The 65,000-nt window shown below is 40.4% G+C and overlaps 1 protein-coding gene across 2 annotated transcripts; it reads left to right on the top strand.

Annotated features, from left to right (window-relative positions):
- Positions 1-14,219: 14,219 nt before the first annotated feature.
- Positions 14,220-62,523, top strand: LOC109200613 (vascular cell adhesion protein 1). Of its 2 annotated transcripts, XM_019356192.2 has the most exons (11): positions 14,220-14,266; positions 14,345-14,426; positions 32,071-32,427; positions 32,525-32,749; positions 34,053-34,307; positions 57,545-57,799; positions 60,076-60,336; positions 61,341-61,422; positions 61,520-61,580; positions 61,727-61,914; positions 62,046-62,523. In XM_019356192.2, exons 2-11 carry the CDS (start codon positions 14,357-14,359, stop codon positions 62,110-62,112), a joined length of 1,821 nt encoding a protein of 606 aa, XP_019211737.1. In that variant the 5' UTR covers positions 14,220-14,266; positions 14,345-14,356; the 3' UTR covers positions 62,113-62,523. The 2 variants fall into 2 exon arrangements, with proteins under 2 accessions (XP_019211737.1, XP_025759997.1); XM_025904212.1 differs by lacking the exons at positions 14,220-14,266; positions 14,345-14,426; positions 32,071-32,427; positions 32,525-32,749; positions 34,053-34,307 and adding exons at positions 55,536-55,920; positions 56,018-56,242 and having other exon boundaries at positions 62,046-62,522.
- Positions 62,524-65,000: the final 2,477 nt, after the last annotated feature.

Genomic DNA, 65,000 nt, shown 5'->3' with positions numbered 1-65,000 from the left:
AGTAACTGAGGATAAAAGAAACATGAAGGAGATTTACCTTAAAATATTTTGCAGTAGAACAAAAACCAAAGAAAACCATGACTCAGCAGGTGAACATTACCTGATGCTGCTGATGTGAAGCAGAGCAAAGTTACAGGTTTTATTAGAGACACAGCTGAGCATTTTGCAATGTGCCATCATTTTAAAAAGATTAAATTTCTTTGGTGTTGAACAGCACAAATGAGGCTTTCTTGTCAAGGGTCATTTTGAAAAAAAAAACAACGGCCTGTACACAACAGTAGACTGGTACATAATTAGCAAGCGAATAATGCAGAAAACAGAGATTTGAGATGGGAAACTGTTCTCTGAGTCCACTGAGAGAGAGAGAGAGCTGTGCAGGAAGTGTGAGTTTATTGTGGTGGAAGCAAAACAGCAAAGGTAAGAAGGAATTAATGATGATATTTATCAAATGTGAAGAGGTCAGAGTGATGAAACCTATCAAGAGCCTCTAGAATCATATTTCCACATTATTTCCAGTGTGAGTTTCAAACAGAAGTGGCAGTCTTTTTAATTTTTGATCCTCTGCATTTTATAACTTACCGGGCGACCGGGTCATTCTTTTTGAGTGGTTGTGGTATGACCGCCGGCCTAATGACTGAAATGAAAATTCATGTGAGAGATTATCTAAAGTTTGTAGAGAGAAAAATCTTTATATTGGTGTTGTGGTTTATTGTTGACTTACACGACGTCCCATTCGTCGGGCCTGGAGTCTGCTTCCCCCACAAAGAAAGAAAAAATAGACACAACTTCTTCAACAGTTATTAACAGAAGAAAATGTGAAGGCTAATTTCAATAAACTACTGAATTCAAATCTGTTTTATTATTATCATATAGCTATAATATAGCACCAAATCACAACAACAGTCCCCTTGTTTAAATAAGTATATATAGCTGTACATTTGCATATGGTTTTATGTGTTACTGGGGTAATAAAAGCAAACATGTAACAAATTGTAAGGAAGAGGTTATGATGGATAGGGCCTAAACTGGAAGAAAAAGTGTTATTAAATATTGAAAAGGGGGCGGGATTAAATATGATTATGTTTCTTCCTACTCCTTTTTGAACTTTGAAGTTGTTTATAATTATTATTTTGTTTTCCTTGTATTTTGTATTTTTGTCTTTTCTTTGTTGTTGTTTTACTATTTTAGCATGTTCAAAGTAAATATACAATACCAGCTGTATAATAAAGACAGTGAACAGTTAATAGTTAGTATTCCCATGTACTCATATTATATTATGATTATATTAATATAGAACAAGGTTCTGTAAACGTGTAACTAAACTATCTGGTAGAAACTGTGAGTACATTTCAGAGCATCTGAAACATCTTCACTTAAATAAAGATGTTGAATCAGTACTTCACAGCACTTTAAATATCAAGCATTTTTAAATACTTCTTAAGTACAAGTATCTGTACTTGTTCATAAGTACAAAGTGTCAGTATTTTGCCACCTCTGTTGACAGACAGTGTTAATCTCTCTGTTTTGTGTCACATGTCAGATCAATGTGGGGATATTTCAGTTTTTCTGACACAGAACATAAAAGTGTTTATCTGCTCGGCTCCACTGATCTGAAAATGGGTTCGTTAAACACTTTTGTTCTTTCAAACAGTTTCAAAAATGCCTCCAAAGAGAAATGTACAGAACCTTTTGGTTTCCATTTCCTCGTCTCTTCTAAAAGACAAATGACAGACAAGTGAAGTCAAATGAAATGGGTTTCATTCTTTCCTCTGACTTTTCTCTCTTAAAGACAAACAGCTGATGTGACAGTACTCACATCATTATTGAATGTTTTCAGTCCATAAATGCAATGATCAGATTGTCAGTGTTACACCTGTTCCCACTTGTAACAGGTGTAACACTTGTACCACAGCTGTTCATTTTGCTGATGTTTTGATTCAAACTTGATCTTTATTTAAAGTGAAAACAGAGTTTCTGATGAATTGTGCTGTAACAACTGTTGTTGTGCAAGACGCTGCAGAAACCCTGAAAAGCACCACAATAAACCAACTCTGCCAACCACAAGTGTAATATGTGTAGTATGTAACACACACAGAGCAACCCTCTGATGTCTTTTCTGAAGCTGCTGTGTGTATTAACCAGTTTGCATTTCCAATATTCATGTGGAACTTGTTAATCTGCAAATGTGCATTTGTTTAATTTGTCTACAATAAAAAGTTGAACCTGTCTCGTCACGCTTCTTCTGCCAACATCAAGAGACGGGGAGAGCTCTCTTCTCTACACTATGCTATCAATGTTATTATGTACGCTGTGTTTAGTCAGATCATACGGGCACCTACACACACATTTAAACTATAATGAATATGCAAAGCAGATAACCAGGAATTAGCTTTCACAGTTCATGTGTGCTTTTCTCAGCACTCATGGTTCAGACCACACTCCTCTTTTAACTCTGACCTCATTTTGAGCTCAGCTCTAATTCTGTAAAGTGTTGTGAGTCCATCTTACACACTTGTATCACATCAAAAACATTTGTTCACAGATAGAAAAAGGCTTCCTGCCACAGAGAGCATCTCCTGGATGACTAAGACGTAAAGAATATCAGACACGCTGTCACTGCTGGTAAAACTGCAGGTTTGCTGTCTTGAAGTTTTATCCACTTGCATCTGGTTAACCATGTATGCAAATAAGGAGGAAGATGAGAGGGTGTCATTTTTTATTTTTTGTCATTTTTTCGATGAGTCGACTTCTGCTTTACAGAAAGGACTGTCAGTTATCTACTTGCATTTTAACGGCTCTCACAGCGCAATGAGAGGAGCAGCTATGAGTGTAATAACAGCAGTCAGTGGATTTGTTCTCCTCACTGTGACAGGTTGGTCTGCTGTGAGTAATTCTACTTTGAGTAACCAAATGTGACAGAAAATATAATTCAGACACTGATTTGTTTTCAGGTGAATGTATTTTTCTTCCATCTGTAAAATGATGCTGTGTGAAACATCGTCTGTCCTTACAGCTCTGCAGCTCCAGCCTTCTGTCTCCATTCTTCAATGTTTTTCTTTGCACTGTTAACACTCAGCAGTTCAGAGTTTTGCAGTCTAATCATTTTATCTGCGTTTTATTGCAGTGCCATAAATCTGGACACTAATGATGTTTGGGTGAAAGACCCAATAATTTAGTCTAATTATTATAAATCATCTGTCGTCTTAGATTCACAGAATGTATTTGTTGTGTTTAAGTGGATTTTGTCAGGATGAACATGGCTGACGTTTATCAGTGTGAACTGTTTGCTCCTCTTTTTGTTTTCATGCTGACAAAACCCAGACTATCAGTCTCACTTCACCTCTTTTCTTTTTTCTTTGTCTACATAAAGAACAAATTGTAAAGTCATGGCTGTCATTGACTAAGTGATAGTGACACTACAGCCACTTCAAGCTGCTCTGTAAAATGAACGAGTCATTTAACGTTTGACTTTGAAGCTGCTGAGGCCTGAGCTCTTGTCTGGGATGCATTTTCAGCTACTTTTAATCACTCGAACCTGAAAAGTTTAGAAACAAAACTTTATCTGTGAAATGGAAGTTTTCACCTCGTTACACAGAAAAGCCAACATGTAACGTCCCCGTATGAGAACATGTCTCTGTGTCTGTGTTTGTGTCCTTCTTTGTGGTTCTGCTGAAGTGTCTCTATGTGTCAGTGTGTCTCTTGTTATATAAGTGTGTTTGAGTGTAATTTATCCTAGAAGTTACTTGTGTTAGAAATTGTTAATTCCATAGACTACATTTTTTATTTTTTTATTCTTTAGCTTTTAAATCAGAATGAGGTCCAACTACTTTTATCTGTTATTTTACTTCCTTTTAAAATCCTGTCCTGTTCTCCTGTGTTTTCCATTTTAACTGTGCTTCATTTTGTTCATCAGCGGTTGTTTTAAGTGTGTGCTAGAACTCAATTTGGCTAAACTACCAATCACTACTCGTCAGTAGAGATTAGTGCCTTCCTGTTTTGGCGTGTTTCTGAAATAATAATTGATGATCTAAAATGTACCCATAAGATGATCCCTGTGTTCCCTTTAATAACAAAACTCGAATACCGACTGTGTAAGAATCTATATTCCTCTCACTGCTTCATTTCTATCATTCCCCCTTTTTTCTTCTCTTCCACCTCGACCATGCTGTGATCGACACTTCCTCTATGAGACTCACACACACTAAGAGATTGTGTTTGTTTAGCCTGTAAAATGGGTGTCTGTGATGTGTGAACTGATAATACACACATTGCATCTCTAACAGAATTGCTTGTGGTGTATTCACATATTCATCTAATGGCCCACAGTTAATGTCCCATAAAAGAGCCGTAAATGCAATAAAAAGACTAATTTTGCACCACGGTTGCCTCGAGTTTTATTTCTGTCTTCTTGTGGTTCTTTATCTCTACTTTCGCTGCCACTCTGCGTGTGTAACCGGTATGTAAGAAAAATAAAAAAAGACGGCCAATTTCAGAAGACTAACCAATAATGACACAACCACAAAATGTTGAAACCTCTCCTTGTATTAAAATGTTGTACACAGTATTACAACCAACAACAGTAGCCAATATAGAGTGTGCACACAGATGCCAAAAGAAATGCAATAAAAAAGTATGAATTCAGACCCGGGTCTTTTCAGTGTCAGTGTTATCCAGTTCAAGCCTGTTGGGTGATCTGGGCACTTTACTGGTGTGAAACCAGTCCAACAATCAATGTATGTTTTGCACAGTTTGTCCTGCCACAATCGGACTGCAAGATTCAGTTCCATATGAGCTGTGCCTCACCATCCATCGCAATGGAAGATCATCATTCTTCTGTGGATTTCCAGAAGGTCTGTGGAAGTTCTCTGTGGACTCTGTTTTCTGATATCAAATAAAAAAACAGGTTTCCAGATCTAGCAGCTAACCAAACAGACCTCAGGCTTTAGCCGCTATCCAGCTTCAACAGCAACAACATTCCTCTTACGTTGGAGGTACACCTGTAGTGGTTGTAGAGCCTTACCAGCGTAACCAGACAGGAAACAGCTAAAGGCGGGACAACAAATTCCATTGGTTAAAAATGAAATCGTCCATCAAGGTCAGACAATAACAATTATTAAAAAAATTTGAAAAAATACCAAAAATAAAGAAATTACTGTTACTGTGGGCTACACAGTTTTCTCCTTTCACGCGTCCTCTCCTGTCTCCACCATCACTGATGGCCATTGGCCAGCTGCCTTCACCCTGGACACATGAAACCCCTTCTGATTGGCTGTTCCTTCGCCACTGTCCGTGTCACCAGAAGCACTCGGGCTGGCCAGGTGTTTCCTTATTCCCTCTCTGTCTGTGTTAACCTGGGTGTCAAGGGTAGCCTTGCCACTGAAACGTTATTTTAGATCTTCATCTTGCTCAGGATGGCATCTACCACCTGCTAAAATACACTGACACAAAGAAAACAACTGTCTGACAAAACTTCACGGCTCTTTGTACTTGAGTTAACTCCCAAAACGGTGTCTCATGCATCATAATGCAACCTCTGAAAATGGTCTGTATATACACTTGGCCCAGGCATGAAAAACTTTATTAATACTGTTTGGTTAAAGAAAATTTCACATATTTAAAAGATGCCCTCTCTGTGAATGGTGAAATAAAAAGTGTCACATAGGCTTTTTGGTCACCCTAAGAATATGCATCAAACTAAATAAAAACACAAAGTAACTATAAATGGTGCTTACAGTCACCACGTGGATAAAGGTACCAGAAAACTGTACTATGCAAATTATGCCGCAGACCTGTCCCCACCACAGACGCAAACACAGCAAACCTCTTCAGCACCTACGCAAGAATCACGTGAAAGAGTATGGAGAGAGTTTACGAATGAAAAGCAAAAAAGAGCCATCAGGTGCGCAAAATAAACCTTAGACTCAAACATTAGAACAGGCTTTTCCCCGCAGCACGCCATGTAATACATACTCACAGAGAAACCGCCAGCCATTACAACTTGTGTCTAAACAGGTGTAGCTTCATACATCGCTCAAAACACTCGACTCCAGCTGAAAACACTTCACACAAGTCGAGTGTCCCAAGATTCACAACATTTACAGAAAATGTACTATTTTGCGATAGATATCGTTATCGGGATGAAACATGTTTATATGGGGACATGAGATTTTGGTCATATGGCACAGCACCAACATGGAAAGAATGTGGTAGGACACTTTGGAGTAGTGAAGTCTATTTGGACTTTTTGGATTAGCTGTATCATGCTGCAGGCTATTTTTTATTTTTATTGTTTATGAGAGAATTTCATTAAAATCCACTTAAAAGCACCAATAGCACAAACATGGTGGAAAGGGCAAGTTCAGTCATCCTGATGATTTTTGTGTCCTACTCGTTGCTGCCTGGTAACTAAAAGTGGCATTGCTTAAAATGTAACATGATGCAAAAATGTGGCTATTCATAACATAACATAAGTGTCTTCATTAGTATGTTTGATAGCGCTCTGGCCTCATCTGGCCCTCATGCAGTCCATAACGAGCAATGCTTTTTTTCTGTGAAAAAATCCCCCTGGTCGCTTGGCGTAGCACTCTCTGAGCCAATCCTTCATTAGGCTCTCCATCATCCAGCCTTTCTTATTGACTCTCACCACCATTTCTTTTGGGAATGTTTCCTTTGGCATTGTCAGCCGCTTACACCATCGATGGAAGCTTTAGTCCGGACGCTGTGCAGTTCAGGACACAAGTGAAATGCGTTCTGTCATGGCCACTTGTTTTCAGTGAGATGGACGAGTCACCTTTTTTATCAACAGTCCGATTGAGAGGCAGGTCAAACATCAAAGGTACTTCATCCATATTTATGATATCATCTGGCCCAATGGAATTCTCCGCTATCTTTCTTTGAGTAAATGTGCGGAAGTTAGCACGTTTTTCATCGTAATCGGGAGGGAGCTGCTGACATGACACAAAGTTGTGCGTGCCCTGATGGACAGGCCTTTGCGGCTCATAAATCTAAAACACCAGGATGGCCCACCTCTAAAATCTTAGATTTTCATTTTGGCGGCATTTGCTTTAACCTTCAGTCTGACCTGCACGGTGGAAACACCGCGGCCGCCGTCTCTCTGAGTGTTAACACAGTCTTCAAGAAAGTTTTCAAGCTCAGGCCATCTGCTATGATTACCTCTGAAAGCTTTGTCGTCTTTTTGCATTGACTCAGTTCTTCACGCTGGCGTCTCCACCGTCTCACCATCGATTCATTTATGCCAAGATTCTGTGCAGCAGCTTGATTTCCTTCTCGAGCCGCCAGATTGATGCCTTTAACTTATAAGCTGCATTATATGGTTTTCTTCGAGTCTTTTCCATGTTGATGAGGGTGAGTACAAACTACTGATTTACAATCATTTAATTGTGAAAGTGCTCTTCATTTATCTCCCACAATTTCATTGGACCTCTGAGAACTACTTATCAATTTTATTGGTCTGCTGTTACCAGGCAAAATGTTTTTGGCGACATGAAAAAAAAAAAAAAACATGCATTAGCCGCACGTTACTATAAGCTTCAGTGTTCACAGTGTGGGGAAAATGCAGCGGCTTGTAGCCGGAAAAATACGTTATTGTGGGTGATTTGAACATCCATGTAGACGCTAACAATGACAGCCTCATCACAGCATTTAATCATGTATTAGACTCAGTGGGCTTCTCTCAAAATGTAAACCAACCCCCCCCCCACTTTAATCACACTCTAGATCTAGTTTTAACATATGACACATGGTCCACTGATGACACCATAGCCCTGACACATACTGCCCTCTCACACCTGGAGAACAGAGACACATATGTGAGAGTGCTGTTTGTAGATTACAGCTCAGCGTTCAACACCATCGTTGGACAGGAAACTGCAGGATCTTGGATTGAGTTGACTGCTTAAAGAAGTCCTGCCATTAATTAATGCTTCAATCTTAAATATGATCAACCTATCTCTAATAATCAGCTGTGTACCACAGGCCTTCCAGCTGGCTGTAGTTAAACTGTTACTTAAAAAGCATCTCTAGACCCAGCTGTCTTAGCTAATTATAGGCCAATCTCTAACCTTCCTTTCATTTTTAAGTGTGCGGTCGCTGGATTGGGACACAGCCATGGAGTGCGTTAGAGAGTTTGAGCGTGCAGTGTTTAAAGCGTGGAAGTGCTGACCTTACTTTGAGTTTGATTCCGTAAAAAGTGAGAAGAACATTAGCGTCCGCTGTTCACTCACTGCGTGGGAAGAAAACTTCTTTTTACAGCAAAAAAGACCCTAATCTTCCGAGCAAGCACCGAGTACGCTGCCACGGGAATGTGAAATTCACAGAGAAGCTCCCGGATCCTTCCACTGACATGGCTGCTGCGGCACACCTGCACCAGGGCAAACCTCCGCCTGCCCCACTCCTGCTAAACAGGTGAAAATAGAGCAACAGGACCGCTGAGTCTTTGATTTTACTTATTTTCTGCTGTGTTTTACTTGCATCTATTTGAAAGAGTAAATGTAAACACAAAAAACTATTTTATTTTATATGCTGGAATCTGCAGAAAATAGATTTAATGTTAAACAAATTTCTCCCAGTCAGAGAATGTTGCATATAATTTAATGTTTGCTTGATGCATAAAGTTCAAAGATTAAAACTAGTTTTGAAAAGAGACTTTTTCATTTGATTACATTTTATATGATGGATTATGCAGAAAAAGTCGAATTTCAAGTAACTTGACCAACACAGCTGATGGCCAAATAAAGCTTTCTGAAGCTTGTACTGAAAAAGGTTTCATGACTTGAAACTTTTCACCACAGTTGTCTTTGGTGACATCTGGTGGCCTGAAATATGAAGAGCAGGTTGAATCACAACTTAAAATAAACTGCTTCTGTCATGGTTGGCTGTGTGACAGGCAGGCAAGCAGGATTGGTGGACCCAAAATGCAGGACTCAGACTCGAGGGATGAACTCAGAATACTCAGCTTTATTTGCTGGCACGGGAAAACAAGCATACAAAGCAACGCAAACTAAACTAAACTGGGAAACAACATAAACACAGGGAGCTCCACACAGCATGAGGGGGAACTGACGTTAACGACGCGACAACAAGAACTAACTGACAGGGACTAAAATGCACTGGTGGGCACATGAGGAAAGGAGGAACAGGTGGGCCCACAGCTGGGACTCATTAGGCTAGACCTTCAAAGTAAAACAGGAACTCCACAGGCAGAATTCAGAGACAATACTAACACAGTACAGGGACAGGAGGAACATGAGGGCAGAACTAAACTTAAGAGCTAGAAATCACAACCCAGAAGGACAAGAAATCTAGAAAAGCAAAACAGAACCCAATAAACAATAATATAGAATCAAAACACTGGGCCACAGGCCCAGGACCGTGAAAGTTTCATTATGATCGCTCACTCTACAGAGCCCTGTTGCCAGTTTCTGTTTAATATCCTGTGACGGTGCTGTGTGATATCGTTCTACCACTGTGGTGCTTTGAACATGTCTGTTTGATTAATAAGTAGTTTTGATGAATAAACATTCCTTGTTTAAACATGTGTCATGGTGTGGTCTCTCTTTGCTTGTGACTTCTTGACGTTTGTAAACATTTGGTGAACTTTATGAGTTTATTTCTGCCTTCTGTGTCCTGCATCTGGGTCCACACTCTACCTGCCACACAGCGGACCACGACGGCTGTAACTAGAGAACGGTCGAGGAATCTGGCTGTTTATTTGAAGCAGCTACTGCAGTTCATGGAAACTGGTACAGTTAGCAAAGTGTGATCCATGGTCTGATTTAGATGAGTGAAATCATTGAACAAAGTGAGGAAGCTGATCCACTTTGACATGTCTGTTGTGAAAAGACTTTATTGGATTCCTGCATCCAGGTAGGTCTGGATAGCTGCTTGTCCCTTAAAAATTATTCTTCTGCATTTTCTATACACTCAGATCTTGGTCTAGTATTAAAAGTGTTACATTTAACAACAATAAAAATCTAAAAGAAGAGGAAAATACTTTACACAACAGTAACATTTTTCTAGTAAACATAACCGTATAAGAAATTTTATTTTATAAACTTATAAATTTAGCTACAATTGAGCCGAATCTTTTTTTAAATCTACATAAATATCACATCATCATCATCATCAACCCGTCTCTTCATCTGGTTTTGTTGACTGTGGAGTACAGTGCACATGGAGACTCTCCTGTTTCCTGACTTCTATCTCTGAAAACAGAGAAGAACATTTCATGATTTGGAGGATATAGCATCAACTGAAATCATTTCCATTAATGGTGAAAAAGAGCAGTAAAAGCAGTGAGTTTGTTTCTTAGACATGAGAGGACAGTCTCTCTCACCTCTTGGCTGCACTGCCTCTGTTAAATCTAACAGCAGTGTACTCAGTAACTTCCTGTTCCTGCATGTGTCTGTGAGGCTGAGCTGCTCTGATGTTGGAGTAGAGAGGATCTGTCTGGTTATTGGAGAAGTGGATGCTGGTATACTGAAGATCATCCTGCTCCTCTGGCTGTCTCTGATCAGGTAAACACTGTATAGGAAAAAAGATCTCAGCTACAAATGTGATCAAATGTATTTGAGTTAAAGAACAACAGCAAAGAAGGATTTGTGAGTCCAACAGGAAGTTTAAAACCACAATGTTGGTTATTTGTACAACACTGATGTGACTGTTTTCACCTGTTCTCTGTTGTTGGCTCTGTCTTCAGATTTAACAGGTTCCTTGGACATCCTCTTTTTTCTGGTTGGGACAATTAATGATGAACAAAATAATGACATTCATAAACTGTTAAAATCAAACTTTATCTTGTAAACAATAATGTAACAGATCTGCTCACTGAATCCACAGGAAGACAGAGAAGAATATGACAGGCAGGAGAACAGCAGCAGTTACTCCAGCAGCTTCTAATGTTCCTGCTCCTGTGGAAACAAAGATCCAAATAAAACACTGACAGTTGAGTTAGCATTACAACAACTGAGCACAGAGTCGATTCAGGCACGACATCAAGTTAAGCCACAACATTGTAGAATAAATGTTACTGTGCCTGAATTTTAGATAATTGTACTCTTTGTAAAACTGCCCAGGAGCTTGTTCATGCATGAATAGTCAGTAAAATAAGCTACTGTAAGACTTGAGTTCACTGAAACTCAAGTAATGCTTTCCTTATTTTATGACCTCAGTTACCTGATTGTAACATGAAGTAGAGTTACTGCAGGTTAGAACAGTTAAAGCGGTGCTCTGATCACTGATGTACTGGCATATAGTCAGAGTTAGACAACTTAGATTAGTCCTTCAGCACAATGAGTTAACTGGTGCCATCCCAGAAATCCAGTGTGTCGGCTCAAACTTGAGTATAAAAATATGAATTCAGTCATTTTAGCAGCACACTGAACGATGTGTACAAGAGTAAAAACATCCAGAATGATTAGCCCAAAGTTTCAAGCTTCAGCAAACACTGGAAAGTGTCCATGTGTATACAGCCTGTTTAAAACAATGCTGTAAGATCACATGAGGCTCAGTGTTTAAGATGTAATTCTTAGTCCATCTTTGGGACTTTGTAGTTTCTACATGACAAACACACAGAACAACTTTTATTTGTCTTCATATCTTCCCTTGACCACATGACCACATGACCTGACATCAAGATCAATGAAAAGTGATTATGAAAAGAAAATGACAAAAGTGTCATTTTTCAAACTTTTTCAACTTTTTCTGTATGTTAGAGCTTAATGAATTAAATCATCAGTGTAAACAACGTAAAATTCCAATAATCTCAACAATCAAACAGGAGAAATGTGTTTTTAATGCTCCTGATTCAGCGTGTCTGATAGTTCTCTGCCCTCTAGTGGTGAAACTATAGTGTTACAGTTCCAGGTTCAATCTGAGCGCTCTCTCATCTGTACAGAGTCCGTTCATCCTAAATAAAGAAAAAAGTAAATATGGAGAGTAAATATTGAACTATTTGAATATTTGTGATTCACACCAGTACAGTATCAGTGGTGTTAAAGTGGTTTTTTGTGTGACCTGCAGTGAAAGGGGCACTAGTTCACTGATTCCACCTGTTTTGAGGTTTATTTTGTTCAAATTAAAACTAAATTAGCTGAATTGTATTTTGCTTTGTATGTAAGTGAAAGAGCAGAGCTACATCAATGTGGCAGACTGTTAAAACAAGAAATAGTTAGAAACAGTCCACCTGTCAGCTGATCATACAGCTCATCTTTCTCTGTGTGCTAATCTGGGCTTTTTATGGCACCTACGTAAGAAACTGTTTGAAGGCCCAATTTTGAAGAACTACAATGGGATATGCTTTTAAGATGATCCATGGTGATAGATCAACAATGTAAAACGTCAGACTTTAAGAAGAAAACAGGCCCAGCTTGTGAACCCAAAATTCAGTTAAATAAACTCCTTCTCTGGGTGGAATCCTATGTTGGAATCCAGGAATGGAAATCCAGCTCACCTGCTGCTCAGCTGCATCATCATCATCATCATCATCATCTGTCCTCAGACTCACTTTCCTTTAGAATCAATCATCAGAATACTCCCCTGCAGCTTCCACTGGCATGCCCACCCTCCCAGTGGCCCTCCTCAAAGATGCCTCCTCACCATGTCCAAGTAAAAGCTCACTCTCTCTCCGATGGACTCTCCTGTGGAAATTATCTGCAAAAATACACTATATGGCCAAAAGTATTCACTCTTCTGCCTTCACATACGCACATCAATTTGAGTGAAATCCCATTCTTAATCCTCAAGGTTTGTTGTGATGTCAGCCCACTGTTTGCAGAACAGCTTTAACTCCTCCGGGGAAACTTTTCACAAGGTTTAGGAGTGTTTATGGGAGTTTGTGAAGTCAGACTCTGATCTTGGATGAGAAGTCTAATTCCATTTTCTACTTCCACAGCAAACCCACTCATCCATGTCTTTTTGAACCTTGCTTTGTGCACCGGTGTGCAGTTATATTGGAACAGGAAGAGGCCATCCCCAAACTGTTCCCATTGTCTGAATTTTCCTGATATGATGATTTTACATTTCCTACCACTTCATGGCTGAGTTGCTGTTGTTTCCAATCACTTGCAGTTTGTTATAATTCCACAAACAGCTGACTGTGGAATATTTAGTAGTGGGGAAATTTCATGACTGGACTTGTTGCACAGGTGGAATTATATCACGGCACATTGCTGGAACATTCTTTCACAGACACATGTTTGAAATCCTGCAGCTGGAAACACATTCATAAACACATGAAGACATTAAATGGATATCAAATATATCAAAGCTGAACTCATTTCCTGTCCATCTGCATAGAGCAAGAAACTGCTCTGGTTCTCACACCAAGAAATACAAAATTAGTGACACTTACGTTTTCTGTTTGTTTTCATTTGGCTCATCTGCATATTAGTGCTGTGAACAGGAAGGAAGCTGGTATTTTATAATAGTTGGATTTCTTTCTTGTACTTGGAGAGCACAGCAGAAAGGTATCTCAGTGAAACAGCTCCAATGATCATTTTGAATCAAAACTCTGGTTCAGTCCTGAATGTAGGCAACACCGGTAAAATCCTTCACTCCCTGAGGATGTCAGAGGACTTTTAGTCATGTTCAGGTCACTGAAAAGAGAAGATGGATCTCTGAGAGTCACTGACCAAAGAGAACCATGGAAAACTGATATCCACCACAGCAGTGTGGATTTTAAAAAAGGGAACCTTACAGGAAGGTTAGAGTCTTTAAATACTTGTCCACGATGGCCATTTGTTGAAGCTGCTTCTTATGTCAAACAAAATAAAGCTTATACCTTTAATTAGTTCCTGTTTCTTATGATTTTTAGAGTATTATTTTAAATCAGAGAATTTTTTTGGCTTTTTTAAAAAAACTCCATTAAAAAAATCATCTGGTTCCAACCATAAAATGTTTCAGTTTCCCCCAGTGGTGAGACTTTAGTGTTGCTGCTTCAGTACTGAGGACTCCACTATCTGCATCCATCATCCCACCAATGCTCTTTGCACTGATCCATTTCAGCGCCACAGAAGAATCAGTTCATACAACTTAAAGAAAAAAGAGCACATGCTGAGAATAACATTATCTTTATTTTTCATTGAACAAGTAAAGATAATCAAAGTGGATTAATAGTAGTTTTTAACTTCTGTGTTTACTTGCATTTGTCCTACTGTGAACAGGAAGGAAGCTGGTGGTATTTAAGCACTTCCTTTATCTGCCTGCAGACCACAGCAAAAGAAATCTTTAGACAACGCCCTTCACATTTGTAAGTAGAGCTGTTCTTTGATGGGTCTGATTCCTGGATACATTATTTACCTGCTGACGTGTTTTATTGTCTCTGAAGTCACACAGACAGATGAGAGGAGCAGCTATGAGATTAAATACAGCAGTGAGAGGATTTGTTGTCGTCGTTCTCTCTGGGTCAGGTACTGTGTGTCGACATTTACATTCACTGTTGTAAAAGACAAATGTAGGAAAGTTGAATTAAGTCTTTAAAATCAGGCTTAAAATCAGAGTTGAGAGCAAAACAAAACCAAAATGATACAATTGTAGGTTTTTATGAAAAATCAATAATTTCCTGGACACTGTGGGTCCAAATTCTGTGTTATGGATTTTTCTCTTTTTATTTATTAATTTATTTATTGTGACCAAACGTTTCTATAGACTCAACATTACTTTTAAGAAGGTTGAAATGGAAACAACATGTATTTGTGGCAACTACATATAATATATGACATCTGTGAACATGGAAACAACTTTATCCCAAAAGGCTGATTCTGATCTGGACGCAGCGTTTTCACTGGGAGAAACATTTCGTCGCTCATCCAAGTGACTTCTTCAGTCTCAGCTGACTGCAGGTTTCCCCAACCTTATAAACAGTCAGTGTAGTGATTAACGCGTTATTAAGTAACGTTCGACTTACCTCGGAAATCGGAACACGAACCTGGGAATGATGTCTCACTCCAGTAAACGGCGTTCTGGTTAGCCTCGTCAGAGAAGTCGGGATTCCAATATGCCGACGCCCTCGAAAACGGTTGTTTTGCTAGCCCTCTACAAAAACAAACTACTACTGAACACATATGCTGCTCATCTGCAGTCTGGTGTTACCTACATCTTCCTACTCGGAAAGCAGAATGTCCGAGTTCCGAGTACCAGCGAAAGCACCACGACTGCAGTTTCCCTGTTGGACGTAAAAAGCGCACGTGATGCTGTGACGTAGGCTAGAATCTTAGACCACTGAAGCACTTAATCTACCATCATATTTTATTTATCTCTCTATATTATTTTAGTTAAATATTGACTATTTATGAGGCTGAAAATACTTATTATTTATTTTATTTCTCTTTGTGAGGCTGAAAATGCGTTTAAGTTTGCAAGTCATTAATTCAATTTTATTCAATTCAATTTTATTTATATAGCGCCAAATCACAACAAAAGTCGCCTCAAGGCGCTTCATAGGTACAGAGAAAAACCCAACAATCATATGACCCCCTATGAGCAAGCACTTTGGCGACAGTGGGAAGGAAAAACTCCCTTTTAACAGGAAGAAACCTCCGGCAGAACCAGGCTCAGGGAGGGGCGGGGCCATCTGCTGCGACCGGTTGGGGTGAGAGAAGGAAAACAGGATAAAGACATGCTGTGGAAGAGAGACAGAGATTAATAACAGATATGATTCGATGCAGAGAGGTCTATTAACACATAGTGAGTGAGAAAGGTGACTGGAAAGGAAAAACTCAATGCATCATGGGAATCCCCGGCAGCCTACGTCTATTGCAGCATAACTAAGGGAGGATTCAGGGTCACCTGGTCCAGCCCTAACTATATGCTTTAGCAAAAAGGAAAGTTTTAAGCCTAATCTTGAAAGTAGAGATAGTGTCTGTCTCCTGAATCCAAACTGGAAGCTGGTTCCACAGAAGAGGGGCCTGAAAACTGAAGGCTCTCCCTCCCATACTACTTTTAAATACTCTAGGAACAACAAGTAGGCCTGCAGTGCGAGAGCGAAGTGCTCTAATAGGGTGATATGGTACTACAAGGTCATTAAGATAAGATGGGGCCTGATTATTTAAGACCTTGTATGTGAGGAGCAGGATTTTGAATTCAATTCTGGATTTAACAGGAAGCCAATGAAGGGAAGCCAAAACAGGAGAAATATGCTCTCTCTTTCTAGTCCCTGTCAGTACTCTTGCTGCAGCATTTTGGATCAGCTGAAGGCTTTTCAGCGAGTTTTTAGGACATCCTGATAATAATGAATTACAGTAGTCCAGCCTGGAAGTAATGAATGCATGAACTAGTTTTTCAGCGTCACTCTGAGACAGGATATTTCTAACTTTAGAGATGTTGCGCAAATGGAAGAAAGCAGTCTTACATATTTGTTTAATATGTGCGTTGAAGGACATGTCCTGGTCAAAAATGACTCCAAGGTTCCTCACAGCATTACTGGAGGCCAAGGTAATGCCATCCAGAGTAAGAATCTGCTTAGATACCATATTTCTAAGATTTTCAGGACCGAGTACAATAACCTCAGTTTTATCTGAATTAAGAAGCAGAAAGTTAGCGGCCATCCAGGTCTTTATGTCTTTAAGACATTGCTGCAGTTTAACTAATTGGTGTGTGTTACCTGGCTTCATGGATAGATAGAGCTGCGTGTCATCTGCATAGCAGTGAAAATTTATGCTATGTTTTCTAATGATGCTGCCTAGGGGAAGCATGTATAATGTAAACAGAATTGGTCCTAGCACCGAACCCTGTGGAACACCATAATTGACCTTAATGTGTGAAGAGGACTCTCCATTTACATGCACAAATTGGAGTCTATTAGATAGATATGATACAAACCACTGCAGCGCAGTACCTGTAATACCTACATCGTGCTCTAATCGCTCTAATAGGATATTATGGTCAACAGTATCGAACGCTGCACTGAGGTCTAGCAGGACAAGCACAGAGATGAGTCCACTGTCAGAGGCCATAAGAAGATCATTTGTAACCTTCACTAAAGCTGTTTCTGTGCTGTGATGAGCTCTGAAACCTGACTGAAACTCTTCAAATAAGCCATTCCTCTGCAGATGATCTGTTAGCTGTTTGACAACTACTCCCCGGCATCTCTGTCCTGGTCGTTGTGTCCTTAGGCAAGACACTTTACCCTGCCGCCTACTGGTGTTGGCCAGAGGGGCCGATGGCGCGATATGGCAGCCTCGCTTCTGTCAGTCTGCCCCAGGGCAGCTGTGGCTACAGCTGTAGCTTGCCTCCACCAGTGTGTGAATGTGAGCGTGAATGAATAATGTCATTGTAAAGCGCTTTGGGTGCCTTGAAAAGCGCTATATAAATCCAATGCATTATTATTATTATTATTATTACTCTTTCAAGGATGTTTGATATGAAAGAAGGTTAGAGATTGGCCTTTAATTAGCTAAGACCGCTGGGTCTAGAGATGCTTTTTGAGTAAAGGTTTAACTACTGCCATCTTGAAGGCCTGTGGTACACAGGTGATTATTAGAGATAGGTTGATCATATTTAAGATCGAAGAATTAATTAATGGCAGGACTTCTTTGAGCAGTTTTGTAGGAATGGGTTCTAAAAGACATCTTGATGGATTGGAGGAAGTAATTATTGAAGTTAACTCAGAAAGATCAATTGGAGAAAAAGAGTCTAACTTAATATCAATGGTACTAAGAGTAGCTGTAGATGATATTACATCTGTGGGATGATTATTGGTAATTTTTTCTCTAATGATAAGAATTTTATTTGTGAAGAAGTTCATGAAGTCATTACTAGTTAACATTAAAGGGATTGTTGGCTCAGTAGAGCTCTGACTTTTTGTCAGCCTGGCTACAGTGCTGAAGAGAAACCTGGGGTTGTTCTTATTTTCTTCAATCAGTGATGAATAGTAAGATGTTCTGGCTTTGCGGAGGGCTTTCTTATAAAGCAACTAACTATTTCTCCAGGCTAAATGATGATCCTCTAAATTTGTGACATGCCATTTCCTCTTCAGCTTACGAGTTATCTGCTTTAGGCTACGTGTTTGAGAATTATACCACGGAGTTTGGTACTTCTGATTTGAGACCTTAGTTTTCACAGGAGCTACAGTATCCAGAGTCGTACGTAGTGAGGAGGTAAAATTATTAACAAGATAATCGACCTCTGTTGGAGTAGCGTTCAGATAGCTGCTCTGCTCTATGTTGGTACAGGGCATTGAAGATGATAACAGTGGGTGGATTATATTCTTAAACTTAGTTACAGCTGTAGGATTAAAAAAAATTATTTTACGGTTACTGTTCATAACCATCATCTTTATCATTGCATTAATTATCATTTCATATAAGCATTTATTGCAGCTGTTGGCATTATGTTATAATTTGTATTACAGGTGTTATCATAATCACATATTAACATTTTTATTAGAGGTGCAGTTACAACCACTTTAAATCGTTGAGTTAAATCTATAATCTTAAAAGCTTATATGCTGAGTATATTGTTACAGTAAAATAGTAGCTGAGCAAAGGCCTGAGTGTATTCAGCAACACATGTTGCACTAGAGTTTACTTGACAACAGGTGACAGAAGGAGGACAAGTCCATGGGGACCTCAAAGGCCTGAGATCATCACCATATTTGGAAGAGGATGCCAGAAAGGGGAACTTCTGTGTCTGCATTTATCTCTTAAGATTGATCATTGTCTGTAAAAGAGGCAAATAATGTTCTTAAGGTGCAAATTATGTGCTTGTAAACGCAAGAGGGGGCGTTATAATACCCTGATATTATAAAAGCAATCCGAAGTGTATTTTTGGGCGGAGATTTACAACTGATGTTTTGCAGTTTACACCTCCCCACGCTGCGTGTATTCATTAAATCATCGTCTAATTCCACCCGGCCGGATCAGTGTGTTATTTTGGATTTCCTCTTGTATCCCTCCTTAATTTTTGAACCTTAACACAGCACTTTCAGAAAGACATCTACTGTGATAAAGTCTACTCCCCACTGCTGTGTAATCAATTATTGTAAATGTAAATATTATCAGGAAATGATCAGACAGCAGAGGGTTTTCAGGAAACACTGTTAAATGTTCAGTTTCTATTCCATATGTTAAAACAAGATCTAGAGTGTGATTAAAGTGGTGGGTGGGTTCTTTTACATTTTGAGAGAAGCCAATTGAGTCTAATAACAGATTAAATGCCATGTTGAGGCTGTCATTTTTAGCATCTACATGGATGTTAAAATCACCCACAATAATTATTTTATCTGAGCTGAGCACTAAATCAGATAAAAAGTCTGAGAAATCAGAGAGAAACTCTGTGTAAGGCCCAGGTGGACGATAGATGATAACAAGTAAGACTGGTTTCTGAGTTTTACAGCTGGGGTGGACGAGGCTAAGCATCAGGCTTTCAAATGAGTTAAAAGTCTGTCTTAGTCTTTCATTAATTAAAAAATTGCTGCCACACCGCCCCCTCGGCCTGTGCTTCGAGGTTTCTGGTAGTTAGAATGACTCGGGGGTGTTGATTCATTTAAACTAACATAATCATTCTGCTGCAACCAGGTTTCTGTAAGGCAGAGTAAATCGATTTGTTGATCAATTATTAAGTCATGTACTAACAGAGACTTGGAGGAGAGAGACCTAATATTTAATAATCCACATTTCACTGTTTTACTCTTTGGTTCAGATGTGGATACTGTATTGTTCTTTCTTTGTGATTTTTTATGTTTAAGTTGTTTGTTGCTGGTTTTTAGTTTGTTTTTTGTCTGTTTGGGAGCTGACACAGTCTCAATGGAGATGGGTTTTTGGGGGGGTAGCAGGAGGAGAGAAGCTGCAGAGAGGCGTGTAAGACTGCAACTCTGCTTCCTGGTCCCAACTCTGGATATTCATATTTTGGGGGGTTTAATAAATTTGTCCATATTTCTAGAAATGAGAGCTGCTCCATCCAAAGTGGGATGGATGCCGTCTCTCCTAACAAGACCAGGTTTCCTCCAGAAGGTTTGCCAATTATCTATGAAGCCCACATCGTTTCTGGGACACCACTCAGACAGCCAGCAATTTAAGGAGAACATGCGGCTAAACATGTCACTCCTGGTCTGATTGGGGAGTTACTAGGGAAAGTAACTTTGGTTTTACTCAGAATTCTCTTATTAATGTGTTGCTTCCCTAACTGGATACCAGCAAGGATGCCAGTCTTCTATCTTGCTTACATGTTAGCACTATCCTGCCAAAAGTGCACTGTGCCACCTAATGGCCTGAACCTAAAATGGCAGTGTAGTAGTGCGAGTGCAAGTTAAAGATGAAATGAATGAAACTAAATTTGAAATTAACAATATTTGTTTTATGTGTCACTTTTTTCTCTGTCTGTTTTAATCTATTTCTATTGTTTCAAACCTCTATAAATACAAACACATCATTTTGAGGTTGATGCATCAGTATTATAAATCTAATCATTGTACGTAGTATCACTAGGAAGAAGCAGTGGATCACAAAACAGTGTGTTGAAACTTTAGACAGGTATATTTATTTTTGCCATTGAAATGGGTAGAAAGTTTACTTTTAGCAGTGCCAACATTAAACTGTGCCTCGGACCATTGATTGACAACAAATCGATTTACTCTGCCTTACAGAAACCTGGTTGCAGCAGGATGATTATGTTAGTTTAAATGAATCAACACCCCTGAGTCATTCTAACTACCAGAAACCTCGAAGCACAGGCCGAGGGGGCGGTGTGGCAGCAATTTTTCACACCAGCCTATTAATTAATGAAAGACCAAGACAGACTTTTAACTCATTTGAAAGCCTGATGCTTAGCCTCGTCCACCCCAGCTGTAAAACTAAGAAACCAGTCTTACTTGTTATCATATATCGTCCACCTGGGCCTTACACAGAGTTTCTCTCTGATTTCTCAGACTTTTTATCTGATTTAGTCCTCAGCTCAGATAAAATAATTATTGTGGGTGATTTTAACATCCATGTAGATGCTAAAAATGACAGCCTCAACATGGCATTTAATCTGTTATTAGACTCAATTGGCTTCTCTCAAAATGTAAAAGAACCCACCCACCACTTTAATCACACTCTAGATCTTGTTTTAACATATGGCATAGAAACTGAACATTTAACAGTGTTTCCTGAAAACCCTCTGCTGTCTGATCATTTCCTGATAACATTTACATTTACAATAATTGATTACACAGCAGCGGAGAGTAGACTTTATCACAGTAGATGTCTTTCTGAAAGTGCTGTAACTAAGTTTAAGAATATAATCCACCCACTGTTATAATCTTCAATGCCCTGTACCAACATAGAGCAGAGCAGCTATCTGAACGCTACTCCAACAGAGGTCGATTATCTTGTTAATAATTTTACCTCCTCACTACGTACGACTCTGGATACTGTAGCTCCGGTGAAAACTAAGGCCTCAAATCAGAAGTACCAAACTCCGTGGTATAATTCTCAAACACGTAGCCTAAAGCAGATAACTCGTAAGCTGAAGAGGAAATGGCGTGTCACAAATTTAGAGGATCATCATTTAGCCTGGAGAAATAGTTAGTTGCTTTATAAGAAAGCCCTCCGCAAAGCCAGAACATCTTACTATTCATCACTGATTGAAGAAAATAAGAACAACCCCAAGTTTCTCTTCAGCACTGTAGCCAGGCTGACAAAAAGTCAGAGCTCTACTGAGCCAACAATCCCTTTAACGTTAACTAGTAATGACTTCATGAACTTCTTCACAAATAAAATTCTTATCATCAGAGAAAAAATGACCAATAATCATCCCACAGATGTAATATCATCTACAGCTACTCTTAGTACCATTGATATTAAGTTAGACTCTTTTTCTCCAATTGATCTTTCTGAGTTAACTTCAATAATTAATTCCTCCAAACCATCAAGGTGTCTTTTAGACCCCATTCCTACAAAACTGCTCAAAGAAGTCCTGCCATTAATTAATTCTTCAATCTTAAATATGATCAACCTATCTCTAATAATCGGCTATGTACCACAGGCCTTCAAGCTGGCTGTAGTTAAACCTTTACTCAAAAAGCCATCTCTAGACCCAGCAGTCTTAGCTAATTACAGGCCAATTTCCAACCTTCCTTTTATATCAAAAATCCTTGAAAGAGTAGCTGTCAAACAGCCAACAGATCATCTGCAGAGGAATGGGTTATTTGAAGAGTTTCAGTCAGGTTTCAGAGCTCATCACAGCACAGAAACAGCTTTAGTGAAGGTTACAAATGATCTTCTTATGGCCTCTGACAGTGGACTCATCTCTGTGCTTGTCCTGCTAGACCTCAGTGCTGCGTTCGATACTGTTGACCATAATATCCTATTAGAGCGATTAGAACATGATGTAGGTATTACAGGTACTGCGCTGCAGTGGTTTGTATCATATCTATCTAATAAACTCCAATATGTACATGTAAATGGAGAGTCCTCTTCACACACTAAGGTCAATTATGGTGTTCCACAGGGTTCAGTGCTAGGACCAATTCTGTTTACATTATACATGCTTCCCCTAGGCAGCATCATTAGAAAACATAGCATAAATTTTCACTGCTATGCAGATGACACGCAGCTCTATCTATCCATGAAGCCAGGTAACACACACCAATTAGTTAAACTGCAGGAATGTCTTAAAGACATAAAGACCTGGATGGCCACTAACTTTCTGCTTCTAAATTCAGATAAAACTGAGGTTATTGTACTCGGTCCTGAAAATCTTAGAAATATGGTATCTAACCAGATTCTTACCCTGGATGGCATTACCTTGGCCTCCAGTAATGGTGTGAGGAACCTTGGAGTCATTTTTGACCAGGACATGTCCTTCAATGCACATATTAAACAAATATGTAGGACTGCTTTCTTCCATTTGCGCAACATCTCTAAAGTTAGAAATATCCTGTCTCTTAGTGAAGCTGAAAAACTAGTTCATGCATTTATTACTTCCAGGCTGGACTACTGTAATTCATTATTATCAGGATGTCCTAAAAACTCGCTGAAAAGCCTTCAGTTAATCCAAAATGCTGCAGCATTGGTCCTGACAGGGACTAGGAAGAGAGAGCATATTTCTCCTGTTTTGGCTTCTCTTCATTGGCTTCCTGTTAAATCCAGAATTGAATTCAAAATCCTGCTCCTCACATACAAGGTCTTAAATAATCAGGCCCCATCTTATCTTAATGACCTTGTAGTACCATATCACCCTATTAGAGCACTTCGCTCTCGCACTGCAGGCCTACTTGTTGTTCCTAGAGTATTTAAAAGTAGAATGGGAGGGAAAGCCTTCAGTTTTCAGGCCCCTCTTCTGTGGAACCAGCTTCCAGTTTGGATTCAGGAGACAGACACTATCTCTACTTTCAAGATTAGGCTTAAAACTTTCCTTTTTGCTAAAGCATATAGTTAGGGCTGGACCAGGTGACCCTGAATCCTCCCTTAGTTATGCTGCAATAGACGTAGGCTGCCGGGGATTCCCATGATGCATTGAGTTTTTCCTTTCCAGTCACCTTTCTCACTCACTATGTGTTAATAGACCTCTCTGCATTGAATCATATCTGTTATTAACCTCTGTCTCTCTTCCACAGCATGTCTTTATCCTGTCTTCCTTCTCTCACCCCAACCGGTCGCAGCAGATGGCCCCGCCCCTCCCTGAGCCTGGTTCTGTCGGAGGTTTCTTCCTGTTAAAAGGGAGTTTTTCCTTCCCACTGTCGCCAAAGTGCTTGCTCATAGGGGTCATATGATTGTTGGGTTTTTCTCTGTATCTATGAAGCGCCTTGAGGCGACTTTTGTTGTGATTTGGCGTTATATGAATAAAATTGAATTGAAATTGAATTGAATTGAATTAACTAGTTACTTTGAAAGTAATGAGTAACTTGAAGTAACAGAGTTACTTTTGATAGAAGTAACTAGTAATGTCACTAAGTTACTAATTTAAAGTAACTTACCCAACACTGTAAACAGTACATTTGCACAATGACTGAAACCAGCCCACTGAATGAACAATAACGAGCTGTGAGGTCAGTTCCTTGATCAATAAGGGTAGGTAGGTCTTCACTTCCGGTAAGATGGCGCCTGTGTCTGGCTTTGCTGCTGCTGGTCATAATTTTTCTGTGCTGTTTTTCGCTGCCCTTTTGTTTTCATGTTTTCACTTCTTGTCACTGATGTGTTGGCTGCCTTAGTCTATGATTGCCTGGCGCTGTTATCCATCCGATCTTCTATGTTGGGTCAAGATACCTCATTCTCCTGTGACAGTATTTTCCATCCTCCGCTGCTGACACCAGTGCTGTCATTCACCCACTGTTAAAAAAAACCCCTAAGTTTGACGCTTTTCTTCTTAGCATACAGACCAATTTCAAAATTACCATTCATTGCTAAGATTTTAGAAAAGGTTGTTGCTAAGCAGCTTATAGCTGTTCTAGATGAATACAGCATTCTGGATAAATTCCAGTCTGGCTTTCGTAGAGCTCGCTCTACTGAAACTGCACTTGTTAGAGTATGATGCAGGAGAATGCTCTGCCTTGCTGATGTTGGACCTGACCTCTGCCTTTGATACTGTTGACCATCACAGTTTGCTAGATAGGCTGAGACATTGGGTGGGTATATCAGGGTCTGCTTTGGACTGGTTGGCATCTTATCTGTGTGAATCTCGTTTGGATTTTTGTAATTCTTTGTTCACATGTTTATGTAAAGCCTCTGGGGATCATCTGCAAGTTGTTGAGAATGCTGCCGCAAAGCTTCTGACCAAGTCTTCTAAATACTCTCATGATGCAACTCTGATGATCCAGTTGCACTGGCTCCCCATAAAATTCAGAATCCACTTCAAGATTTTGACTTTGACATTCGGGGCTCTGCATGGACAAGCACCAACCTATATTAGAGATCTTTTACATCCGTACATCCCCAGCAGGTCCCTGAGGTCATGTGATCAGGGCTTTCTGGTCGTCCAACATACGAGGCTGAAAACGAAAGGGGAAAGAGCGTTTGTAACTGTGGCCCCCAGACTCTGGAACTCCCTTCCTTTGAGCCTGAGATCTGCGGACTCAGTGGTTTCATTTAAAAAAAACAGCTAAAAACTCATCTTTTTAAACTTGCTTTTGGTTGACTCCTGTTTTTATGTTTTAGCTTTTCTGTGAAGCACTTTGTGATTTTTATCTTGAAACATGCTATGCAAATACAATTTTACTTTACTTTACAATGATATGCAAATTGTCATAACCACTGATCAATGACCATGAGTACCCTTCACAATGACTTGGGGAATGGCTGCAGTCACAACTTTGTAAGATGGTGAAAGATGTTCCCTTAGGCTCCCTCCTGGCCTGCTTGCTCAAACCAGCGTTCCTCCCTGTCCAGGATGTGTACATCATTGAAAGAGTGTCCACTGGCCTGTGGGTGAAAACAGTCCAGGCTGAGTTAGCTCTTCTATGTTGTGCCATGCGCTTAGCCAGAGGTTGTTTGTTTTCCCCAATGTATAAATCACAGCAATCCTCTTAACAAACACTTAACAGCGTACACTACATTACTCTGTTTGTGTCGGGGAACCCGATCCTTGGACCACTTGTTGGCGCATCTTGTTTTAGGGTTTAAAAGCCACGGAGACGAGGTTATTTAGAAAAAATGCGTCTCAGCTGTTTCAATATTCCTGACACATAAGGCATCACTAAGAGTTTTCTCTTAGGCATCAGTTGTCCTTCTTCTCGCCTGGATCGGCTGGAGCTTTCTTTAGGTGCCTTCCCAGCTTTGGCAAATATCCAGCTGGGATAACCACATTTACTCAGGGCCTTCTTGATGTGATGTTCTTCTGCGTCCCTGGCTGCTCTGTCTGTGGGGATGGTGTTTGCTCTGTGTTGTAGCGTCCTGATGACACCCAGTTTGTGCTCCAGTAGATGATGAGAGTCAAACCTTAAATACTGATCTGTATGTGTAGGTTTACGGTACACATCTACTTTACATGTCCCCCATTACTGATGGAAATCTCACAGTCTAAAAAGGCTATCCTGACATTTTTCATATCCACCCTGGTGAATTTGATCTGTTAGTCCACTGAGTTAATGTGATCAGTGAAATGTGGTTCATCCTGAGCTTCAGTTTTCACCCAGGTGTCATCCACATACCTGAACCAATTACTTGGTGGTGTTCCAGGGTAGGATAGCAAAGCTCTCTTTTCCACTTCTTACATGTACACGTTTGCCACAATGGTTGAAACTGGGGAAGCCATGGCAACATTATGTTTCTGCCTGTAGTACTGACACTTGTATGTGAAATATGTGGAATTAAGACACAGTTCCAAAAGCAAACACACTTGGTGGGTGCTGAGAGTGGTCCTGTTGCTGAGGTTGTGGTCATCCTGTAATCTCTTACAAACTACCTCCACTGCTTCAGTGACTGGAACACAAGTGAAGAGAGATGTAACATCGTACGAGACCATTACTTCATCTGCCTCCATAATGACATCTCTCACCTTCCCAACAAAATCCAAGGTGTTCTGGATGTGGTGTTCAGAGCTGTCTACCAACGGGATGAAGATCAAAGCCAGAAACTTAGAGATGTTATAGGTGACCGAGTTGATCATACAGACAATTGGTCTTAAAGGTGCACCCTGTTTATTTAAACCATATAGATTCCCCCGAGTATAGCCTGTGGTATGATGACTGGTCAATAGCATTGTTGTGTTCTAAATGCTTATCACCCTCTTCCTGTGACCATTTCTTGGGTCTTGTTTCAGGTGGATCATAGGTATTTTTGTCACTGAGCAAAATTTTCTCATGATAGTCTTTTTGTTTAGCAAAACCGTGTGCCTACACGTGTCTGCCGGAAGGATTGTAATGTTGTTGTCATGTCTAAGTGATGTGAGTGCCTTCCTCTCCTCCATGCCGATGTTGGATGCTGGGGATTTACATTACTGAGACAGGCCGAAACTTTCGTCCACAGTTGCTCTGCTTCCACGTCTGCAATGTTGTTGTTTTGAATAGCTGTTTCTGTTGCTGTGATCAGTTCCACTAGCAGGATTTGTCTCTGAGTCATAGAAAAGATCAACCATTTTGTAAGGATGTTTTTCTCTGCTTGCGTGAGTTGTCTGTGAAACAACTTGTCCCCATCCTCAGTGTGCCATCCTTCTCTCGTCTGGCCACTGAGGACACTTGCTTTATTTTGCTGTGGTTTCCATCTTCCTGTGTTGCCTGGTCTTAGACTTTTCGTGCTGTGCTGGATGAGCTTTCTCAGTGAATTTAAACAACTTTTTAAGAGTATTCTCATCTAGAAGCATCGTAAGTCTCTGTCGGATTCGCTCCTCTTTAGATTTTAGCACGTCGATGGCAAAAATTTGTTTGTCTCACTCGTTCATTGAGCAGCTGGTTCTGTGTCTTCTAAAGGATTTCTGTTGCTGTGAATGGTACTCATGACCACTGATCAATGGTTGTTGATCAGTGGATGTTGATCAATGGTCATGACAATTTGCATGTTAATGATAAAGAAACTGACCCACAGTCCAGTTTTTATTCAGCCACTGTGCAAATGTACTGTTTATAAGGTTGGGGACACCTGCAGTCAACTGAGACGGAAGAAGTCACTTGGATAGGCGACGAAACGTTTCTCCCACTGAAAACGCAACATCCAGATCACCTTTTGGAATTTACTTACCTGGATGATTGCACATGTATCAAGACAAAACTAATTATAATTAAGAGTTAGCTTAACATGATAATTTAGCTTAACAGGATGTCTTTCAACTGTGGCGCAACATGAAAACTGCACATAAAGACCACAACTTATGAGGAAGTTTGAATGCATTAGCTTGCACTAACGCCTAACAGTCTATTTTTAACCACTGAATCATGTTATCTCAGGACAAATCTCACTTTGTTTGTTACTACAGGAGGGTGGGGGCAGTTTTTACAGAATGGAATAGATGAGCAGGTCTAAATAGCTGCTCACCACATCTGCGCAAACACATTTATATTTTCCAGTTTGTGGAAGTTTGGCGAATCTTCACACTCCATAGTTAGTTGTGAAACTTTAGTTTTACTTGTTTTCAGGTCTAATTATTATAATTATTTCTATTTCTATCTATGACCTGCATACATGTACACGTTTCACTTGTTTCAAATGTCTCTTTATATTCCTCTTTCTGTCTCTAATCTCTAAAACACTCTGAATTACTCTGTGTCTGAAAATTGCTGTACAAATAAATCTGAATCGTCCTCTGTATGTTGGTATCTACAGTTATGCTATAGCTGCTCTACAGAGTTTTCTCACTGTCTGCATGTTTGTTCTGCTTTTCCTTGGTTTCACAACTCGGCTGTGAACAGAGAGGAGAGAAAAGCACATTGTGACATTTTCCTTCACAATAATTAAACAACTGCTGTTTGTGTGAAACTGAAGACTGAACAAAGTCAAAGCTCAATATAGATTCATTTTAACATTAGAAACAAACTATTTATAAGAGTGTAAATGTCCATCCATCCATTGTCTTCTACCTATAAAATTCAGGGTCAAAGGTGAACACTATCTATTACCCTGAGAAAGGTCACCAGTCTGTTGCAGGGCTAACACAGAGAGACGGGCAGCCTTTCATACTCACACCTTTGGGCAAATTTAGAATTCACCAGTTAACCTAAACCCATCAACCACTTGTCTTTGGACTGTGGGAAGAAGCAGGAGTACCTGCAGAGAACCTATGCAAAAATACAAAAGGCCCTGACCAGTTGGTGGATTTGAACCCAGGACTTTTTTGAGACTTTATTCATCTGGTGATAACCACATGCTGTCTCAGAAACACACACATTTACTTGTCAGTACACAGTCACACTGTTACAGCCTCCTGCTGTCAGCTCTGCTCCTCATCACACACACTCCTGGTCCCAGTGACTCAGACCCCTCTGGCACTGACCCTGAACCCTCTGCTCCACCCCTCCCCTGCAGCTGAGCCTCAAACCACACCCAACCACCACAGTCTGTGTTATGAATATTTTTAGAGGCACTTTCTGTACTCTGTGGATAAACCAATAGGAATTGTTATGATCAGATCTGTTATTGTGGCAAAATTTAGACAAAAAAGTGTCTAAATATTTGTGTAGAGACTAAAGGTGCGAGCAAAATTTTGGAAAGAGGTCAACAGAGGTATGGAAAAAAAACAACATGTACAAGAATTAGAATCGGTTGTGTGGCTCTGTTTTATTTGCTAGCCAACAAGTACTAATACAAGCTTGTAGCAGAAATTGAACAACTCATTCTTCAAAGATAAGGAGATAAACACAACACAGTACCAGGAACAAAAGTCTAAACAGAGGCACATTTTAACCAACAACATGTCTCTTTGCTCTGGGGGAGCCCCGTACACAGCTGGGACTCTCTAGGATCTTGAAAACACATTTGACTTTTTTTTTCCACAATATGGATTTTTATCAAACCACCAGTCAGTTTGAAGTTGACAAGAAACGTCAAAAGCAATTGGTGTGCCTTCAAGCAATGAGTCCAGCTGTAAGATTTGAAACTGTGTGAATGTGTGTGTGAATGGGTGGATGACTGGATATGTAAAGCGCTTTGGGGTCCTTAGGGACTATTAAAGCGCTATATAAATACAGGCCATTTACCATTTACCATTTACCAAGCCAGTGTGAGAAAGGTAACATTACTGACTACAATTGCTGGGCTTCAAGCTATTGTAGTGTAAAACACATTTGTTTATGACGAGCGGGGCGATAATGAGAAGTTTGACAGAGTTATTGAAAAGTTTGAGGCTGAACTGATGTTGGAAGGAGCTATAAAGATTTGTCAAGCATGTGAGTTGTCACAGCAGCATATTAAGACATTTAGTGAAATGGGTGCAAATGCAGTCAGTGACTGTGCTACTGTGGGAGCAGTTTCAAATCAGACAGGGAAACACATACAGCCACGATCTGACAACAGGATCTTTGACTGCAAATGCTTTGGTTTAAAGCACATGACTAAACAGTGTCCAGCCCATGGTAAGACATGTTCCATCTGCCACAGCAGGAACTATTTTGCAAGGCAATGTTTCTTAAAAGGTGAAGAGGAAAAGAAAAGGCCATCAGTAAACATGGTAGAAGATACTGATCTAAGTGAGACATTTGTTGTTCTGATCAACTGTGAAAATGAATATTCATGGATCCAAAAGCTCTGAACTACAAAATCAAACAGGAGCATTACCAAATACCTAAGCGTGAAGAAATAACCAATGAAATGGCACCAGATACTTCACAAAACTCAATGTTTCACAAGGTTAAAGCTGAATGAAAGCAGCACCAAACACTGCAACTTCAAGAAAATGCGGTGCAGTCGCGTTACTATTTTTCAACAAACAAATTGTAGATGAGGCTGAAATGACCAGAGTCAGTGACATCATGACACCATGTCATGATCCTGGGCCTTTTGACGATCCAGCATTTTAAGTTTGAGTTTATTTTTATGTTTATGGTTTATGTTTAAGTTCATTAGGTTATCTAGTTCATTTGCTTATTAGTTTCCCTTTGTGTTTTCAACCCCTGTTAAGTCTCCCTTGCCCTTCGTGTGTTTCATGTCTGTGTGTCTTATGTTGTCAAGTTCATGTTCTCATGTCTGCGTCTCGTTATGTTTCCTGTTTTATTTTGAAGAGGTCCTGTGTATAGGTTTAATGTGTTTAATTTTACTCTTTCCCTGTGAGTTCATTATGTTTATGTGGGTTGCGCTGTTTTGATCTTTATAGTTATTATTATCCTAGGTTTGTTTATGGTTATTGTGGTTATAGTTCTAAGGTTTTGTTATATGGCTTCCTGTGTTCCATGTTGTGCTTACGCGGTGTCTTTCTGTCCCATGGGCGTTTATCAATATGCGTACTTGTGCGTACTTGCGTTCTCGTGTACTCGTGATACGTCATCAGTCGGAGACCAAGTACTGTTCCAATTCGAAGTACGCATCACGCCGAGAACGCGAAAAAGTCCCGGATGTGTTCTCGATCCGCCCATTTTATCGAGCATGCATCGGTGTAGACTTGGGACAGCTATATATCCCAGAATGCATTTCGTCCAAAACTCAACAGTGGACTCCCGGCACATCGCCCCCCCCCCCCCCACATCGTGTACATGTACATGTATGTACATGTACACTATTTTTATTAATAGAGGTTTCACTACTGAGGTTAAAAATGATATATAAGTCACTTAGATCACTTCTAAATGTTAATGTTTGGTTTATTTCAGTGTTTTATTTGTTCCTGAGTAAACCGGTTTGGCTGTGATTAAAGTTAAGCTTCATAACATGTTACTCACAGTTACATTAGGAGGGGACGGCAGTAAAAACTCCGGACCTGTGACATCATCACGTACGCTGGTACAAATCACGAGTCCGTGCTCACGTACTTGAGAATTGAGAGACGGCCGACGAGTCCGTGCTCGCGTTCTCGGCAGGTACGTACTCCCGTGCGTTCTCGGCGGGTACGTACTCACCGAGAACGCGAGTACGTACTCGCGTACTTGGGCATTGATAAACGGCCCATGTTTCAGGTCCCTATGTTCTGTCTCCCCAGTCTGTTAAGTTTACATGTCTAGAGTTCAGTAAGTGTGTTTCCTGTTTTACTTTGAAGGTCTGTGACTCATGTCAGTGTTTCTAGTTGTGCTTCCCTTGTCTCGTCCAGCCTAATTACTCCCAGCTGTGCTCTCCTTCTGTGTCTCAATTCCCTTGTTATCCCTCAGTGTATTTATGCCCTGTGTTTCTCTTTGTCAGTGTCGTGATCTCCCTCATAGCTGTGTGATTATCCCTGTGTGTTTATGTATGATTTATTATTAGTTTTGTTCTTTGTTTCCCTTCCACCCCTGCAATAAAGCAGTGTTTTTGAGTTTGTCTCGGTGAGTTTTGCGTTTGGGTCCTTTTCTTGCCTGCACACGGCCGTTTTGTGACACACCAAGCTGAAACATTCAGAACTGATTAAAAACTATCTAGAAATAATAAATAATTATAAAAACATTTTCTACCATAATTATTTATTTCAACGAATATAAATAAGTAATCTTGTCATTGTTCAGTTTGATGTCTCTTTGTCTTTGAACTCGTTGTTAACTGAAGGTTTTAACAGTGATTGTGGTTTCTGATGTGCTCTGTGTTACAGTGGTACAGAGTCAGGATGGCTGGGGAGTGACTTACACTTCTACTCAGATCTGTGCTGTAAAAGGATCAACAGTGGAAATAAAATGCAGCTACACATACCCATCCAGGACACAATATCAAATTACTAAAGTTCAAATGAAATTGTGGTTTACTAAAGGAACCAATCATAATCCTGTGGATCTGAAATCAGACTCAGACTACACAGGACGAGTGGAGTATCGTTCTAATCAGAAGGACTGCACTCTGAGAATCACAGAGCTGAGAGAGAGCGACTCAGCTGTGTACAAGTTCAGATTCATAACAAACCAACAAGGAGGGAGCTATATTGGTTCACCTGGAGTCACTTTGATTGTCACAGGTAACATTTTATTTGAATTCATTATTTGCTTCCAGATACAGTTTGCACATATTTTAAGAACATAAACTGAATTTGTGTTGTTTCCTCATGTATGCAGATCTCCAGGTGCAGGTGATCACATCACAGCACGGACAGGATGGTACCCAGGTACAGCTGAAATGTCACAGCAGCTGTCTGCATGATCGTCCTTCCTATGTGTGGATGAAGAATGGGCAGGTCACCCTGAGAGAAACATCTTCTACTCTTCGGTATTCATTTTTTCCTGAAGACAACATTTCCTGTGCTCTAAAAGGACACGAGGAGTTTCCCTCTCCATCAGTGTGTGAGTTTATTCAACAGACTTTACTAACATGTGGAGCCTGAACATATTATCCTGCATGTTAACTCCATGTAAACTCTGGGCTTCTTGTTGATTCAAAGTGCTGCTGTTTTAAAAAGAGCAAGTTTTATTGATGGTTGGCTCTGAGATATCCAGGAATGTTCACAGGATTCAAACCATCAATAATCCAGATTTCTCCACACACATCATACCTCCAGTGTGGCCATAAGTCTGTGTCTCCTCACAATCACATTTTCTCAAACATGTTTAAAAGAAAATGAGTTTGCTGCATGAATTTCTTCCGATGGAAATATTTTTGACCAACATGGCTTCAGTTTTATGTCTCACATTATTACTGTACAGTATCAACATCATCAGTGGAAGCAAACATTTACTGAATTCCTCAAAAGAAGGAAGAAAATACAAGTTTACATTCTTCATTTTCACTGTGATGATACACACATAAAAACTATGAATTAATATGATTTTGAATCTGTTCTATAATATCACCCCAATCGGTCGCAGCAGATGGCCCCGCCCCTCCCTGAGCCTGGTTCTGCTGGAGGTTTCTTCCTCTTAAAAGGGAGTTTTTCCTTCCCACTGTCGCCAAAGTGCTTTCTCATAGAGGGTCATATGATTGTTGGATTTTTTCTCTGAATGTATTATTGTAGGGTCTACCTTACAATATAAAGCACCTTGAGGCGACTGTTGTTGGAATTTGGTGCTGTATGAATAAAATTGAATTGAATTTATATAGGATTAAATTGAATATAACCTTTACTCTTTATATCGATTTCACTCATCTTACCAACATCATCAGTCAGGAATAGTAATTTGTGCTTTTTAAACATGAAATATAAAGAACATAATGTGTCAAATACATTCATCATTTAGCTTAACCTATGCAGTATATTAATCACTTGTATTATTTATTTTCCATAAAGATAACAATAAAGACTCAGCTCTCATCATCATTGGTAAATCAGAGACATTATTCCAGTTTTTCCAACACATTCGAGACATATTCTTGTTTGATGAATTTCCAAAATTTGGAAAGGGAAAGTCAAACATATAAGAGGAATATTCTTCCAGCTCCAGTTCACATATTTTTTTATCATCACCTACAATTTGAGAAATGAAAAGTGTGAAGAAAACTTAACAGTGTCTGATTTGGTGAGAAGTGGAGCCTCAGCAGGAAATGAGGCTTCACTTCTCGCTGTGTGTTTGAAGTCTTGTACATTTAAAATATGTTTTGTTCTAAAAATCCAACCACAGTTTGTAAATACGTTCATGTTTCCTCCTCCAGATGCTCCAAAGCTTCCCTCTGTGTCAGTGAGTCCCTCTGCTGAGATAGTGGAGGGCAGTTCAGTGACTCTGACCTGTAGCAGTGAAGCTAACCCAGCAGCTACGTATGTCTGGTACAAGAGGAACAGCCAACCACTCAGCAAAAACTCACAGCTCATCTTCAGCTCCATCCAGTCCTCTGACTCTGGAGAGTATTACTGTTCAGCTGTGAACAAGCTGGGGTCAACACTTAAATCCATCACTATTGATGTGAAATGTAAGTCAAACAATTTTGACAAAAATGTCTGTCAATATTTCTACATGTTTGTCTATAATATCATCTTTCTTCTGATCTGTCTGCTTCATGTTTACAGTCAGCTGCTGTTACATTTATCACAGGTCAGATAGAGCAGAGCGCGGCTGTGACTGGTGATTCAGCAGCTGCTAAAAATGAAGGGAAAGTCTAGGATCTATCAAGTTTAAAAACATATATGATCATCTGTTCTCCATCTGTAGATGATCTGTGCTGAATGCCAGAAAACTGTGCATCTGTCAAAGATGAAACATGGTGTCCCATGGAGGCTGGAACAGTTTCATACCACAGTGCTCTCTCTGTGTTTTACTCACAACACATACTTGAAGATCTGAACTTTACTACATAAATATGATATGATATACCTTTATTAGTCCCACAAGGGGAAATTTCATAAGGCTGCCGACCTATTGCACGCAATGGCGGCGCCATCTTACCCTCCGACCATACATACATTACACAAAAACATCACATGGGGAAGACAGGTCAGAGAGGTATAACAATGGAAAATGCACCACATGAGGAAAGATAAGGAGAAAAAATAACTCCCCCCAGACTGAGCTCCAACAGGGAGATCAGTTTGAGAACAGAAAAAAAACACCTCTGCACATAGCACATGAAAAAACTCTTAATACACCAAAGAAACACATGACAAGCAACAGGGGCGGGTAAAGGGTGAGAGACAGCCAGTGTAGACAGTACATCCGGGCCTGCAGCCTATGCGCTGGTCTCCATGATCCACCGTCAGCATCGGAAGGAAATAAGAGTCGAAGGCGTTTGGAGGGGGAGGGGGGATGAGTGTATGTCTGCATGTGTATATATGTCTGTGTGCGTGTGTGCGTGTGTGTATGTGTCCAGAGTTCAGCTGAGACAGTGTCCTTCGCTCTGCCAGGCTAAGTAAACAGTCTTCCAGCCAACCCAGGTGGCCTTGCATAGAAAGGGAAGAACAGTCAAAACACAGTCGTTATCAGGGTGTTGTTGTTCAGCTCCAGCCTTGAGACCGCAGCTGGCGCCGAAGGGGTATCCGCATGAGTGATGGTGCTTTTTACTTTAGTGCGAACAGCTCATATGAATTTCCAAGCAGTTCTACAGTCCAACACTGGTCTCTCAATCTCCCGTTGGAGAGCCGCGAGCTTCGCCATACTTGCGCTCTGTGATGTTGTCATTCTTGTGCCCAAAGAGCCGATTCTGAGAACTCACGACAGTGTGCCTCCCCGAGATGTCATCCAATTTACGCTCAGAGATGTTATGCCGAGCGAGCCCTTCCGAGATGTAATCCAGTTTGCACTCAGAGAGCTTATTCTGAGTATTCACAGCAGCTGTAAGCCTTTCTAAGATCTTATCCGTGCTGCACTCAATGAGCCCATTTTGAGAAACTCACGCCTCTTCCCATCGTTTCAATCCCAGCGGGCAGCCTTGTGGGGGTTTGAACAGCCGGTTCTGCTTCCTTAGTTCTCCGGTAAGTCAGGGCCAAGCCAGCTCCGATCAGCCAGAACCCTGTTACCATGGTTCCGAATAGGTAGATATCTTCAGCACTCAGGCTCACCCAGGCCCAGACTTCTCGTTGAGAAAGGGGTGTCAATTGCATTCAGAGACCAGTTGATCAAATCCATAATTCTCTTTTAGGTTTTAGAGAACAGACTGTGAGAGAGTGTTCCAGGGAAAAGTAATACAAAAAACATGAGACTAGACAAGGACACAAGAGGATAAGCAGGGAAGCTAAGGGAGAGGAGGAGGAGGAGAGGAGAAAAGTGCGACCATCTTCGTCAAGAGCAAGAGCACTGATAAAACTGATTTCAGTGTTTTTAACTACAGTAGCTGGTCTAGAAGATCTCCAGTATAAAGCTGTCTTTATTATGTTTAGTTTGTGCATTTGTGTTCTTCTCATTTGTTGTTTACATAAGCCAACCAAACCCTGATGTATGCCTAGAAATGCAAACTAAAAGAGAAATATGTCACAAAGCCACACATGCTGTTAAGCATATTGGTTTTTCCAATAAGAAGTAAATTATTGAAGCTTCTGTAAAACACATCTGTCTGTGGTTTCTAGACGACCTGCAAATCTTTCCTTGACTGACACAGTGATGGTGGAAAGTTTGAACTGGCCTTCATGTTCCCAGAAATGAACTGTAATTTGATCCAATCATTCAGTCACAATGTGTCTGAGGATGACGGCATTCCTGTTAACACCATCCAGAACTCTTCACTCCTGTTTTTGTACACTTACACAGTTAGTTGATTTGGTCAGAAATTCAAACTACAGTTACTTCCCTGTGTTTTCTCCTCCAGATGCTCCAAAGCTTCCCTCTGTGTCAGTGAGTCCCTCTGCTGAGATAGTGGAGGGCAGTTCAGTCACTCTGACCTGTAGCAGTGATGCTAACCCAGCAGCTAATTACACCTGGTACAAGGAGGATGAAGACTCACCTAAAACATCAGGACACAACTTCACCATCAGCAACATCAGGCCTGAGCACAGTGGGAGTTATCACTGTGTGGCCCACAACAACAGAGGGACTCATAACTCCACCTTACAGCTGACTGTTGTCACAGGTAAATTTTACTCTCCTTAAAATGACAAGTATAAAGTAAATTACACATTTATACAGTGATATATTAATATAATTGTTATACTGTATACAATATTTTAAATACAGTTATTTATTCATTTATTTTAAAGGAAAAACGTTTGTATGAGTGGATGATGACAATAAATGACTAATAGCATCACCTGGCAAACAGTCTAATCTTACTGCTGAGAAAATCTTTGCCATGTATTTGTCTCATTTTTAGGGAAATCAGAAATAATAATCATGAATATCATCAGGCTGACTCTGGTGGTCCTGATGCTGATTCCTCTGCTTGTCTTGAGTCTGTGGACGAGGTAAAACAATACAAACACTTTACCTCTCTTTTATTTTCCTCATTAGACCTTTATACTGAAATTGTTATTGTTTTATTATATCCAGGAGGAAGAAACGTATCATCTTAAAAACTGAACCAAATGAACCTGTAGAGATGACTGAGGTTTGTTTATTTACATTATTTAAGTTGGGGCAAGTGAGACTCAGCAAATGATTTATTATGAAATACATGCACATGTTTTATGACTGAAGCTGTTTCAGTCTGAGCATTTCATCTCTCTTCATTAGGTATACTCTCATCCTGACTGAATCCTGATGAATCCTCAAAGGCTCTGACTGCAGCACAGACAGATGACAAGGAGGAGCCGGAACAGCTGGTGTAAAGTCCAGTCAGGTTACAGCAGGTGTTCAGTTCATGTGTCACAAACAGCCCTTTTGTGCGTTAGATCATTAAAACTAAAATATTTGCTTAATAACCTAAACATGCCAAAACTGTCCCCTTTATTCTTTTTCATGTATAAAAGCTGTGATGAACAGCCTGAGGTGTTTTTACACTTTCAGCTAATCTAATGTCATTACAATCAAATCTATTGAGTTTAAGCTCTAAAGTGAATTACAATTTCTGTTAACTCACAAATGTCTTTTTGTGCGACCTGTAAAGAAAATTAAAATATAAAATATAAAAATAACAGGGATTCTCATCTATACTAGGAAAGCTGAACTGTTGTTTCATTCAGCATATAAATGCTTTATCTGTTTCTTACTGCGGTGCAATGAGGCAGACAGTGGGTAGAGTCATTAATAAGGCTGTTAAACTGATAATGACCTGATGGATTTGATGAAATAAACAGCTTGAATTCTGATGTGATTGATTTTTATTGAAGAAATAAAAGATTTATGTACACATCTTTTCACATTTTTCAAAGTCATTCAGTGGGCTGATTGTTAGATTTGTGTTCTCATGAGTAAATATATTAATTTATCTTGTGTTGTAAAAGACGTTTTCTGATTGTCATTTTATTTTGGAAATGATTTTATTTTGGTGATCATAGATGACTTCACTTCCTGTTCCTTGTTGTTGTGAAGCGCGAACTGCCAGAAATGGATGTATGTTTTCCCCTCCTGTGTTGCGGACAATAAAAGAAACGGGAAAAGTAATCAACCAACCAAGTGTGTACATTATTAAGAGAACATGGCTGAAGAAGAAGAAAACTCTTCGAGCTCAACAGGTTCTGGGCCCAGGCGTGACACAACAGGAGGAAGATGGCAGAGGTTAGTGTTCAACGGAGACGAAAACAGTTACGAACTCTGGGAGGCAAAGTTCCTCGGCCACATGCGGATCATTGGTCTAAAGGACACTATATTATCAGCCACTAATCCAGATGCAGAGAAGAATGCTGAATGCTACGCTGAACTAATTCAGTTTCTTGATGATAAAAGCCTTTCACTGGTAATGAGAGATGCGACTGACGACGGAAGAAAAGCTTTAAAAATACTACGTGACCACTACGATAGTAAAGGCAAGCCCAGAATCATCGCACTGTACACAGAGCTGACGTCTTTACAGAAGAAACCAGATGAGACAGTGACAGATTATATTATCCGAGCTGAAAAAGCAGTGACCTCCCTAAGAAATGCAAAAGAAGTCATCAGTGATGGACTTATTATCGCTATGATTTTAAAGGGGCTTCCTGAAGCTTACAAGCCATTTGCTATTCACACAACTCAAAGCAGTGAAGATTTAACATTCACACAGTTCAAAAGCAACCTACGAAGTTATGAGGAAACCGAGAAATTTGACAACAAAGTAAAAACAGATAATGTGATGAAGGTCGATTTAACCTCCATCACCTGTCATGGATGCGGAAACCGAGGACATTTTGTAAAAGATTGTCGCCAAAAGGGAACACCTAAGTGGTGTAGCTACCATAGAAGCTCGACACACAGTGATGAGACATGTAGAAGAAAAACCAAGTACAGAGATGATGCGAAACTAACTGTAGAAAAACAAGAGGACAAGAAAGAAGAGCAGACTTTTGTATTTAAAGTTAGTCAAAGACTCCTGTCTACTGACATAATAAGAGAAGGACTAATGGTGGACTGTGGTGCTACTTCACACATCATTACAGAGAAGAACAAGTTCATAAAGTTTGATGAGACTTTTGATCCAGAGAAACACTACATGGAGCTTGCTGATGGATCCAGGACAAATAACGTCGCACTCAAGAGGGGAGATGCCAACGTCTCCCTACGGGACGTACAAGGACACTGTACCACCATCACACTGAGAGATGCTCTGTTCATCCCATCCTACCCTCAGAGCATATTTTCAGTGAAGGCAGCTACAACCCATGGAGCACAGGTGGTCTTCAAGAAGGGACAGAATGAGCTAGTGAACAAAGATGGGACAGTCTTCTCTATCGAAGAATACAACAGACTCTACTATTTGAAAACGGTAAACAATGAAACATCATTCAATGACATGATGTCCTGTGACACTGTTAATCTGACTTGTGATGTGAAAACATGGCATGAAATTTTAGGACATTGTAATGTTAGCGATGTGTTAAAGCTACCTGATGTTGTAGAGGGCATGAAAATCACAGGCAGTGGCATGTTAGATTGTAATGTGTGCACAGAAGGGAAATTCACTAACAACAGAAACAGACAAAGCGACCCAAAAGCGAGTGAGCCATTACAGTTGGTGCACACTGATCTAGCCGGCCCCATTGAACCAAGTGGCCAAAGTGGTCACAAATATGCTATATTATTCACAGATGATTTTTCAGGGGCAGTGTCAGTTTACTTTCTAAAACAGAAAAGTGACACCACAGAGGCCACAGCAAAGTTTCTAGCTGACTGTGCACCATACGGCAGTGTTAAGTGCATTAGATCAGACAATGGCACCGAATTCACAAGCAGTTCCTTCCAGTCTCTTTTAAGGGAAAAGGGTATAAAGCATGAGACATCTGCGCCATATTCTCCTCATCAGAATGGCACAGCTGAGAGGCAATGGAGAACTCTCTTTGAAATGGGGAGGTGTCTTTTACTAGAAAAGGGGCTGCCAAAAGAATTATGGCCTTATGCCATTCAAAATGCAGCACACACCCGCAACAGATGCTACAGTAACAGGACTAAAAGTACACCATATCAGATGTTAACAGGGAAAAGACCAGATCTCTCAAAACTGTGGATATTTGGGTCAGACTGTTATGCGTACATACATGATCACAAGAAACTTGATCCCAGATGTGAAAAAGGAATATTTGTGGGTTATAGTAAGAATAGCCCAGCATACCTGGTTTATTACCCCCACACAGGAAAAGTGTCAAAACACAGACTTGTGAGATTTATCAAGAAGAACACTGTTGAACAACAAACACAGACTGATGAATGTGACACAGAAATTCAGACTTATGAGCATGCAGTGCCTTCAAAAGAAAATACAGAACAACAAAATGAAAATGCAGCAGAGAACAGACCTCCTAGAGAAGAGGAAACCAACACAAATGAACCAAACCTTGACACAGAAAGAAATGAGGGTGATGAGCAAAACCAAACTGAACGCTATCCTAACAGAGAAAGGAAGCCTCCTAAATATTTAGAGGATTACACATCCAACTGCAAGGAGTTAGCTAATGTAACTTCTGTAAGTGTTGATTATTGTTACAGAGCAACCTGTGGAATCCCCCAAACCTATAAAGAGGCGCTGATGTCACCAGAGGCACCAAGGTGGAAACAGGCAATGGCAGAAGAAATCAACTCTCTGAAAGAGAATGACACATTCGAACTGACTACTTTACCTACTGGTAGAAATACCATTGGAGGAAAATGGGTCTACGCTCTCAAAGAAAATGAACAAGGACAAATATTCAAAGCCAGGTTTGTAGCAAAAGGTTACAACCAAACACAAGGCATAGACTACCAAGAGACATTTGCACCAACAGCAAACATGACATCTGTGCGAGCCCTAATGCAAATATCAGTCCAGAATGATCTCATTATCCACCAAATGGATGTTAAAACTGCATATTTGCATGCTCCCATTGAGGAAGAAATATACATGGACCAACCAGAAGGTTTTGAGCAAACAGAGTCAGGAGAAAATTTGGTGTACAAATTAAAGAAATCCCTTTACGGGTTAAAACAATCAGGGAGAAACTGGTACAAACTCTTGAATGACTACCTTGAACAAAATGACTTTGAAAGAAACCTTTCTGATCACTGTGTATACAGGAAAGACATTGACCATGAAACTCTACTGGTTATCATCTGGGTAGATGACTTGATCATTGCGGCTAGCAATAATAACTTGTTAAACACATTCAAAGAAACAATGAGGTCAAAGTTTAACATGAAAGACCTGGGGAAAATATCCAGTTTTCTTGGTATCCAGTTTATACAAAAAGAGGCTGAAATCAGGATGAATCAGAAGAGGTACATTCAAAGAATGTTGGAACGCTTTGGGATGTCAGATTGCAAACCTAGATCCACACCGTGTGAACTAAAAACGGACACTACTACATGTGGAGGAAGTGATGCAAATGAGACAGTTAACTCAAGAGAGTACAGAGAAATAGTGGGCAGCCTGATATATGCCATGACGTGTACGAGACCAGATATAAGCTGGGTTGTTAGCAGACTATCTCAAACACTAGCTCAACCCACGAGAGAGGACTTAGTAACGGCAAAACAAGTCCTCAGATACCTAAAAGGTACAAATGACTTTGAACTGATCTTTAAGAAAAGCAGTGAGGATCTAGATCTAATTGCTTACAGTGACTCTGACTGGGCATCCTCTGTAAAAGACAGACGCAGTACAACAGGCTACTGTTTTGCACTTACTAAAGAGGGACCAGTAATATCTTGGAAAACGAAGAAACAGCCTACAGTGGCACTCTCAACATGTGAAGCTGAATACATTGGTCTTGCAACCACTACTCAGGAAAGCATGTACTTAACCCAACTGTTAAACGGCATGGACAGAAAAAGGTACACGTGTACTAAACTGTTTGGGGACAACCAAGGGGCCATTGCTTTGAGTAAAAATCCAGTGAACAGACAGAGGTCGAAGCACATTGATGTGAAATATCACTTCATTCGTGAAGCGGTAAATGAAGGAAAAATCCGCATTGAACATTGTCCATCAGAAGAAATGGCTGCAGACGTACTAACAAAACCAGTTACAAGAGTGAGACTCAGAAAGTTTCAAAAATGGTTCTTTGGAAATGCATAAGATGCTGTGGGTTAACAGCATGAGAACAAGGGGGGGTGTTAGATTTGTGTTCTCATGAGTAAATATATTAATTTATCTTGTGTTGTAAAAGACGTTTTCTGATTGTCATTTTATTTTGGAAATGATTTTATTTTGGTGATCATAGATGACTTCACTTCCTGTTCCTTGTTGTTGTGAAGCGCGAACTGCCAGAAATGGATGTATGTTTTCCCCTCCTGTGTTGCTGACAATAAAAGAAACGGGAAAAGTAATCAACCAACCAAGTGTGTACATTATTAAGAGAACATGGCTGAAGAAGAAGAAAACTCTTCGAGCTCAACACTGATCATCAGGAAGTGGCTGACACTTGCTGGTACTTAATATTGGGAAACACTGTAAATGATGCTTTTGCATGTTGCAGACATCGTTGTCATCGTTGTCACGTAGTAAGCGTGACGAAACTATTGAGGAAAAAACACGCATATATATTGTTTATCATCTGGTTTTACATGGCCTTCCAACACAATTTAAAAACTGGTATATATCACCTTGTTGCTTTGTCATCTTGAAGTGGTGCTGTGATTGGCTTACCACGACTACTATATTCTTCCTCAGTCAAACAGCAGCACTCATGCGATTGTTTTGTCCCCCAGCTCCAGGTGTTGTGCTAGAAAGTGATCGTCTGCAAGAAAGTGATTGCTGTCCACGGGAGCGCGCGGAGCTGTAGTGCCCAGATTACTTACATAGACAGCTACTACCGTGCAACTGATATAAGGTGCAGTAAACTGAACACAGCTTCAACCGTCTCTTTGTTGAAAAATAGTACCGCGACCGCACCGTACTTTCTTGTTAGTAACGGTAACGGCGTTGTAACGATAGTAATTAGTTAGATTACTCGTTACTGAAAAAAGTAACACCGTTAGTAACGCCGTTATTCCCGTCACTGGTCCTGAGTCTGACGACTCAGTGTTTTGTGTTTCTTTATAATATTTTTATTTTATTTATTCTGATTATGTATTTCGTTAAGATTTGCAATTTGTTAGGTTTCTGTTCTGTGCCCTTGTCCCACTTCCCTGTGTTCCCTCTGTCCATGATGTTATTATGTCTGCTCATGAGTCTGTGTCTGTTAAGTTCTGTGTCTCGTCTGGATCTCTGTGTCTGTCATGCACTTCCTGCTTTACTTTGTAATGCTGGGCATACACTGTGCGATTTTTGGCCCATTTTGAGCCGATTTTTCAGTCGTGCGACCGTTTTGGTGATCGGCCCGAGTTTGGCCTTCATCGTGTGTCGTGCGTCGTGTAGTATACATGGGGTAACGAGAAGCGATTAACACCTCACGACCAGCTCCCAATCATCAATCGCTTGGTCGGGAGGATTTCAAACCTGTTTGAAATCCTCCCTACCGTCGTGAGGGTGTCACCGCAGCCGCTCACACTGCGCACGCGCAAACACATAAATGTCGGTGAAAAAGACGGAGTAGCACGGCAGTGCAGCTTGTGATCTGGACACAAGCGATGGAGGCACTTGTAGAACTTTGGAAAGCTCATCTGAGTCTTTTCGATGTGGCATCACAAAATTATCACGACCACAACAACCGTGAAAATAGTTGGATCTACACCACTGCTCAATCACAGCTGCCTGATCAATGTTTTTCATTAGCAATTTAGCAAAGTTAATGGTGGTGGTTTGTGTCTGTGTGAGTGAAAGATAGAGAGGGAGAGCGAGCGACAGAATTTCCGTTATAACCTTCATTTTATGGACGCACAGTGTGAGCACTCAGGTCGCATCAGAGCATCGGGCCATATAGTGTGAGACCCTGCATCGTGACCTGCGAACTTCTAACCCCTGCGAGTCAATCATGCAGTTTGAGCTGAAGCTGAATAATGCGACTGAAAAAAATCGCACAGTGTATGCCCAGCTTAAGTCTGTGCCTTTCACTTCCGTGACATTAATCGACTTTGTTCCTTCCTTCACTCCTCCTCATGCTGCTGCCATCCTTGTCCATAGTCTTATTACTTCCTGGATCGATTATTGCAACTCCCTCTTATTTGATCTCCCCAATAAGTCCCTCCATAAACTTCAACTTCTTCAGAATTCTGCAGCTCGGGTCATAACTCGTACTCCCTTAAGAGACCATATTACCCCAATTCTTCAAGAGCTTCACTGGTTGCCCATAGAAGCCAGGATAAACTTTAAAATCTTAGTTCTCATGTTTAAGTGTATTCAGAACCTTGCCCCTCCTTATCTCTGTGATCTGCATCATATCACCACTGTTTCTCACTCTCTCAGATCTTCATCTGCCACTCATCTTGTTGTTCCTTCTGGTCGCCTTATCACTATGGGCCACAGAGCTTTCAGTCGCTTTTGTCATGGTCCTGGGTCGGTGACCCAGCACTTTAAGTTTATTATTGTCATTTCTCTAGTTTATTCTGATTTTGTATTTGTTCTTAGGGTTTGAGTTGTGTGTTTCTATCATCCCTACCTGTGTCTCTCCTCTGTGTTCTGTTCGTGTCCCCAGTTGGTTGTGTAAAACAGTCTGTGAGTTTCCTGTTTTACTTTGTAGGTTGTGTCTCGTTATGTCCATTAGTTCCAGCTGTGTCCCCGCCTGTCTACCATTTCCTAAATTACCTGGTGTGTGTATTTATACTGCGTGTCTGCCTGTGCTCCTCGTCGCGTCATCTGTGTTCCTCTGTGAAGTTTCCGTGTACTTGACGTTATTTCGTATTTCTCCGTGTCTCTCTGCTCCCTGCTCCATGTCCTCCCTTTTGTATTAAGTTTCCCAGTTTAGATTTGTGTTTAGTTCTGCCCACATCTTGGTTATTGTTCACTGTTAATAAATCCCACTTGCACCTTCGCCATTGTCTGCCCTTGGATCCTATCTCACCTTCATACGACTGCTGCCTCAGTCGTGACAGCTTTGCTCCTCGGCTCTGGAACTCACTTCCTGCACTTTTAATCTCTATTGCAGAGTCTCTGTTTTGTGTCTGTTTGTCTCATTGTGGGATGTTTCTGTCAGGTTCTTTGTGACACTGAAGTGCAGGAACATAAATCTGCTCCACCTGAGCACTCATCTGAAAATGGGTTTGTTTGTCAAATCAGACAGTAAGAACCTGCTTTTTTTCACTTGAACATTTTCTAAACTTAGATCCATCGTGTCAACAAGTGAACTCGAGATGATAATACATGCTTTTATCTCTACAAGACTTGACTACTGTAACAGCCTGTTTACTTGTCTAAACATGAAAGGGTTAGCCCGCCTACAGGTTGTTCAAAACTCTGCAGCAAGGCTACTGACCCGCTCGAACAAGGGTGCTCATATGACCCCTGTTTTAAAGTCGCTGCACTGGCTACCAATCAGATTCAGGTTCCATTTTAAAATTCTAGTTTTAACTTTTAGAGCATTACAGAGACAGCCCCCCCCCCACATTGCTGATCTGATTCATACACATACCTCAACTCGTAACCTGAGGTCAGCAAACCAAAACCTTTTAGTGGTCCCCCACACTCGTTTTAAAACCCGAGGGGACTGATCCTTCCAAGCTGTTGCACCCAGATTGTGGAATGCACTTCCCCCATTTCTACGGGGTTTGGACTCTGTGGAGACCTTTAAAAAGCAGCTAAAGACATTTTTATTTCAAAAAGCTTTTAGTTAGACCAGGGTTTTTATGGTGTATTTTATGACTGTATTATGTTTTTACCTTGTAAAGCACTTTGTGACATATGTCTGTGAAAGGTGCTATATAAATAAACTTTACTTACTTACTTAACCCTTTTTTTTTCTGCAGACCTAAATCAGCTTGTTCATTTTCTTGATGTTGAGCAGTGAGTTGTTTTTGTGCACCAGATAAATGTGAAACAGATGAAACACTTTTGTTCTTTTAGAGATTAAAAAAGCACCCAAAAGGTGCACAGAGCTGTTTGTTTTTCATTTCCTCTTTTCTCTCTAAGATGACAGACAAGTGAAGTCAAATAAAATGATTCTCAGTCTCTTCTCTGACTTTTCTCTCTTTAAAAAAAAAAAAAAAACAGCTGATGGGACAGTGCTCAATACTGTTATTTGTTTTGTTGTAAGTGTATTGGGGTTTGTTTTAGTTTTCACTCTGTCATTCATCACTAAGATTAAATATCTTGGAAATATTTAACTTTTGTATATGCAGTGTTAACACTCGGCAGTTTGCAGATTTTTGCAGTCTAATCATTTTATCTTCTGTGTGGTTTTATTCCAACACTGTAAATCTGATTGTGCACTAATAATATTGGTGGAAATTCAAATAAACCAGTCTAATTATCACAAATTATCTGTTGTCTTAGATTTACAGAATGTATTTATTGTGTTTCAGTGAAATTTGCACAGGATGAACATGACTGGTGCTTATCAATGTGAACTGCTTGTTTGTTTAATGCTGATAAGTGCTCTGTTAAAAAACACATTACTTCTGTTTCTTCAAAATATATTTGGATCATTTTTGATAATTTACATTTAAAAGAAACCTCTAAAGCAGGGGTAGGCAATCTCAGTCCACGAGGGCCGGTGTCCCTGCAGGTTTTAGATGTGTCCTCGAACCAACACAGCTGATTTAAATGGCTAAATTAGCTCCTCAACATGTCCTGAAGTTCTCCAGAGGCCTGGAGTATTGTACTCGGCCCTGAAAATCTTAGAAATATGGTATCTAACCAGATTCTTACCCTGGATGGCATTACCTTGGCCTCCAGTAATGCTGTGAGGAACCTTGGAGTCATTTTTGACCAGGACATGTCCTTTAACGCACATATTAAACAAATATGTAAGACTGCTTTCTTCCATTTGCGCAACATCTCTAAAATTAGAAATATCCTGTCTCAGAGTGATGCTGAAAAACTAGTTCATGCATTTATTACTTCCAGGCTGGACTACTGTAATTCACTATTATCAGGATGTCCTAAAAACTTGCTGAAAAGCCTTCAGCTGATCCTTGCTGCAGCAAGAGTCCTGACAAGGACTAGAAAGAGAGAGCAGATTTCTCCTGTTTTGGCTTCCCTTCATTGGCTTCCTGTTAAATCCAGAATTGAATTCAAAATCCTGCTCCTCACATACAAGGTCTTAAATAATCAGGCCCCATCTTATCTTAATGACCTTGTAGTACCATATCACCCTATTAGAGCACTTCGCTCTCGCACTGCAGGCCTACTTGTTGTTCCTAGAGTATTTAAAAGTAGAATGGGAGGGAGAGCCTTCAGTTTTCAGGCCTCTCTTCTGTGGAACCAGCTTCCAGTTTGGATTCAGGAGACAGACACTATCTCTACTTTCAAGATTAGACTTAAAACTTTCCTTTTTGCTAAAGCATATAGTTAGGGCTGGACCAGGTGACCCTGAATCCTCCCTTAGTTATGCTGCAATAGACGTAGGCTGCCGGGGATTCCCATGATGCATTGAGTTTTTCCTTTCCACTCACCTTTCTCACTCACTATGTGTTAATAGACCTCTTTGCATTGAATCATATCTGTTATTAACCTCTGTCTCTCTTCCACAGCATGTCTTTATCCTGTCTTCCTTCTCTCACCCCAACCGGTCGCAGCAGATGGCCCCGCCCCTCCCTGAGCCTGGTTCTGCCGGAGGTTTCTTCCTGTTAAAAGGGAGTTTTTCCTTCCCACTGTCACCAAAGTGCTTGCTCATAGGGGGTCATATGATTGTTGGGTTTTTCTCTGTATCTATGAAGCGCCTTGAGGCGACTTTTGTTGTGATTTGGCGTTATATGAATAAAATTGAATTGAAATTGAATTGAATTGAATTAACTAGTTACTTTGAAAGTAATGAGTAACTTGAAGTAACAGAGTTACTTTTGATAGAAGTAACTAGTAATGTCACTAAGTTACTAATTTAAAGTAACTTACCCAACACTGTAAACAGTACATTTGCACAATGACTGAAACCAGCCCACTGAATGAACAATAACGAGCTGTGAGGTCAGTTCCTTGATCAATAAGGGTAGGTAGGTCTTCACTTCCGGTAAGATGGCGCCTGTGTCTGGCTTTGCTGCTGCTGGTCATAATTTTTCTGTGCTGTTTTTCGCTGCCCTTTTGTTTTCATGTTTTCACTTCTTGTCACTGATGTGTTGGCTGCCTTAGTCTATGATTGCCTGGCGCTGTTATCCATCCGATCTTCTATGTTGGGTCAAGATACCTCATTCTCCTGTGACAGTATTTTCCATCCTCCGCTGCTGACACCAGTGCTGTCATTCACCCACTGTTAAAAAAAACCCCTAAGTTTGACGCTTTTCTTCTTAGCATACAGACCAATTTCAAAATTACCATTCATTGCTAAGATTTTAGAAAAGGTTGTTGCTAAGCAGCTTATAGCTGTTCTAGATGAATACAGCATTCTGGATAAATTCCAGTCTGGCTTTCGTAGAGCTCGCTCTACTGAAACTGCACTTGTTAGAGTATGATGCAGGAGAATGCTCTGCCTTGCTGATGTTGGACCTGACCTCTGCCTTTGATACTGTTGACCATCACAGTTTACTAGATAGGCTGAGACATTGGGTGGGTATATCAGGGTCTGCTTTGGACTGGTTGGCATCTTATCTGTGTGAATCTCGTTTGGATTTTTGTAATTCTTTGTTCACATGTTTATGTAAAGCCTCTGGGGAATCTGCAAGTTGTTCAGAATGCTGCCGCAAAGCTTCTGACCAAGTCTTCTAAATACTCTCATGATGCAACTCTGATGATCCAGTTGCACTGGCTCCCCATAAAATTCAGAATCCACTTCAAGATTTTGACTTTGACATTCGGGGCTCTGCATGGACAAGCACCAACCTATATTAGAGATCTTTTACATCCGTACATCCCCAGCAGGTCCCTGAGGTCATGTGATCAGGGCTTTCTGGTCGTCCAACATACGAGGCTGAAAACGAAAGGGGAAAGAGCGTTTGTAACTGTGGCCCCCAGACTCTGGAACTCCCTTCCTTTGAGCCTGAGATCTGCGGACTCAGTGGTTTCATTTAAAAAAAACACAGCTAAAAACTCATCTTTTTAAACTTGCTTTTGGTTGACTCCTGTTTTTATGTTTTAGCTTTTCTGTGAAGCACTTTGTGATTTTTATCTTGAAACATGCTATGCAAATACAATTTTACTTTACTTTACAATGATATGCAAATTGTCATAACCACTGATCAATGACCATGAGTACCCTTCACAATGACTTGGGGAATGGCTGCAGTCACAACTTTGTAAGATGGTGAAAGATGTTCCCTTAGGCTCCCTCCTGGCCTGCTTGCTCAAACCAGCGTTCCTCCCTGTCCAGGATGTGTACATCATTGAAAGAGTGTCCACTGGCCTGTGGGTGAAAACAGTCCAGGCTGAGTTAGCTCTTCTATGTTGTGCCATGCGCTTAGCCAGAGGTTGTTTGTTTTCCCCAATGTATAAATCACAGCAATCCTCTTAACAAACACTTAACAGCGTACACTACATTACTCTGTTTGTGTCGGGGAACCCGATCCTTGGACCACTTGTTGGCGCATCTTGTTTTAGGGTTTAAAAGCCACGGAGACGAGGTTATTTAGAAAAAATGCGTCTCAGCTGTTTCAATATTCCTGACACATAAGGCATCACTAAGAGTTTTCTCTTAGGCATCAGTTGTCCTTCTTCTCGCCTGGATCGGCTGGAGCTTTCTTTAGGTGCCTTCCCAGCTTTGGCAAATATCCAGCTGGGATAACTACATTTACTCAGGGCCTTCTTGATGTGATGTTCTTCTGCGTCCCTGGCTGCTCTGTCTGTGGGGATGGTGTTTGCTCTGTGTTGTAGCGTCCTGATGACACCCAGTTTGTGCTCCAGTAGATGATGAGAGTCAAACCTTAAATACTGATCTGTATGTGTAGGTTTACGGTACACATCTACTTTACATGTCCCCCATTACTGATGGAAATCTCACAGTCTAAAAAGGCTAACCTGACATTTTTCATATCCACCCTGGTGAATTTGATCTGTTAGTCCACTGAGTTAATGTGATCAGTGAAATGTGGTTCATCCTGAGCTTCAGTTTTCACCCAGGTGTCATCCACATACCTGAACCAATTACTTGGTGGTGTTCCAGGGTAGGATAGCAAAGCTCTCTTTTCCACTTCTTACATGTACACGTTTGCCACAATGGTTGAAACTGGGGAAGCCATGGCAACATTATGTTTCTGCCTGTAGTACTGACACTTGTATGTGAAATATGTGGAATTAAGACACAGTTCCAAAAGCAAACACACTTGGTGGGTGCTGAGAGTGGTCCTGTTGCTGAGGTTGGGGTCATCCTGTAATCTCTTACAAACTACCTCCACTGCTTCAATGACTGGAACACAAGTGAAGAGAGATGTAACATCGTACGAGACCATTGCTTCATCTGCCTCCATAATGACATCTCTCACCTTCCCAACAAAATCCAAGGTGTTCTGGATGTGGTGTTCAGAGCTGTCTACCAACGGGATGAAGATCAAAGCCAGAAACTTAGAGATGTTATAGGTGACCGAGTTGATCATACAGACAATTGGTCTTAAAGGTGCACCCTGTTTATTTAAACCATATAGATTCCCCCGAGTATAGCCTGTGGTATGATGACTGGTCAATAGCATTGTTGTGTTCTAAATGCTTATCACCCTCTTCCTGTGACCATTTCTTGGGTCTTGTTTCAGGTGGATCATAGGTATTTTTGTCACTGAGCAAAATTTTCTCATGATAGTCTTTTTGTTTAGCAAAACCGTGCACCTACACGTGTCTGCCGGAAGGATTGTAATGTTGTTGTCATGTCTAAGTGATGTGAGTGCCTTCCTCTCCTCCATGCCGATGTTGGATGCTGGCGATTTACATTACTGAGACAGGCCGAAACTTTCGTCCACAGTTGCTCTGCTTCCACGTCTGCAATGTTGTTGTTTTGAATAGCTGTTTCTGTTGCTGTGATCAGTTCCACTAGCAGGATTTGTCTCTGAGTCATAGAAAAGATCAACCATTTTGTAAGGATGTTTTTCTCTGCTTGCGTGAGTTGTCTGTGAAACAACTTGTCCCCATCCTCAGTGTGCCATCCTTCTCTCGTCTGGCCACTGAGGACACTTGCTTTATTTTGCTGTGGTTTCCATCTTCCTGTGTTGCCTGGTCTTAGACTTTTCATGCTGTGCTGGATGAGCTTTCTCAGTGAATTTAAACAACTTTTTAAGAGTATTCTCATCTAGAAGCATCGTAAGTCTCTGTCGGATTCGCTCCTCTTTAGATTTTAGCACGTCGATGGCAAAAATTTGTTTGTCTCACTCGTTCATTGAGCAGCTGGTTCTGTGTCTTCTAAAGGATTTCTGTTGCTGTGAATGGTACTCATGACCACTGATCAATGGTTGTTGATCAGTGGATGTTGATCAATGGTCATGACAATTTGCATGTTAATGATAAAGAAACTGACCCACAGTCCAGTTTTTATTCAGCCACTGTGCAAATGTACTGTTTATAAGGTTGGGGACACCTGCAGTCAACTGAGACTGAAGAAGTCACTTGGATAGGCGACGAAACGTTTCTCCCACTGAAAACGCAACATCCAGATCACCTTTTGGAATTTACTTACCTGGATGATTGCACATGTATCAAGACAAAACTAATCATAATTAAGAGTTAGCTTAACATGATAATTTAGCTTAACAGGATGTCTTTCAACTGTGGCGCAACATGAAAACTGCACATAAAGACCACAACTTATGAGGAAGTTTGAATGCATTAGCTTGCACTAACACCTAACAGTCTATTTTTTAACCACTGAATCATGTTATCTCAGGACAAATCTCACTTTGTTTGTTACTACAGGAGGGTGGGGGCAGTTTTTACAGAATGGAATAGATGAGCAGGTCTAAATAGCTGCTCACCACATCTGTGCAAACACATTTATATTTTCCAGTTTGTGGAAGTTTGGCGAATCTTCACACTCCATAGTTAGTTGTGAAACTTTAGTTTTACTTGTTTTCAGGTCTAATTATTATAATTATTTCTATTTCTATCTATGACCTGCATACATGTACACGTTTCACTTGTTTCAAATGTCTCTTTATATTCCTCTTTCTGTCTCTAATCTCTAAAACACTCTGAATTACTCTGTGTCTGAAAATTGCTGTACAAATAAATCTGAATCGTCCTCTGTATGTTGGTATCTACAGTTATGCTATAGCTGCTCTACAGAGTTTTCTCACTGTCTGCATGTTTGTTCTGCTTTTCCTTGGTTTCACAACTCGCCTGTGAACAGAGAGGAGAGAAAAGCACATTGTGAGGTTTTCCTTCACAATAATTAAACAACTGCTGTTTGTGTGAAACTGAAGACTGAACAAAGTCAAAGCTCAATATAGATTCATTTTAACATTAGAAACAAACTATTTATAAGAGTGTAAATGTCCATCCATCCATTGTCTTCTACCTATAAAATTCAGGGTCAAAGGTGAACACTATCTATTACCCTGAGAAAGGTCACCAGTCTGTTGCAGGGCTAACACAGAGAGACGGGCAGCCTTTCATACTCACACCTTTGGGCAAATTTAGAATTCACCAGTTAACCTAAACCCATCAACCACTTGTCTTTGGACTGTGGGAAGAAGCAGGAGTACCTGCAGAGAACCTATGCAAAAAATACAAAAAGGCCCTGACCAGTTGGTGGATTTGAACCCAGGACTTTTTTGAGACTTTATTCATCTGGTGATAACCACATGCTGTCTCAGAAACACACACATTTACTTGTCAGTACACAGTCACACTGTTACAGCCTCCTGCTGTCAGCTCTGCTCCTCATCACACACACTCCTGGTCCCAGTGACTCAGACCCCTCTGGCACTGACCCTGAACCCTCTGCTCCACCCCTCCCCTGCAGCTGAGCCTCAAACCACACCCAACCACCACAGTCTGTGTTATGAATATTTTTAGAGGCACTTTCTGTACTCTGTGGATAAACCAATAGGAATTGTTATGATCAGATCTGTTATTGTGGCAAAATTTAGACAAAAAAGTGTCTAAATATTTGTGTAGAGACTAAAGGTGCGAGCAAAATTTTGGAAAGAGGTCAACAGAGGTATGGAAAAAAACAACATGTACAAGAATTAGAATCGGTTGTGTGGCTCTGTTTTATTTGCTAGCCAACAAGTACTAATACAAGCTTGTAGCAGAAATTGAACAACTCATTCTTCAAAGATAAGGAGATAAACACAACACAGTACCAGGAACAAAAGTCTAAACAGAGGCACATTTTAACCAACAACATGTCTCTTTGCTCTGGGGGAGCCCCGTACACAGCTGGGACTCTCTAGGATCTTGAAAACACATTTGACTTTTTTTTTCCACAATATGAATTTTTATCAAAACACCAGTCAGTTTGAAGTTGACAAGAAAAGTCAAAAGCAATTGGTGTGCCTTCAAGCAATGAGTCCAGCTGTAAGATTTGAAACTGTGTGAATGTGTGTGTGAATGGGTGGATGACTGGATATGTAAAGCGCTTTGGGGTCCTTAGGGACTATTAAAGCGCTATATAAATACAGGCCATTTACCATTTACCATTTACCAAGCCAGTGTGAGAAAGGTAACATTACTGACTACAATTGCTGGGCTTCAAGCTATTGTAGTGTCACGATCTGACAACAGGATCTTTGACTGCAAATGCTTTGGTTTAAAGCACATGACTAAACAGTGTCCAGCCCATGGTAAGACATGTTGCATCTGCCACAGCAGGAACTATTTTGCAAGGCAATGTTTCTTAAAAGGTGAAGAGGAAAAGAAAAGGCCATCAGTAAACATGGTAGAAGATACTGATCTAAGTGAGACATTTGTTGTTCTGATCAACTGTGAAAATGAATATTCATGGATCCAAAAGCTCTGAACTACAAAATCAAACAGGAGCATTACCAAATACCTAAACATGAAGAAATAACCAATGAAATGGCACCAGATACTTCACAAAACTCAATGTTTCACAAGGTTAAAGCTGAATGAAAGCAGCACCAAACACTGCAACTTCAAGAAAATGCGGTGCAGTCGCGTTACTATTTTTCAACAAACAAATTGTAGATGAGGCTGAAATGACCAGAGTCAGTGACATCATGACACCATGTCATGATCCTGGGCCTTTTGACGATCCAGCGTTTTAAGTTTGAGTTTATTTTATGTTTATGGTTTATGTTTAAGTTCATTAGGTTATCTAGTTCATTTGCTTATTAGTTTCCCTTTGTGTTTTCAACCCCTGTTAAGTCTCCCTTGCCCTTCGTGTGTTTCATGTCTGTGTGTCTTATGTTGTCAAGTTCATGTTCTCATGTCTGCGTCTCGTTATGTTTCCTGTTTTATTTTGAAGCGGTCCTGTGTATAGGTTTAATGTGTTTAATTTTACTCTTTCCCTGTGAGTTCATTATGTTTATGTGGGTTGCGCTGTTTTGATCTTTATAGTTATTATTATCCTAGGTTTGTTTATGGTTATTGTGGTTATAGTTCTAAGGTTTTGTTATATGGCTTCCTGTGTTCCATGTTGTGCTTACGTGGTGTCTTTCTGTCCCATGTTTCAGGTCCCTATGTTCTGTCTCCCCAGTCTGTTAAGTTTACATGTCTAGAGTTCAGTAAGTGTGTTTCCTGTTTTACTTTGAAGGTCTGTGACTCATGTCAGTGTTTCTAGTTGTGCTTCCCTTGTCTCGTCCAGCCTAATTACTCCCAGCTGTGCTCTCCTTCTGTGTCTCAATTCCCTTGTTATCCCTCAGTGTATTTATGCCCTGTGTTTCTCTTTGTCAGTGTCATGATCTCCCTCATAGCTGTGTGATTATCCCTGTGTGTTTATGTATGATTTATTATTAGTTTTGTTCTTTGTTTCCCTTCCACCCCTGCAATAAAGCAGTGTTTTTGAGTTTGTCTCGGTGAGTTTTGCGTTTGGGTCCTTTTCTTGCCTGCACACGGCCGTTTTGTGACACACCAAGCTGAAACATTCAGAACTGATTAAAAACTATCTAGAAATAATAAATAATTATAAAAACATTTTCTACCATAATTATTTATTTCAACGAATATAAATAAGTAATCTTGTCATTGCTCAGTTTGATGTCTCTTTGTCTTTGAACTCATTGTTAACTGAAGGTTTTAACAGTGATTGTGGTTTCTGATGTGCTCTGTGTTACAGTGGTACAGGGTCAGGATGGCTGGGGAGTGACTTACACTTCTACTCAGATCTGTGCTGTAAAAGGATCAACAGTGGAAATAAAATGCAGCTACACATACCCATCCTGGATATATGATCAAACTTATAAAACTTATCAAACTACTAAAGTTCAAATGAAATTGTGGTTTACTAAAGGAACCAATCATAATCCTGTGGATCTGAAATCAGACTCAGACTACACAGGACGAGTGGAGTATCGTTCTAATCAGAAGGACTGCACTCTGAGAATCACAGAGCTGAGAGAGAGCGACTCAGCTGTGTACAAGTTCAGATTCATAACAAACCAACAAGGAGGGAGCTATACCGGTTCACCTGGAGTCACTTTGACTGTCACAGGTAACATTTTATTTGAATTCATTATTTGCTTCCAGATACAGTTTGCACATATTTTAAGAACATAAACTGAATTTGTGTTGTTTCCTCATGTATGCAGATCTCCAGGTGCAGGTGATCACATCACGGCACCGACAGGATGGTACCCAGGTACAGCTGAAATGTCACAGCAGCTGTCTGCATGATCGTCCTTCCTATGTGTGGATGAAGAATGGGCAGGTCACTCTGAGAGAAACATCTTCTACTCTTCGGTATTCATTTTTTCCTAAAGACGACATTTCCTGTGCTCTAAAAGGACACGAGGAGTTTCCCTCTCCATCAGTGTGTGAGTTTATTCAACAGACTTTACTAACATGTGGAGCCTGAACATATTATCCTGCATGTTAACTCCATGTAAACTCTGGGCTTCTTGTTGATTCAAAGTGCTGCTGTTTTAAAAAGAGCAAGTTTTATTGATGGTTGGCTCTGAGATATCCAGGAATGTTCACAGGATTCAAACCATCAATAATCCAGATTTCTCCACACACATCTTACCTCGAGTGTGGCCATAAGTTTGTGTCTCCTCACAATCACATTTTCTCAAACATGTTTAAAAGAAAATGAGTTTGCTGCATGAATTTCTTCCGATGGAAATATTTTTGACCAACATGGCTTCAGCTTTATGTCTCACATTATTACTGTACAGTATCAACATCATCAGTGGAAGCAAACATTTACTGAATTCCTCAAAAGAAGGAAGAAAATACAAGTTTACATTCTTCATTTTCACTGTGATGATACACACATAAAAACTATGAATTAATATGATTTTGAATCTGTTCTATAATATCACCCCAATCGGTCCCAGCAGATGGCCCCGCCCCTCCCTGAGCCTGGTTCTGCTGGAGGTTTCTTCCTCTTAAAAGGGAGTTTTTCCTTCCCACTGTCGCCAAAGTGCTTTCTCATAGAGGGTCATATGATTGTTGGATTTTTTCTCTGAATGTATTATTGTAGGGTCTACCTTACAATATAAAGCACCTTGAGGCGACTGTTGTTGGAATTTGGTGCTGTATAAATAAAATTGAATTGAATTTATATAGGATTAAATTGAATATAACCTTTACTCTTTATATCGATTTCACTCATCTTACCAACATCATCAGTCAGGAATAATAATTTGTGCTTTTTAAACATGAAATATAAAGAACATAATGTGTCAAATACATTCATCATTTAGCTTAACCTATGCAGTATATTAATCACTTGTATTATTTATTTTCCATAAAGATAACAATAAAGACTCAGCTCTCATCATCATTGGTAAATCAGAGACATTATTCCAGTTTTTCCAACACATTCGAGACATATTCTTGTTTGATGAATTTCCAAAATTTGGAAAGGGAAAGTCAAACATATAAGAGGAATATTCTTCCAGCTCCAGTTCACATATTTTTTATCATCACCTACAATTTGAAAAATGAAAAGTGTGAAGAAAACTTAACAGTGTCTGATTTGGTGAGAAGTGGAGCCTCAGCAGGAAATGAGGCTTCACTTCTCGCTGTGTGTTTGAAGTCTTGTACATTTAAAATATGTTTTGTTCTAAAAATCAAACCACAGTTTGTAAATACGTTCATGTTTCCTCCTCCAGATGCTCCAAAGTCTCCCTCTGTGTCAGTGAGTCCGTCTGGTGAAATCACAGAGGGCAGTTCAGTGACTCTGACCTGTAGCAGTGAAGCTAACCCAGCAGCTACGTATGTCTGGTACAAGAGGAACAGCCAACCACTCAGCAAAAACTCACAGCTCATCCTCAGCTCCATCCAGTCCTCTGACTCTGGAGAGTATTACTGTTCAGCTGTGAACAAGCTGGGGTCAACACTTAAATCCATCACTATTGATGTGAAATGTAAGTCAAAAAATTTTGACAAAAATGTCTGTCAATATTTCTACATGTTTGTCTATAATATCATCTTTCTTCTGGTCTGTCTGCTTCATGTTTACAGTCAGCTGCTGTTACATTTATCACAGGTCAGATAGAGCAGAGCGCGGCTGTGACTGGTGATTCAGCAGCTGCTAAAAATGAAGGGAAAGTCTAGGATCTATCAAGTTTAAAAACATATATGATCATCTGTTCTCCATCTGTAGATGATCTGTGCTGAATGCCAGAAAACTGTGCATCTGTCAAAGATGAAACATGGTGTCCCATGGAGGCTGGAACAGTTTCATACCACAGTGCTCTCTCTGTGTTTTACTCACAACACATACTTGAAGATCTGAACTTTACTACATAAATATGATATGATATACCTTTATTAGTCCCACAAGGGGAAATTTCATAAGGCTGCCGACCTATTGCACGCAATGGCGGCGCCATCTTACCCTCCGACCATACATACATTACACAAAAACATCACATGGGGAAGACAGGTCAGAGAGGTATAACAATGGAAAATGCACCACATGAGGAAAGATAAGGACAAAAAATAACTCCCCCCAGACTGAGCTCCAACAGGGAGATCAGTTTGAGAACAGAGAAAAACACCTCTGCACATAGCACATGAAAAAAACTCTTAATACACCAAAGAAACACATGACAAGCAACAGGGATGGGTAAAGGGTGAGAGACAGCCGATTTAGACAGTACATCCGGGCCTGCAGCCTATGCGCTGGTCTCCTTGATCCACCGTCAGCATCGGAAGGAAATAAGCGTCGAAGGCGTTTGGAGGGGGAGGGGGAATGAGTGTATGTCTGCATGTGTATATATGTCTGTGTGCGTGTGTGCGTGTGTGTGTGTGTGTCCAGAGTTCAGCTGAGACAGTGTCCTTCGCCCTGCCAGGCTAAGTAAACAGTCTTCCAGCCAACCCAGGTGGCCTTGCATAGAAAGGGAAGAACAGTCAAAACACAGTCGTTGTCAGGGTGTTGTTGTTCAGCTCCAGCCTTGAGACCGCAGCTGGCGCCGAAGGGGTATCCGCATGAGTGATGGTGCTTTTTACTTTAGTGCAAACAGCTCATATGAATTTCCAAGCAGTTCTACAGTCCAACACTGGTCTCTCAATCTCCCGTTGGAGAGCCGCGAGCTTCGCCATACTTGCGCTCTGTGATGATGTCATTCTTGTGCCCAAAGAGCCGATTCTGAGAACTCACGACAGTGTGCCTCCCCGAGATGTAATCCAGTTTGCACTCAGAGATCTTATTCTGAGTATTCACAGCAGCCGTAAGCCTTTCTAAGATCTTATCCGTGCTGCACTCAATGAGCCCATTTTGAGAAACTCACGCCTCGTCCCATCGTTTCAATCCCAGCAGGCAGCCTTGTGGGGGTTTGAACAGCCGGTTCTGCTTCCTTAGTTCTCCGGTAAGTCAGGGCCAAGCCAGCTCCGATCAGCCAGAACCCTGTTACCATGGTTCCGAATAGGTAGATATCTTCAGCACTCAGGCTCACCCAGGCCCAGACTTCTCGTTGAGAAAAGGGTGTCAATTGCATTCAGAGACCAGTTGATCAAATCCATAATTCTCTTTTAGGTTTTAGAGAACAGACTGTGAGAGAGTGTTCCAGGGAAAAGTAATACAAAAAACACGAGACTAGACAAGGACAGAAGAGGATAAGCAGGGAAGCTAAGGGAGAGGAGGAGGAGGAGAGGAGAAAAGTGCGACCATCTTCGTCAAGAGCAAGAGCACTGATAAAACTGATTTCAGTGTTTTTAACTACAGTAGCTGGTCTAGAAGATCTCCAGTATAAAGCTGTCTTTATTATGTTTAGTTTGTGCATTTGTGTTCTTCTCATTTGTTGTTTACATAAGCCAACCAAACCCTGATGTATGCCTAGAAATGCAAACTAAAAGAGAAATATGTCACAAAGCCACACATGCTGTTAAGCATATTGGTTTTTCCAATAAGAAGTAAATTATTGAAGCTTCTGTAAAACACATTTGTCTGTGGTTTCTAGACGACCTGCAAATCTTTCCTTGACTGACAAAGTGATGGTGGAAAGTTTGAACTGGCCTTCATGTTCCCAGAAATGAAATGTAATTTGATCCAATCATTCAGTCACAATGTGTCTGAGGATGACAACATTCCTGTTAACACCATCCAGAACCCTTCACTCCTGTTTTTGTACACTTACACAGTTAGTTGATTTGGTCAGAAATTCAAACTACAGTTACTTCCCTGTGTTTTCTCCTCCAGATGCTCCAAAGCTTCCCTCTGTGTCAGTGAGTCCCTCTGCTGAGATAGTGGAGGGCAGTTCAGTCACTCTGACCTGTAGCAGTGATGCTAACCCAGCAGCTAGTTACACCTGGTACAAGGAGGATGAAGACTCACTTAAAACATCAGGACACAACTTCACCATCAGCAACATCAGGCCTGAGCACAGTGGGAGTTATTACTGTGTGGTCCACAACAACAGAGGGACTCATAACTCCACCTTACAGCTGACTGTTGTAGCAGGTAATCATTGACATTCAGCTCATGTGGATTTAATGATGATGGCAGTGAGGAGGATGTCTCATCCAACAGCTGGAAGCTGCTCGGTCACCTCAAAGATCACACTCTCCACATTTTACATCCTAGACTTTTGTCCTCTTCATTGTTGGTGATATTAATCTGCTGTGTTGCTTTTCTATATATAAAACATCTGTTGCTCTGAGGAGGAGTTTTGGCTGCATTGTTGGGTTCTTCTGGCAGTGTTTGACTTTAACTTCCACTTGACTGATGGCCTTTCTTCACAAAGTATCCTCCTCACTGCATAGTTAATAGTAGAAGTTAAACATGTAGACAAAGTTACAATTGAAAGCTGCTGAAACTGCAGCAGTACTGTTCTGTACTGGGAATGAGTTTTGTAGCAGTTGTTGACATATGATATATGACTCTACAGACTTAGTGTTACTTTCTGTACTCAGGAAGTGATGCTGGTTTAACTTCACATTTAATTGTAATGTTTCTGTTTTTCTCACATGAACTTCTGACACCAGCAGTGGTGTAGCAGGAGTCTGGAGGAGGATATGTCTTCCTAAAACTTTGTTCATTAAGTGCTCAAATTTTCAATGCTGGGATGGCACCAGTTAACTCATTGTGCTGAAGGACTAATCTAAGTTGTCTAACTCTGACTATATGCCAGTACATCAGTGATCAGAGCACCGCTTTAACTGTTCTAACCTGCAGTAACTCTACTTCATGTTACAATCAGGTAACTGAGGTCATAAAATAAGGAAAGCATTACATGAGTTTCAGTGAACTCAAGTCTTACAGTAGCTTATTTTACTGGCTATTCATGCATGAACAAGTTTTTATGCAGTTTTACAAAGAGTACAATTATCTAAAATTCAGGCACAGTAACATTTATTCTACAATGTTGTGGCTTAACTTGATCTCGTGCCTGAATCGACTCTGTGCTCAGTTGTTGTAATGCTAACTCAACTGTCAGTGTTTTATTTGGATCTTTGTTTCCACAGGAGCAGGAACATTAGAAGCTGCTGGAGTAACTGCTGCTGTTCTCCTGCCTGTCATATTCTTCTCTGTCTTCCTGTGGATTCAGTGAGCAGATCTGTTACATTATTGTTTACAAGATAAAGTTTGATTTTAACAGTTTATGAATGTCATTATTTTGTTCATCATTAATTGTCCCAACCAGAAAAAAGAGGATGTCCAAGGAACCTGTTAAATCTGAAGACAGAGCCAACAACAGAGAACAGGTGAAAACAGTCACATCAGTGTTGTACAAATAACCAACATTGTGGTTTTAAACTTCCTGTTGGACTCACAAATCCTTCTTTGCTGTTGTTCTTTAACTCAAATACATTTGATCACATTTGTAGCGGAGATCTTTTTTCCTATACAGTGTTTACCTGATCAGAGACAGCCAGAGGAGCAGGATGATCTTCAGTATACCAGCATCCACTTCTCCAATAACCAGGCAGATCCTCTCTACTCCAACATCAGAGCAGCTCAGCCTCACAGACACATGCTGGAACAGGAAGTTACTGAGTACACTGCTGTTAGATTTAACAGAGGCAGTGCAGCCAAGAGGTGAGAGAGACTGTCCTCTCATGTCTAAGAAACAAACTCACTGCTTTTACTGCTCTTTTTCACCATTAATGGAAATGATTTCAGTTGATGCTATATCCTCCAAATCATGAAATGTTCTTCTCTGTTTTCAGAGATAGAAGTCAGGAAACAGGAGAGTCTCCATGTGCACTGTACTCCACAGTCAACAAAACCAGATGAAGGGACGGGTTGATGATGATGATGTGATATTTATGTAGATTTTAAAAAAGATTCGGCTCAATTGTAGTTAAGTGGTTTTTAAAATAGGTGAAAATTTCTTATATTGTTATGTTTAGTCGAAAAATGTTACTGTGTTTTCCTCTTTTTTTGTATAGTTGTTGTTTTTAAATATCACACTGTTAATAATAGACCAAGATCTGAGTGTATACAAAATGCAGGTTTTAAATGAAGAATAGTTTTTTAAGGGACAAGCAGCTATCCAGACGTCTTGATGCATTCTCAATCATCCAGGAAAGTAAATCTCCAAAAGTTGAATCTGTTCATCTGGACGTAGCGTGTGGGCTGGTTTTAGTCATTATGCAAATGTACTGTTTATAAGATTGCGGAAACCTGCAGTCAGCTGAGACTGAAGAAGTCACTTGGATGAGTGACGAAACGTTTCTCCCACAAAACGCTACGTCCAGATGAACAGATTCAACTTTTGAGACAGCTATCCAGACCTACCTGGATGTAGGAATCCAATAAAGTCTTTTCACAACAGACATGTCAAAGTGGATCAGCTTCCTCACTTTGTTCAGTGATTTCACTCATCTAAATCAGACCATGGATCACACTTTGCTAACTGTACAAGTCTCAGATTTAATTATTCTGAAACTAAGTTTAAGCTTCCCAGAACTTTTTGTTGCAAGTTACATTACTGATATAATAAAGATAAAATGTTTGTATTGTTCATCCACAAGTGCAGTCTCTGGCTCAAACACAGAAGCTTGGTATGTTTGGTTGTCAGTCCAGACATTACTGCTTGAATGCCTGTCATGAATTTAGCTAATCCAAGTGCAATTGCTTGAAGAAAGTCTTTAACATTGTCCCAACTTCCCTTAAGTACAGTTGCTGCAGATGTGGGCTGGATATGCTCATCTCTCCTGGTGTCCTGCAAGGAAACAACCACATTCTTTAGAATAAAAGTTATATTTAGTCTACTTATTTCATTTATCTGCGGCCAGGTTGTGGGAGAAGCAGCCTAAGCAGAGAACTCAGACCTCCCTCTCCACAGCCACCTCCTCCAGCTTATCCAGGGGAACTCCATCAGGTCCTGGGTCTGATCCAGGGCCTCCTCCTGGTTGGACACGGCCAGTACACCTCACCTAGGAGACGCCCAGGAGGAATCCTTGTCACATGCCAGAACTACTTTCACTGGATCCTTTCGATGTGGAAGAGAGAAAAATACAGAGAAACAAACAACAGTCATATGACCTCCGATGAGCACGTGCTTTGGCAACAGTGGGAAGGAAAAACTCCCTTTTAAAAGGAGAACCCTCCAGTAGAACCAGGCTGAGGAGCACCAGCCATCTGCCAGATCCACTGATAGTGGTCTTCTTTCTATTCCACAGACCTGTTTGAAAACAAAGGGGGATTGCGCTTTTCAAACTCTAGCTCCAATATTGTGGAACAGTTTAGCTCCCTCACTACCCACCATCACCTCTGTGGCTTCTTTTAACCTCCTAAGACCCGAACTCTTTCCTGGCATGCTTTTTAAATTTTTCTTTGCTCTTTGGGCTGATTAGGACCTGATGAATGTAAAAACAATTACATTATAATTACAGAATTAATTAATTACAGAATTAGCAGATTTTTTTTTTTTTACTGATTTTTGTTTCTGAGAAAATGAGATCCACATATGAGGACATTTGTTTTAATGTTGATAGAACAGTGGCAGTATAATGTCCTCGTAAGTGGATATCAGGCCCTTGTAGAGCAAAATTTTGTGTTTTAGTCTAGACAACCAAAAATGTGATGTCCACATATGTGGATGCCAGGTCCTAGGAGGTTAAAAACAGCTTAAAACACATCTGTTTAGACAGGCATTTGGGTAATGTTCATGTGTATATGTTGTTTTATTTCATATGCGTTTATATTCTCATGCGAAGCACTTTGTAATACTCAAAAAGTGCTATATAAATAATTTTACTTACTTACTGATAAGTAATGATTCAATGCAGAGAGGTGTGTAACACATAGTGAGTGAGAAAGGTGACTGAAGAAGAAATACTCAGTGCATCATGGGAATCCCCCAGCAACATATACCTATTGCAGCATAACTAAGGGAGGATTCAGGGTCACCTGGTCCAGCCCTAACTATATGCTTTAGCAAAAAGGAAAGTTTTAAGCCTAATCTTAAAAGTAGAGATAGTGTCTGTCTCCTGAATCCAAACTGGAAGCTGGTTCCACAGAGGAGGGGCCTGAAAAGATTCAATATTCAAGGTCTTTATTGTCAATACAACAATATACACAGTATACAACATATCGAAATGCCGCTTCACCCCAAGCCCCCCATAGTGGATTTATATGAATATAAAAAACATATCTCCAAGAGATATAAAACTAGAAATTACAAAATAAATAATAACTCACTGAATCTAAATAAGATTAAAAAGATAAAAAGGTTCTACTAACTACATCTATGTACAATAAACAAAGACAGGACAAGAGATAATACAAAGTGATGATGTGCAATTACAGCAAAGTGAGATGTTGTGCAGCTGGTATTGAATACCAGGTTCAAGTTATGGTCAGGATATTGTAGACAACACAAACCAAGACATGTGCAAGATGTAAAATGTGCAATATAGCAGAATGTAGATGTGTTCAGTAACCATGTGACTGAGGTGTGTAAATAAGCAGATTGTTCCAAGGTCCAGTTTGTAGTGCATTTGTGGAAGTTTGCGTTGTTATTGAGTCTTTTGGTGAGTATTGTAAGAGTGTTTGTAAAAGTGTTTATGTTCATCAGTCCTGTGGTGGTAGTGAGTTGAGGCTCTGACTGATTGGGGTGAAAGCTGGGGGGGAAACTGAAGGCTCTCCCTCCCATTCTACTTTTAAATACTCTAGGA

This window comes from Oreochromis niloticus, unplaced genomic scaffold, assembly GCF_001858045.2.
Source record: "Oreochromis niloticus isolate F11D_XX unplaced genomic scaffold, O_niloticus_UMD_NMBU tig00000354_pilon, whole genome shotgun sequence".
NCBI classification, from domain to species: Eukaryota; Metazoa; Chordata; class Actinopteri; order Cichliformes; family Cichlidae; genus Oreochromis; species Oreochromis niloticus.
The sequence above is the reverse complement of the archived record's forward strand: the minus strand, read 5'-3'. Positions and strand labels throughout refer to the sequence as shown.

What these genes read in the sequence shown, in the direction of transcription:
- LOC109200613 (XM_019356192.2), top strand. Translation starts at nt 14,357, where the DNA reads ATGAGAGGAGCAGCTATGAGATTAAATACAGCAGTGAGAGGATTTGTT. An exon ending in CATCACTATTGATGTGAAAT is followed by an intron (nt 57,800 to 60,075) that starts GTAAGTCAAAAA and finishes TTTCTCCTCCAG; the next exon opens with ATGCTCCAAAGCTTCCCTCT. An exon ending in AGAGGCAGTGCAGCCAAGAG is followed by an intron (nt 61,915 to 62,045) that starts GTGAGAGAGACT and finishes CTCTGTTTTCAG; the next exon opens with AGATAGAAGTCAGGAAACAG.